Raw genomic sequence first — 62,052 nt, forward strand, 5'->3', positions numbered from 1 at the left:
ATAATTTCAAATGTTTTCCCACCTTGTAAAAATAAATTTCAAATATACCCATTTGAAATATTTAACCAATACACAATACTCTAAAAGAGCAGGACCAGTGCAGGTCCGGGTGTCAAAAGAACAGGCCTGCAGCAGCGCTAAACATGTCGTAAAACGCGACTAAATAGTGCTCATAAACCTAGCCGGGACTAAGCGCTCTGTCCACACAGCAACTGGAATGTGTGCCCCAGGCGGTGGAATGGGGTACACCTGGCATGTTACATGCTGGGGTTGTCAGGCTATAATACGGAAAACCTGAGTGTAAACCATAGTGGTGCACCGTGATGGGAAAGATGTCACGTTAAAGAACCCTGCTGTGGTATTTGATAGGAGTAGGAACCTTTGCACTCCGCCACAGGACGCTATATTGTCCGACATTACCTATCCCCCTTTTTCTAGTGGCAATCAAAATTTGTCGAACCTATCATCCTTGCGGTATCTAATTTTGAATTTTAAAGTCTGCAGAAAGAAGACGGGGTATACCATTTTTGTACATTTAAACACGACATTTTTTGTTTAAATACAATATATTTGAAACAAAAATTCTGAGTCAACACACCTAGTTTACGCTTCAAAGTAATACCAAACAGTTAAATAAGATTTTGAACTTTTTCTGTCCGAAACGTAATTTAAATACCTATTAGCTACATGTCAATTACATTTCATTATCAATTCTTACATCTGGCGTTTGTATGCTGTAATCTCGTCTTTAGTAAATACAAAAATACCAATTATATTAATATTTGAAATCCGCTTTGTTGTACACGTGTTTCTAGGAGTAATCTCGTATTAGCCCTTTTAAAATCATGTGTTGCATTACATTTACTAGGGAAGCTGATAATAAAGTCAATGTAACTAACATCACAATCAATATGTATCTTAGATATCATTTGATATCACAATTGCACCATAATGGTATCAAAAAGCGCATCAATTAATGACGGAACCAATTTTCGTCTTGACACGATCATAAAATAATCTTATTACTACCTTTTGAAATACTGGTTATGAAGATTTGACTTTCCGTAACTTTTATGAAAATTAACGTGCACAGTTTTAAAATGTAATGTCCTACTATCGTATTATCTAATTATTACTTGCACCATCATCGTCTCTCATCAAATAAGTATGAGTCACATGACCTGCTCTGTGAGTGGCTCCTATTTTGTACTAATTATTTCTTAGTATGAATTATATCTACTTTTAAACCATTTTATAGTTTTATAATAATAAATTTGTTCATGTTTACTAAATTAAAATCGATTAATATATCCGAGCGTATTATTAAAATCCTAAATTCATATCAATATGTCTGTAATAATATATAATACACATCTTTAAGAATTTAGTTTGTTCAATGTTAAATAACTGTATCCAGCGTCCTAGTGTTATGTACTTTAATGACTGCATCAACGTCTAGATTTATGTGGAAAGTACGTTCTGGTGTGCACAGGAATAAGTAACTCGTCAATAGAATGTCACATTAAAATGCAATTAAAGTGTGTGTTACAATGCATGAGATGATTTAAAAACAGTATACTTTTTTAAATCATAATATTATTCATTGAATATTGATAACAATACGGAGGCAACAACTCAAATGACAATTTACCGGCATCAAAAATCACAACTTCAACGCAAAAACAAGAATCAAAGACGACCCACACGCACAATGTAGATGGCAAAATAAAATAATAAGCAACTGAAAAAAAAAATAGAAAACAAAACCGACCTACAGCACTTTTAATACAGAATCTGGATTGATATCAGTTGTTTCTTAGATGTAAAAATGTTTTGCACCACAAGCGGCGCAACGTCGTATAACAATTGTTTTGGTTAGAGCAAAATAATGATCACAAGACAAGAATGAATACATATTTTATTATTTATTTTACTTTCTTAAGGTTAAAACTCAATTTGTTCAACATAATCATCACATTTTGTGTATGCTATGATAAGATTTGTAAATTGTAAATCAAAAGGTAAATGAAATATCTTTAAATTAATAACTTCTTCAAAAAAATTGTTGATTGCCGATAGCAATGCATTTTTTTCAATTTATTTAACACCACCATCACATTTTTCGGTCAGGTGAAAATAATGATTTAACATATTTTGTGCAATAAATATCATTAAATACCTTTTTAGTCACCAAAACATTTGGGTTGAGTAATAATTTAGGAATGCGGGTCCGCATTATCATTTTTCAGACAAAATAAAATAATAATGATTCCATTCAATCCTTCGATAACAAAAGATGCCTAGACAGCACAAACATTAACCTGTATATATGGCATAAAATACGTGTTATTGCTTCAACTTTCTGTTTAATGAGATTGCTGCTCGTCTGTTCTCTCGTATATTCATATTTTCAATGAAATTTCTTTGCCTTGTGTTAAAAAAAATCGACAACGAGGTTGTCCTATATCTTACAACAAAGTATATCAAGTACGAGGAAATAAGACATCTGCTCATCTGTGCAAATACAACATTTTAAATAATCATTTGTCTTACGGTCATGATTATAAAATAGGAAATATGCGCAGATTGTTACATAACCAATATTTTTACGAGTTAGGAAACCTTTATGAAACATGCTTGCCAAAGAACGTTGTCTCCATTCTATAAGCTAGAATTAGCGCTCACCTTAGGTAATTTATCACTAATCCGTATGCGTTCGATACGAAAAAATCCACTACTGTACAAAAAAACGACTGTCCGTACCATAGTCAGTCGTATTTTAACTGATACAGTCAATATATAACTGATAATGACTGACCAACAGACTAATTTTGACCGATAAAATTGGAACAGTCTTGTGTATCAGCTGTCTAACTTAAGATTAGAATGAGTAAGTCACTTTTCGACTGTTTTCACTCAATTTGCCGTTTAATCAGATATTTTTGTCTGATTAAACCTTTCTTGCGTTTAATCAGACGTTTTTGTACTGACTAAACTCATTTTGCATTTAATCAGACATTTTAGCTGATTAAACACAATTTGCGTTTAATCAGACATTTTGCACTGTTAAACTATGATTGAACATTTATGGACTTAGTAGGAATATTACGATCGCGTCGTGTTTCTGTTCTTGTTTTATTTGGATGTGCAAATTACCATTTACACTAATTTACAAAGAAAAATGTTTTTAATTTCTGTCCAGGTTATATTTTTATGGAAAATAACCTATCTAGCCCAGATAGGAATTACTAATCAAATTAAAGTATCTATGTAAAACTATTAAATAAAAAGAAATTATTAGTGCCACTATAATGATTAAACGTTTTTGACTCCGGAAGTTGTATATATTAATTACCAACTTCAAATTCTTTATTTGCACAAACTTAATCCTTTAGGAATCTGAGAGAGAGAAATCATCATTAAAAACTTTATCAGTACACCAATCTGTTCTTTAAAAGTTCTACTTCCTTTCATCAGAATAGGGTATACGATTGATCAACCTAATTCAGGGAAATAAATACTAATCTACTCTTTTCCCTGTAGGGAAAACGGTAGTAATTATTTTCCTATAGCCGACAATACTAACCTTTTCAAGTTTTTCAGTAATTTCTAATTAAAACTAAGACTCAAAAACCTTTTTTTTATTGTAATACTTTCATCAAGAGATTAAAAAATTACCATGGGAATAGAGGTTGACGATCTTTTTTTTTTCAATCACCATTAAAAATTTGAAAGTACCGGAAATTTTGCATTTTTTTTTTATTCCGCACTCATTTGTAATATGTCTTTTTACAATTTCATAAACTATGCATTTTGAAGGATAAAAAAAATAACTTAATTTTTTTTTAAACTTTAATCCTTTGAGAATCTGAGAGAGAGAAATCACCATTACAACTTTGTCAGTACACCAATCTGTTCTTTCAAAGTTGTTCCTCCTTTCATCTGAATAGGGTACACGATTGGTCAACCAAATGCAGGGAAATAAAAACTGCTATTTTCCCTATACCACAAACACAAAATTATCATATACATTGTGTTCGATCAACAAACGAAAAACTAGACTACATAGGATTGTTCAATACGAAGATACGACATTTTTTTTGTAATATGCAAATATGAGGGTAACTGATATGAGAAACAAACAGACATAACGGCTTGTTTTTTTTTCTCTAAAATATATTGTCTTTTTATACATGCCTACAGACCTTGAATGGTTTAATTCCAGCATTTTTATGTCTTTTCCAAAACCATATGTACATTCGAATGTTGAAATTTTCTTCGTTTAACTTCTCTGAATATTTGTGTGGATTTTTTTTAGACAACATTCATAGTCAACTATGGTAAACATTTCCTAAATTGCCCTTATTATCATGTTTGTTTACCGTGCAATTTTTAAAGTTTATGTTTTAATATTTACCTGGTGTTATGACTACATAATTGCTCATATTATAATTGTCTTTTGTTATATCTTTATGATAGAAACTCACCATAAACGGGTCTGCCGATGCATAAAGTAAGAATAAACACCAAATACACTACATCCAATTAATTTTTTGCTAACTGTTTATCTAATTATCAGACAAAGAAGTGATAAAACATTAAAAATGTCTACCAACTGAAAAAAAAATATGCATTGTCAAAAAGAAAGAACATATATTAAAAAAAGTATCACGGTATAAACTAATATTTTAAAATTACCGCCACTGTGTCACTTTTAAGATATACCTTGAATGTCCCAATTCTATAATACTTGCAGTTTTAGGTTTAAGTGACCAAATGCAACCGAATCGTTCATTTGGATTCTGATTGCAATAATAATCATCATTCATGAGATGTGTTTTTATTGTTGTTGAATCAGCAATAAAAATGTGATAATAAAATGTGAATTATGCTTTGGAAAAATTGTATATTCCTGGTCAAAGCTACAAAACTAAAATGTGAGACTTTAACTCCAAAAAAAGCTTTAATATCACGTGTTTGGTATTTTTAGGAAACATATTCGATGCAATGGAAGAACCACTACAGGCAAATATTTCATTCACTAATGAATTAATGAATAATGTGTTTATAAACAGTAGCATAAATATTAAAGTATTGGTAATGGCATGTGTGTCTTCTGGTTAAAGATGTATTATGTGGTCGTCCCTAAGTTGAATACTTGTAAATTGTGATTAACAATTATTTTTCCTGATACATTTTTCAGTATCTGTATTCTTTTGAGCTATTACAGTCTCTGATATTTCAGTCAAAAATCTTCAAAATTACATATTTTTTCCAGAGTGTATGTTTGCGAACACTTTTGATATACCTATTAATCAAAATTTATTTTACAAAAATGTTAAAATTGTCTACATCAGTATTATGTTGGTGGTTGTAATACATATATTGCAAATCAAATTCTTGAAAATGAGATATTTTTGCAAATTACATGAATGCCAACACTTAAAATTACTTTTATGGTCTGATATTGTTATTTAAAATGCTTAAATGATCAAAAGAACCATCATATATGTGGCTTTGACACATTATTTTCAGTCCAATTTCTCAAAAATGACATATTTCTGCAGATTGTATGGGTGTGAACAAATATATTTCAATAATGGTCCAAAATTATTGTTTAAATTATACAAATGGCAATATTGGTATCCGGTTGGTGGTTGCACCACTGATATTTCAGTCAAAAATCTTCAAAATTACATATTTTTCCAAAGTGTATGTGTGCGAACACTTTTAATATACCTATTAGTCTAACTTATTGTAAAAAATGTGAAATTGTCTATATCAGTATTATGTTGGTGGCTGTAATACATATATTTCAAACCAAAGTCTTGAAAATGAGATATTTTTTACAAATAAAATGAGTGTAAACACTTGAAATTACCTTAATGGTCTTATATCATTGTGTAAATGGTCAGAATAAGCATCATATGTGTAGCTGTGACACATTATTTTCAGTCCAATTTCTCAAAATGACATATTTCTGCAGATTTTAAAGGTGCAAACAATTTTAATTTCAATAATGGTCCAAAACTATTTTTTAAAATATTAAAAATGGCAGTATAAGTATCCGGTTGGTGATTGAGTCACTCATATTTCAGTCAAAAATGACATATTTTTTTTTCCAAAGTGTATGTTTGCGAACACTTTTAATATACCTACTAGTCTAAAATTATTGTAAAAATTGTTAAAATTTTCTATATCAGTATTATGTTGATGGTATTAATAATATATACTTTAAACCAATTTGTTTGAAAATGAGATTTTTTTTAAAAATTAAATGAGTGTGATCACTTGAAATTACCTTAATGATCTTATATTATTGTTTAAAATTTCAAAATTGTCAAAATAAGCATCAAATGTGTGGCTATGACCCAGTCCAATTTCTCAAAAATGACATATTTCTGCAGATTGTAAAGGTGCGAACAATTTTAAATTCAATAATGATTCAAAATAACTTTTTAAATATAAAAATGACAGTTTATTAACCTTTTCGAGGTTGCGACAAATGACATATTTCTGCCAATTGAAAGGGTATCAACATTTCATTTTTTTTTAATGGTCTTATTATTGCATAATATGCTGAATTTGTCAATATTAAAATCATGCAAGTGTCTCCGACGCAAAATTGTTTTAATTTAAATTTAAAAAATAACATATGTTTAGAAATCATATGATATTTTTAATGTATAATGACCGGTACGTTGCTTGCGGAAATAGACAAAACGATTATTTTTGATTGACCAATTAGAATTATTCCCTCGCCCCATTCTTCGTTGCCCTATTCAAATACTCTATTCCTCATGCCCCATTCCCTATGCCCCATTGCCCCATACCCAATTCTCCTTTGCCCCATAACCTATAAAATGGAAAGTTTGTCCCATACAGGTACTTTATAAAAAAAAATGTTACTGCACATATGTTGCCTCGTGTATTTCAATAAAACCAGCATATATCTTTTTTTGTGCGTCAGTCTTTTTAAGGACCTTTTCCGATCTAAGCATTGACTCTCTTTGACAATAAAAGACGATAAAAGGGCTTCGAACGGTCCTTTATTCCATTCATGTTTGACATAAAATATTCAAAACTACAATTATGAAAGAATGATGTTATCACTATCCCCTAATTGGAAAAATCTTTCCAGGGAAATAAAGTAAATTGTTTATTTCTTAACAGGAAAATCCTGCCTTACACTATGCTGATCTTGCACTGGATCTGTCCCCTAATACACGACATTTCTTTCTTCGAAATGAAGAGAAGACTATATATTTAGAGGTCGACCATGTACTGTCTGCTAAACCAGAACTTATTACTTCAGATGTTTCTTAGCAAGAGGATGAGGACAATGATGATGATGATGATGATGATTTCATGTCATTAGAATGACTCATCGACTACAGAAAAGGGATACAATTAGTTGATAGAATATAGCAGTGTGCGGGGACAATATTGAAAACAAGAAAACTAATGAAACATGTTCTTCTATTCCCGAGAAAGTATCATTTGATTTTATTTTGTATAGTCATTCACACGTACACAACGTGCAGTGAGCAGATTGAAAACCTTGGAATGTTGAGAACGACCGGGCCAGTACTTTTTTAGTATTAAGAAACTATTCCTCCGCTAAAAAAATAAACTTTGAAGGAAACAATGAATCATTTTTTGTAAGAAAGGTAAAACACCTGTTCTATAGCAGTCGTTTTAATGTATTAATCTTAGGATTCTTCTCCTGTCGCAGCTTTGGGTCACATGAAATCACATGATTACATCGTTAAAGTGTTGCAAAATATCAAATTTATATCAAATGTCACTGTACTTCGACAGAATTAAATGGGTGCCAATGCATAAAGCTGCTGAGATTTTGAGCTTGGCACGATTTCTCATAAAGTTAACAAAGGGTACATGGTTTATCAATTCATTTATAAGTTATTGAAATGATTTTTTCGAAAGACTATTTCGAGTTATTCTCATTTTACTTTAATATGACAGCACTTTATACATTCTACGTCCTTGATATAACAATGTACCAATTCCACTTATATGATGGGGTAATTGTATAAGTTATGTTGATTGTGTAATAATAGATGAAGACATTTGTTTTTCTTGGTTGACTACTTTCAATAAAAACTCAATTTCGTTTCTGTTTTTGTAATTCTATGCCCAGATTGGATATTTTGGTGAGGGATAGAAGAACGACTTTTGACTGTATTGGGAAGGTGGAAATCCAAAAAGACATTCAAAAACTAAAGGTTGAAAAATGACCGGTCTCCTTATCAGTCATATAGTAATCGACGTGTCTTTTTGATGTAAGTATTACACAGGTAGTCCAAATAAAGTTTCCACTACCACAAATGAGTCTTAACACTCCCTTACCCTGGTGGTAGACCCGGTAAATGCGTACAGAGTTTATCGGGCTCCGGTTCGTTCATTTACTTGTGTTTCTTTTTACCTGAATTTTAGTCATTTCATGTCTTTTTTTTTTTCATTTTGTGTGTTTTTTGTTTTTCCTATTACCTCTTTATCCTTGAAATACATTCTTTGAAATCTGCTCGAATCTTGTTCCTTTGGAAGTTGTTCACAACACAGTTTGACTGAGTTTTGACAATCTACAAAAAGTCTCTACCGAGCTCATTAAATTGTATGTACCCTTTATTATCCTGATTTTCCAAGGAAAACTGATAACAAATGATAATAGGCAATCTACTGAATAACACTGCAGCTAACCCCTAGCTAGAAAGTAAAGCAGAGGGTCACAATCTAAGAAGGAGAACACTGTAGTGTATTTTATCTAAATCAATGTCTACAAATACTTCATGTTCAACATGTGTATTTACTTATATCTGTACCGCACTATCCAGATATGGCATTAGCCGTACAATGGATCAACATCAAATGAAACTGTCGCTTTCACTTATAGTTGTATATAAATATTAGACGTGCTTGTTTGTGGGTACTTTTTATCATTATTAATTGTTGGTGTATGCTTGTTTGTTTGTTTTTGTACTTTCGTTCGTTTTTTTTTTTGTTTGTTTGTGTGTTTGTTTAATTTTTTTTTCTTTTATTTCTCTTTGGTGGGTTTTCCTTTGTTTTTGTAGTGCAGTTCGGCCCAAAAATCTAATGCATTGATGATTAAAACAATTTTATTACAAAAAAAATGTATAAATCTAGGTTTAAAGTTTTAACTTTGCCCAGACTGACAAAAGAGAGAAACATTGTGGCATGAAATGTATTCTACTTAAACAGTAGTAACTTCGTAAAATATACCTGATTGTACCTATTCAAATCAACAATACAATAACAAACGTGTTTGTTTTTCATGAAGATGGTTACTATGACAATGAAGTTCAAATTGATAGGATGTTTTGAATATAATATGGGTTGAAATGATATAAGGAATATCTAATGAAACTGATTAACATTTGAATCTAGAATGGGAAAATATCAAAATATTTAACGACTTCAACGATAAGTATATGTAAAACAAGTGTCAACATGACATACAAAAAGAATGGATATGTTCCTGTTTGTTTCAGTTGATAAATATTCATGAAGCTATATTAACGAGCTAGAAACCTACTTTGCTTTACAAGACGTTGCCATCCCATATTTATCCGTAATGTTCACAGTAAGTTCAATATTGTGATATATCGTAAGCTACTTACCGTCCAAACAATCATTATTGACCTGGACGCTCAATAATTTGTTCGTCCTTAACAGTGTTACGACATTACTTACTGTTAGATAGCTACATAATAAAAATAATAAAATAGTTAAGTGTACAATAAGATGATATTGTACTTTTCCATTAAATCATAAAACCAATATGCATTCCTTGACTTGGGCAATACGCTTTTCATGTACAATAAGAACTCGTACAATATTTACTTGTACATAAAACTGAATTATAAATTGTGTTACCTACAATTGTTGTTTCATGAAAAATAATAAATCAATTTTTAAATGCAATGTATTTTAAAACGTCCTTCACCATTAAATATCACATTAACCTTAAAGGTTGCCAACAATATAAATATATCTTAACGAAACCTTTGAACTTTTAAATAATGATGAAAATAATTTGTCACAGTTATCATGCTTCATTCAACACCAGAACATTAAAGTTTTTCTCATCAATATTTAGTTGCGTAAAATAAATCTGAAAGCAAACACAGATATATTACTGGAAATTAGACTTTTTTTAACATAAACTGTAAAGAGACTTCACGTTCAATTCATATCTAATAAGGTATTTTTCAATCATTTAAGGAAGGACATATGCTTTATATTTAATAACAAACACCATCTATAATATAAAGAAAATATATATATTTCAAATATAGTGAAGGAGTAATCAATGGAACCAAGGTTATAGCGAAGACAAATAATAATTATAACATGTAATTTAACAAACACTAGACATATATATATATCAAAGTTTTGATACAACTACACCTTGTGTACAAGCAGAGAAAAAAATATATCAAAAGATAAATAATAGTATAATGGATAACTTACACATGGAAACAAAGGAACGCATAATGGCAAAGATGGGTATTATGACTGTAGACTTTAAGATACAAAAATAAAATAAAACAATATAATATAAAGAACTGCCAAATACAAAAAAATTGTAAGATATAACCACCACATTTAAAACCTATATCATAGCATCTCACAAGTGCAATCGAGTGCAAACACACAATACCAACAATTTGCAAGTTAGATGAAACACTACTGACACAAATATTGTGAATTTCTCATATTTCAGTATTTGTTATATCCTTAATTATTGTAAAGAATTTCTTCTTTAAATATTTTTACAATAATTCATTCAAACACAACAATCAAATCACAGCCCTGAATACTATTATAACAGTGCACACAAAAATGTGATCCACAGCTAGCACACCATGCCATATTTTTACTAGATCTATCTATCCATGGCATAATATCCGGCAGGTTTCCAGAAGTATCACCAAATAATCCAAATTATGCACATACTGTTTATTGTGTGAGTGTAATATTTTACGGGCGCTCATACAGTTAACGTCATTATCGTTCTAATAAATTCACTGTATTCTCCGTTGTCTTCTCTTTATGTTGTCGTTGATCTCGATTTTTCCTTTTGGATTTACAACATCTGTACAATACCTTCACTACAACAAACAAGTAAATGAATTAAACAAATACAATGATCTGATGATTGACTTCTGTACGTTGGCCGATTAACACATTAAAGAATAATATGTCTTTATTCTATGCAAGAATGATTTCATTTTGTTAACAAAAGATTTTTTCAAATATTTAATATTTGAACTCGTTTTGTAGACGCTATAAGATTATCTGAATCAAAAATTGTTAATTTTGTACTCACACTTTAACAGAGCGATAACAAAAGCCAAACCCATTAACACAAAGGCTATTACCGCTATTACCGCATTACGGACTTCAAGAAATTCAGAGCCTATAAACAAAAAAAAAGGAAAAAAACGTTACTAATTGACATTGATATGCCATTTAATGTTTGTTTCCCTTTAATGTTGTGTGCTCAATTCAAAAGGTGTTTTTCTTTACTCTTTTATACAAATAATGGCTGTACAAAGTTTTCCTAAAAAAAGGTTTATTACATTTTGATAAAAAAAAAACTATGGATAAAGTGCATAACTTACTGTTTGATTTGTGTAGTTTAGAGCAGTTGACTATAAGATATTTTTCAAACACTCTGCTACCAATGTTACAGGTAATGTTGAGCTGACCATTGCAATCATCGGATTTGAGTTTGTAGCTAATGTTTATAAATGAATGGTAGAATATACCACTTGAATATGACAACAAGAAGAGTTCATCTGATATATCCCTTAACTGAAAATAAAAAAGAGAAGAACTTTTTTCAACCAAAAAATATTTTAAGATCTTTTTCATTTTTTCTACGTAATCTGCTCACCCAAAACAATAATGCATACTAAAGCACAAAGTAATCACTATCAGATCTAAGAATATAGCCCATAAAATAAAAACTATTGAAATAATTATTTATAAATACAAGATAAAAAAAACAAAGTTATACATATTGTGCCCTGAGGTACCAGTTTTTAATAACCACTGTTATGCTATAATTCCTATCTATATGTTAACCAATGCGGATATATACATGCTTGTCAACGATACCAATGACTTCAAATGAAATGAAATCAAAACGACAGATAATATGTTCGAAGCACATTGCAAATTATCCTTTCGTTTTATTTTGTTTTATGGTCTGATACCATAATTGAAAATTTACAACACTTGTACGAATAATTTGCATTTATTTCAAAGCTAATATGAAATAAACTTTGATTAGTTGCATATATTCAGTTACTTCTAAGGCTAGTCGAAAAACAACTCATTGACTCACTATTAATCAGACAGCTTATTAATTTATGAACTGATAGCATGTATGAATTACATACATTTATTGCTGCTGTACAATTTGGTGAGGGATAAACATCCTTCATTGAGATACTCCCTGCAACAATATTTTGGTTGGTCGTTATATTCGCCTTAACCATCTCAGGTTTGAAGGCTATTAGAGTAAAAAACATAACCATCAACTTTGAAGCTATATAATGAGAGATGTGTATGTTCATGTATTATTTTGCTTTTCATTCTATGATTGATTGTAAATTGACTAGACCAAGAAGATGTTTGATATCAATACGTTCATACGAAAAGCTGCTTTGCCTACGTATCCAATTTCAAACTATACATAAAATTATCATGTACATTGTAAACAAACGAAAAACTAATGTTACATAGGATTGTTCAATACGAACTTTCAATGCAAATCGATGGTATACGTATGACCATTTTTGTAATATACAAATAAAAGGGCAACTGATACGAGAAATATATAAATGTGACTGTACTTTTTTCTCTAAACAGTAATGCCTTTATGCGTACCTTCAAACACTTGTTGGTTTAATTTTAGCATTTTTACGTCTTTTCCAAAACCGTACGTACATTCATACGGAATGTTGACGTCTGAAGGTTCAAAAAGATATATCGTTAAAACAGATGTAAAATTCTCTTCGTTTAACTTCTCTGAATATTTATGTGGATTTGTTGAGACTCCATTCATAGTCAACAATGGTAAGCCATGCCCACCAAGCCATCTTCTTGTATAGCGATGGCAACAAATGTCTTTGGGTAGGTGACACAATAAATTAACACTTTTGCCAAAAATAGCTGGTTTTGAATGAAGATTCCAGGACACTGAATCTGCAAGAATTAAACTGTACGATTTCGGTATATGATTATGAGCTATCTTGATCTTAGCAACACTTCGGTGCACAACAAAAGAACACTTACTGATGGCAGATATCAATGACCATATCATATATCGAACGGAAATTGGAATCGATTAATACACATATAACTAAACCAGTATTTAATTAGCATATTCATGACAATATTAGCTACTTCTCATAGGAAATGGACAAATGCTGAATTTACATGTAGGCATCAAATACATGATATGCTTAATGATTTATTTTATTACACTTACTGTTATGTTTTTTACCGTGATATTATAAAAGTTGAGGCATTTTGTCCTTTTATTTCTACCTACATAACTATTCACTATAAATAATTATTTTTAGAGTCATGATAAACACTCACCTAAAACGGATCTCCTAAAGAATGAAGCAAGAATAACCACCAAATATAGGAACATACTACAACCCATGATAGTCGTGCTCTTCGTCTAAAAATCTAAGAAAAAAAATATAACTAATGTCTACAAACCAACGACAGTTTTGTCTGTGTTATGTCTGCTTCTACTTTTCATTCAAAATTGTCAACTTATCTTCAGCACATGCGTATGGAGTGTTCATATCACAACTCGTACGTTATGACAGAGATTGCCGAGACTACGCAGACTTTTTTTATCGAGCTAGAATTCTAACAAATAGGCTTCTGGAGCAGGGTTATGTTGCTACAAGATTGAAGACATCACTACAAAAGTTTTATGGCCGTCATCATGAACTCGTGGATCGTTACGGAATATCCATCTGCGCCATGAAAACTGATTTGTTCAACATGTCATAGTTTTCCTTTCGTCTTTCGTCTACCCCGGACTTGACTTTTTATGAGCAACTCGATGGATGTTTCTACAAAAGGAGAGGACGCTCACCTACCGGTGCGTTTAGTTCATGCTCCCAGTTTTCAGTGATGTCCGAGTTGCCCATTTACTTTCATTCCTTTGTATTTGTTATTTTGGTTATTTTGTGTTGTATGTTGTATGTGTCTGTTTTCCATGTCTGTGCTTTGTCCCTGTATTACATTTTGTTGATTTCCGCTAGAATCTTGGTTCCCCTGATGACTTGTTTACTGTTGTTTGATTTTTTATATTTATTTATAATTCTTAATTTATATAGACCAATTAGACCCAGGATTGAAGAAAAATTGAAAAAAGAAAACAACGCAAAACCGATAAAATGTATGCAATTAAGAAAAGAAAAGTCCAACGGAAAATATGTATAAAAACTGCAACATCACTGTATAAACTGGAGAGTTTGAAACAACTGCTTCGTCCCGACTTAGTATAGACATTTCATAACGAACGGTAAATCAAACCAGGTGTTTTAGCGCGACACCTGCCACTTCCATTACAGTTCATTATTTCCGGTTCAGTGTTATGCACAAATTGTGAGTTTAATTGGGTATTGTCGACATTGTTAAAAACGAAACTGCATAATCAAGGGCTAAGATAAACTGACTTCACAAATCAATTTTTTTCTAGCTACGGGCAATGTACAACAAAAATACATTATGGTGGATCACTTCCCATCATTAACAAAATTACGAGCGAATTCAATTAATACCCATATGATGAAAACACATTTTAGGAATGTTAAACTGAATCTATCATTTGTTCGAATTTACAAAAAAATACAAAGACATGTACACATAACTTACTTTAATCAATAATTTTATTCAAATTCTAATCTTAGTTTTTGGAAAACTTAAGTACATTTGTACATGTTTACGTACAATGACATTGTTTATCTGCGCACCATACACATTTTGACCGATTGTTATAAATGGCCTTTAATTTTTTTTCTATTTATATAAGTGTCCTAAAAGTAGCACTCCTAAACAATGATTTGTACTATATATCAAGATAAAAATCATATTTACAACTTGTAAATAATAAAATGCAATAGATATTCTATTAAATCAAGATTTAAAAACCTTACAATGTGGTTTAAAGTTACTTCAATTTGATTTTTTACCAAGATTTGAAAAGGTTATTTTTATATCCTTGTAATGTTTACTTACAAGCATTACATTGCAAAATTATTGATTCTAAGTAATATCATTGTTAAGATTCATGCAAAATGTCATTCATTGTTGGAAAGCCTACATATTTTTATTTCTTCATATTTTGTTCAAAACTTTCTAGTAAACAGAAATTACTTGTGGTTTTACATATAAACCCTGTTCATAAAAGATATAAATCATATGGTATGTACTGTAGAATTCAAAATAAATGAATATAACTCAGTTAATGACACTATAATACAGTAGAAACGATTGGATTTGTTTATGTGAATTATCTTCTAAGGTAGAGAGATATGAATGAATGATTACACATTTCATCAGTTATATATATATATAAAACAACTCGATAACAAAAATAATAATGCGTAGCCTTTGAAGGGGTATATCACATAAAACAGAATTTGCATGATTATTAGTATGAGTACTATTTAAATGATATAATGTATGAATAACTAATTTTGAAGCATTGATTTATAAAATGTGGTTTAAACTTAATGCAAACTGATAGTTTACCGACACCTAAAAGGCTATTTTTATCCTTGTAATGTTTACTAACAAGTATTACGATTCCAAATCATCGCAGTTTTTGTATGGTTTACTATTGATTTTTAATTTTGTAATATATGATTAACTAATTAGAAAGCATTGATTTATTAATCAAAATGCAATTTCAAAGTATTGTTGGCATGTTTCACAAAAATATTAATTTCTAATCTTTTCAATATATTTCTTCTCTTACATTAAATGAATAATTTGATATAATAAGCCACGATTCGTATAAGCATTACTAGTTAAGTATATTGATCCTGTATATAATGCAGACTTGCATCATCAACAATAAAAGATAAATAAAACAAAAATGAACAAACCGAAAAAAAGATAGTCTTGTGCATCTGATAAAATGCTCCTTCTATTAAAGTGCTCTTCCAGCAATTATTCCAAACTGCACTGGAGCAACAAAATAAAATACACAAGATAAAATAATATTATAAACTTTAAAATAACACGTGATTTGCTTATCCACTTTCTTGGTGGTCTTAATGGGTTTAACTATATTTACATGCAGAATGTTTACTTCATAGTTTGCCAAATTGTGTAAACGACTTATGATGTATTTCAGCAACGGTAGGAAATCAAACTGACAATTTTGTTATTTTGCTCTGTTATCCCTCATACCGTTATTGGTTTAGATGTTTTGTTTTCTTTAGTTTTGTTTTGATTTGCTTTATTTTTGTTTTTGTTTTGTTTGTTTTGTTTGTTTTTGTTTTTGTTTTTGTTTTGTTTGTTTTTGTTTTTGTTTGTTTTTGTTTTTTTTGTTTTGTCTTGTTTTTTTTATCTTATGTTGCTAAATTCTATATTAAAATTGTCATACGTTTTGTCATTCTGCCTAATTTTAATAATTAAAATAAGTATTTTGTTAAAGGTCAGGCAATACTGTACTTGCATGATTACCTTGTTTGACAATATATACCTGAAAGTGTCGTGTACTTGGTACTTGTATTGACGTGTTCAATGTCTTAACTTACATTTCTAGTGACTTGTTAATATTCTTCGACAAATAAATACAAGATTGGCCGTAGAGAGTATCAAAAGGAACCTAGCAAAAAATGCTATGTATGCCTCGTCATTGACTAGGTAGATTTGTTTCTTATCTTGTTTTCAATGTTACTGCAGCTGTTGATACATTGAAACGCAGGTACAGTTTAGCAACCTAGAATATATATAGACAATATATAGAATGTCGATTCTGTGTTTTTCATAAAAAAACCACTTGGTCAATGCAATTGCTTGTGGACCGTTGCAAACCCAGTATAACAACCTGCCTGACTCCGAATCATATCAGACTTAAATCATACTTATCAAACTTCGCAGTATTACAACCTTCAAGTGAAATAAAACACTTAGGCCTCACAATTGTATTAATATACTGGCGAACATCTCGATGGTGGATTATGGCTTCTTATATCGGTAGTTCTTGTTCTGAGGACTCCTTGTTCACGATATTTTCTTGTGATTTAGGTTCCTATATATGTGATACTAATGCTATTGCTTGAAACACGCTTACAGCATATCGAAATTTCAAATAAAATGATTTGTGTTTTATTATTATGTTTTTGTATTTTTTTTCAATATAACTAGAACACAAGCATAATAAGGTTTTTTTTCGCAAAATTTAAGCAGACTGTCCTAAATTGGCTTAGAAAACAGCCTTGCTACTGGTCTGACGTCTTGCAGAACAATCCCTTAGACGACAGCACTATGCATTTAATATACGTTTGGTTCATTCGGTAAACTTTCAACAATTAGTTACGACGATCCTTTTAAGTGATTCGTAACGGCTTAAAATATTGCTTTTGACTGAAAATAAAAACTGAAAATTGATGAATATGAGAACATTTGTATAAAGAACCTGTTTTGATGCATGACTTGAACATTCCTCTTGTATTCTTTTGTACAAATTTGTATATGTTTTATATACCAAAAATCGTTTGATAATGAAAATGTGTTCCACTAGTTGTGTTTCTACTTTTCATTTTTTTTCCAAGAACGAATTGCAACAGAGTGTTCAATAATGCTGGATAGCACATTTTCCCGAATGCATTTACAACAGAAGTGAGAGATACACATTGTATTTTTTAGTACTGATAAAACGTGAACAACCCATATGGAACTGTCATATATGAAGCTGTCATTATGCTATTGTTTATATTTTATCTTATTGTTATTATGTCATGACTAATCTGTTGAGGATTTGCATCCAAATCTTTTGCCAAATAATGGAAACGTATTACAATGTACTATTTATACAAACGGGGCCGTTTTTAATTATTGTTAAATGAAACGTTGGCTATGTTTGCGAAAACATGCCTGTGTACCTATTTTAGGATACCAACATAACATTGTAAGGTGAAGGCTATGTTTACAAAAGCTTATTGATACAAAGAATATAGCCTTACTTCTAATTCAAAATGATACAATTAAACCTTTCCTTATTTACAACTTTTCAGCCTTGAAACTATTTGTCAAGATAAACAGAATAATGTTATATATTACATGAATTTTACGGCCGTGTACAAAACATCACCTCTTCAGATATAAACTTTTTGAAATTGTTAATAATAGTGCAATTAAAATAAAACAATTCACTACATGAATGTACAATTGACGACTATTTAATTGCAAAATACACCTGCGCAGTTTGTCCTTGTTTTGAACTTCGCATTGTTTCCATGTCTAAGACAATTATCAAATTGATAATAGCTTTAATCAAATAGATTCTTAATATTCAAATGACACAGTGTCAAAATCTATAAGCGTTATCTACAAGTCTGGTGTATTTACAAAGTAATATTGAGTAGTTCATGTAAGCAAGGGTATAGCGGTAATAAGAAGAATGTAATCCAGGGACAAAGGGTAGGCACGGAAAACAGACACAAACAACAAAGAACATAAAGTAACTAAAATCACATTTACAAAGCAACAAAAGCAAATGAGCAACTCGGACTCAACTAACAACTGGTAGCATTGACCAGGTACACCGGTAGGGTAAGCGTCCTCTGCTTTTCTAGAAAGTCAAGTCCGGGATTGACGAAATACAGAGGGAAAACTATGACACGCTGAACAAATCAGTTTTCATGGCGCAGATGGATACACCGCAACGATCCACGAGTTCATGATGACGACCATAAAACTTCTGTAGTGGTGACTAATACCTTGTAACAACATAATCATGTTCCAGAAGCTTACTTGTTAAAATTATAGCGCCAAACAAAAAGTCTGCATAGTTTCGACAAGCTCTCGCATAATGTATGAGTTGTTATATAAACACTCCACTCGCAGGTGATGAAGGGATGTTGCCACAGATGAAAGGAGAGTTGATAATTCTGAATGAAAAGTCATTACGTTTGTCGTAACGTTTGGTCCTCTATCATCGATTTCTAAGTGTAGGTCAATATATGAGGCTGACATCACAGTGTCTGTAGTATCCTTTATCTCAAGTTCTTTGGGCTGGATGTGATGTATCAAATCCCCAGAATTAGGATTGTTTAATGATAATTCATCATCTATATAGCGGAAACTGAGATTAAAGGATCTAGCTGAACGATATTATTTCTCTCGGATCAGATCAGCTTTAAAATCAGTCTCATAAGAGTGAAGGAAAAGGTCAACAAGTAGAGGAGCACAATTTGTTCCCATTGAAATGCCGACCGTTTGTTGAAAAAAGCGTCCACCACACTGGACAAATATGTTGTGGATTAAAACGTCCAGCATTGTGTAAAAAAACTGCTTCCGTATATTTGGAAGATAATTTGGAATTATTCATACAAAGTATGAGGAATCACTGCCAAGAACTATATATTTGTATCTTGATGAACCATCTTCTTTTGGAAACAATAACGATGTATAATGTTTTAAGTCGCGATTTTAATTGAGTATGGGAATAGAAGTATACGGTGTTTAAAAATCATAGGTTTTAATGCAATTATATTCAGATAATAGTCTTGAACTGATTGTCTCCAAAAGATCTTTCGAATTTTTCAGGATCCACATTGAATTAATACCACTACGGGAGTAACAAATGTTGTGGTAGGACTGCAAACCCTCTTTGACAGCTTTGAGCACAGAAGTTAAAAGCCTTGAAAGAGATTTGTGGTACATTTTGCAGATCCAGTTATATAGCGTTGTTTGTATGGAATCTTGTGTAGTTTAGGAATCCAGTACATAGACTTCAAATCGCAATTATCGTCCTTGGTAGAGAACAAAAAGATGAAAGCACAGATTTAGGTTCATCACAATGTCTTTTTTGGAGAGTGTGGTAGCTGCGTAGGTCCTACTACTGTTATTATTCTCTACGTCTATCTAATAATAAACATTGGATGTAAAACGTTTTGCAGACAAACACAATGTTGTTTGTTCTTTGTAACTACTGGTACGACAGCATATGTATAGACAATGTTTTTGCTACATCGGGGTCTTTAAAAACTGTTGTAGCATTGGTTATCATTGACTCACTTAAAATTATCATTTCTCACGCCCTTTAATTACTCTGATAGAGTGTCTTCGTGTTCTTATACCATATTCACTTAGAAATAGATGTTAAGATATTGTATGTGTTATTGTAATGTGATTTCATGGTGTGCATCACAAAATGACACCTTCGCCACTGAGGTTTAGGCCATATGTAACGGGGTAGCATAATTTGCCTCATACACTAACACTCTTTGGCTTTCGATTAGATAACTTTTGATGGACAAATGATCACATCTCGCAGGATGAATTTTAAAGTGCTATCGCATATTGCAAAAGATGGTAAAAAACCTTTCGCGATAGGATTTAATCAGAAACGGGGAAATTGAGCAGATAAAAAATGATGATAAAAAAAACAGAAGAAAAACAAACAAGTGTTCCTATAGAAATTGAAAAGGCTTCAATGACTTCGCCCGTTCCTATGGAGGTGTTTTCTACAACGGAAAATATTGGTAGATCCAACAGAACACTAAGTTTGTTCGTTTAGATCAGGTGTCGCTTGAAAAAGAGTGTGATATGTATTGGATTGAATTGCGAATTTTACTAAGAATGAAATGTCGAATTTTAAACAGGTAAAACAAATAAGGACTGGGCACCAAGTCATTGCACCCCTTGATTTTAAATGTGATAAAATGCTTGACACCAATTCCAAATTTTCCCTGCCCCAGTGCCCTATATCCCATAACATAGAAAGTTCATCTCCTGTAGATACTGTAATATTGTGCTTAAGGTTGGTCAGTTACATATATATTTAGGTCAGCTGTCATATACTATTGTACAGTATGCCAGTCCAGGGTGCTAAAAGATGACATGTAAGTTACCTTAATTTATATTTTGCATATAATATTTTATCTTTTAACTGACAATGCTTCGTAAGCTTTTGAATGCTAAATGACTTGAATTTATATATATATATATAGAAGGGTCTGAAAAATTCCCAACGATGTTAGAACTGTCAATTTTGCGATTCAAATTTTGGGTCATTCCCTCCGCGGGACTCGAACTCGTACCGCTGTGACATCTATGGCAACACCGCCTGCACTAAATCCAGCGCCCTAGTATCAATTTGATCCGATGGAGTAGTGTAGCGAATAGAGCCGTCACATTCTGATACGTTGTATAATATTGATTTGTTGTGACATGCATCATTAATTTGATCCTCTATCCTACATAATAACACCTAGATGAACTGTCCCGTACTACCATATATCGTGTACTAAGTTACAGCCCTGGATTAATTCTACGAGAAGGAATGACCCGGCCAGCGAGAGGTACATTTTTAAATAGCCTAGCTGGCCGAGTGGTCTAGGGCGCTGGATTTATAGAAGGGTCTGAAAAATTTCCAACGATGTTAGAACTGTCAAATTTGCGAAGCAAAGTTTTGTCGTTTCCTCCGCTGGACTCGAACTCATACCGCTGTGACATCTATGGCAACACCGCCTGCACTAAGTCCAGCGCCCTAGACCACTCGGCCAGCTAGGCTATATTACCTTGGTAATGGGTAAACGAATGAACCCAGAACTTTTACATGAACTATAAAGGTGACAGAATAATACCCTAACATCTAAAATAAGCTTCGACATGAACAAAAAATGGCGTGTATAGTAAGTACTAATGGCACATAATGCCGTCATAGCATTTATATAAAAACGAGTAGTAATTATTTTCCTGCATTAGGTTGTCAAACCGTATACCTTATTCTTATGAAAGAAAGTCGAACATTCAAAAGAACCGTATACTGACATAGTTTGTATTAATCATTTATCTCTCGGATCATTAAAGTATTGGCTAATATTTTTAAATCGAGTTGATTTTTTCTACCTTAAAATATACATTTTATATTTTTTTTAAAAAGATGCATATTACTGTTTATTACGGAACAACATCATAATTATCAACCTTCAAACATTTGATTGTGATTAGAAAACAAATGATCAACCCCTATCACCATGATGATTCGACAATTTCTGGATGAAAGTACTACAACAACAAAAAACAAACAGTTTTCAGGTCTTAATTTAACAAGAGATGACTGAAAAATTAATAAAAGGTTAGTATTATCGACTATTAGAAAATGAATAATACTGTTTTCCCTATACTGTAAAGGGGTGATTCATTTTTGCAACATTTTGACACTTACATATAGTATCACTATGTTAAAACTTCAAAGGAATACTCAAAAGGAGAATAAGTGTATTCCTGTGAAAATAGATAAGCGGATAATTTTCTGCGGACATCAGTTTATGACTTAATTACATAGTAACACCTGCCAGACTTGATATAAAAATTTTTAATCTAGGCTGAGACTTATTACATATATTGCAATGTAAGAACCAATCCCTAGATGTATATTTGTTACTTTCTTTTGAAATGTTTAAAAATATATATATATTATGCAGTTCATAAGGAACTTGAACAAAACAGTCGGTTCCCCTTATAGATAGTCAGTCAATATCTAATTTGTCCATGCTGACCATGTATTTGCGCAGTTTGTGTGCAAATTTGTGTTACGATAAACTGTGTAGTTCACGACAAGTTTGAAATATCAAAATAATGTAACATGTATAAGACCCTTACTTCTTGTAAACCTTAAAATGTCACTCAGTCCGAGGCCTTATGTTCATAGCATAAAACATATTTTGTTCTTGCATTGCGGTTATATGGTGGGAAAATGTTTTGTTTATGTATTAAATGCAATATTCAGCACCTCATAGGCTTAAGAATTCAAGTTTATTTGTTTTGTCGATTTTCTGATTTTGGTGTAAACGAATGATCTCACTGATATAATTCCCATTGAATGTGAACAACAGATATAGCGAATCCACGTAAAACAAACTTATATTTCGGTTTCCATGATGTAATAGTTTTAAACAGTGCAGTAACATACACAAGTAATCCGTGCAATTTATTTTAAAGATTTCAACTACAATTTGCAGAATAATAATGTTTTATTGATTATTACAAAAAAAAATAATCTCTTAGACTCTGATATAGTTTTTGCAAACGGCCTTGTTTACTTATTTTATCAAAATTTGTATAACCAGATAAGAACGTCGTTAACTGTTCGTGCCGTGCGGTATTTTATATATTTCAGCTAAAAATTATTGTTTATCTATTCAAATGTTTATGTGGTATATGAAACATCTAGTAACTGCTGTATCTCTCAAAAATATTCAATTTTCAAATAAATATTAGTTGTGGACTTAATATCAATGCTTTTTGCCTAAAATTTCTCATGCTCTTTTTTTAGTAAGATTTCGACAGATACAAAGTCTCCACATCATTTTATGCAGAATACCCTAAAAACATTCATACCAAGATTGGTTTCAATTGGTCAATTTGTGTCAGAGAAAAACTTCGAAAGAAATAACATTCAAAATAGAAATTTTATTTATCTCTTTTTTAAAGATGTCTATTATTAGAGGTAAACAAATATTCTAAAGCAAGTCAGGCTATAACAAATGTTAATGTTTTCAATTGAATTCACTTTTCTACATTTCATGTCTTTAAAATCTTTCTTGTAAATGTTTAGCCCTGCATTGTTTATTATCGAATGATATATTACTTTATGACATCGAGTTCAAGATCAGATTCCAAATTTTCAACAAATACTCATATATTAAGCATACTCTGGTGATGGTGCGTTGCCTTAGTCTAATTAATTTAATTTCAGATGTCTGTCCACTATTTCTAAATACGCTTGCAGCATAGTAAACGATTTCGTCTTTATGTTGATATTGGCCATTATTGTGTTGTTATTTGAATTGCTAGTTTATTTTGTTCTTTGAAGGAGTGTCATCGTTCTGTTACAGATTATGTTATTACTATTGTTGTTGGGATCTTACACTTATTGAAGACATTTTGTCACCTTTGTAAGTATTCACCTATATAAGGGGTTATACAACGATGCATTTATTGCGATTTACTATTTGTGTTCCTTCTTCTAGTACGTTGAATCAAAATTACATATGAACGTACAAATAAAATATTGTGAATGCACCTAAGCATAGAGAAGACAATCTCCAGAATTAATTTGTAATTTGCACTGATCACATTATGGTTAGGACGAGAGAGGGATTAATTTTTTTCAAACAATTATCGGAAGGTCACATATGAATGTTCTGATGAATATACTGGACGGACCTGGAAACTAGGTTACAACAAAAAATACCGTGATCATAATTTACTAGAACTGTAACACTCTCAAGGTAAGTGTTTGTAAAACGTTTGAATTGATTTAATTTCAAAGAATGTGTAATGGTTATCGTTTAAATTTAATGCAAAACATAGTTGAAGCGTATCGAGGTCCAAACCTTTTGTTTGTTCTTTTTGCTTTAAATAGTGAAAAATAACATGGAAGTAGTAATCTGAAAACATGACACAGTGTTTGATGTAAACCATTGGCATTTTTGCATATTATAAATGGATTGTTGCGATACATGTTTAAGAAATAATTTTATCTTAGTTTCAATAATCAAGTGGAAAAATATAAAAGTACGCAAGGTAATAAATTTAAAAGAGTAATCAAGGGAACCAACGTTATAGCGGTAATCAAAAGAATGTAATCCAGGACAAAGACCAGACATGGAAAACAGACATACACAACAAAGAACATATAGTAACTGCAATCATACATACAAAGTAACAAAAGCAAATGAGCAACTCGGACTCCACTAAAAACTCATAAGTTTCCGAGTTGCTCATAAAAAGTCAAGTCAGGGTTAGACAAACGAGGGAAGGAAAACTATGACCCGTTGAAGAAATCAATTTTCATGGTGCAGATGGATACACCAAAACGATCCAAGAGTTTATGATGACGACCATAAAACTTCTGTAGTGATGACTGCAATCTTGTAGCAAACTAACCCTGTTCCAGAAGCCTATTTGTTAGATTTCTAGCGCGATACAAAAAGTCTGCGTAGTTTCGACAAGCTCTGTCATAACGTAAGAGTTGAATATGAATACTCCATACGCAGGTGCTGAAGGGATGTTGCCAAAGATGAAAGGAAAGTTGATAATTTTGAATGAAAAGTCATCATGTTTGTCGTAAAGTTTGATCGATAGTTTTCCTTCACCATCGATGTCTAAGTGTAGGTCAATATTTGAGGCTGCAGTGTCTGTAGTATCCTTTATCTTAAGTTCATTGGGGTAGATTCGATGTATCAAATCCCTGAAATTAGGATTGTTTAAATATAATACGTCATCTATATAGCGGAAACTGAGATTAAATGATCTAGCTAAATGATATTCTTTCTTTCAGATCATATCAGCTATAAATTCAGCTCTTGTGGAGCTTAAGAATCCAGTACATAGACGGTAAATCACAATCATCGTCCCTGGTAGAGGGACCAAATGAGGATGGAACAAATTTATGATTTTCCAAAATCTTTTCTTTGTATAGTGTGGTAGAAGTATAAGTCTTATCACTGCTAATATATTCTACGTCTACCTCTGATAATAAAGTATGGATGCAAAAGGTTTTGCAGACAAAAACAATGTTGTTTTGTGCTTTGTCTGCTGGCGCAACAACATATTTGTCATGTATAGTAGACAATGTCTTTGCTACATCGGGACCTACTTAAAACTTTCATTCGCTTCAAAATTAAAGACCTCACGGCCTTTAACCACTCTGACAGATAATCAGTCTTCGCGGTCTTGTTTTATTCATTTCCTTGCATAGTCCTCGACGGCATCTATACGAACAATAAAGTTATAATTCCAATTTTATGGAGCGTGGTTCACGATAATTTAGGACCTTTAGAAAGGATAATACCTAGAGATTGACAAACGGCACTGGAAGAAATGATCGTTTTTCTTCATCCTGACTTTTCACACACACACTAGTTTGAAGAGTCTGTGGAAATCAATATCCAAAATGATGGCAACAAGTCTGTATAATGATGAGGTGGGGTCATATACAGGATTGCAGGACTTGTAAAGGGAGTGTAGTAAATTGAGAGGTACAGAATAAAGTGTGGTTCTAATGTGATGAAGTCCAAGATGTTTTTGTATGAAAGGAAGTAGACCATCTATGGAGACATCATGTAACTTAGGTGACGTATAGTGGCGATGGCCATGACTCCTTTCCCGTCTTGGATTTTTCTCAAATAAATTGATCACAAGTATGCTATTGATATATTTGTTTGAAAGGTTTCCTACACTTTTGATGATGTCATTGCATCCGTAAGGTATTGCAATACATAGTCTGCCTATCCAGTACTCCTTTCTTTCCATACGATGGTTTTTACTTAGAATGGAACTGTTCGTAGGATGATAATTTTTGTTTTAATACGAACTTTTATAGAGAGGATTGAATGATTGTGTTGATTAAAGTGTTGAGAAACTGTCGGGAATTTTGTGGTGTTAATTACCGATCGATGACCGCATATTCTTTTGTTTAATGGTTATTGCGTTTCTCCGACATATACTAAACCACATAAATTGCATTTTAATCCATATATTAAGTTTGTTGATTTGCAACTTAAGTCATCGTGACTTCTTGCATGGACAGTTTAATGTATTCCATGGATGAAATACTTTGGTTGAAAGTGAAAAGCTACTTTTCTTGAAATAGTACATTTACTTACTAGTAGTGTTGGTAGGTTCTTGGTAAATTTGTAATCTGAACAGATTTGTATACGTCTTGTATGTTTATAATTAATTTACATGAATCACTGTCAGTATCAACCACAATACAAAAACAAATCTGTGAAACATGGGCATTTCTAAAAATAAATTTAAACTATAATTATGTCACGTCTTGTTTTTCTTATCTTCCGTTCTTTATATGTATTTTTTTATTCAGTTAACTGCATTGTGTATGTTATGTTGTTTTTTTTTCCTATTTTGTATAATGAGGTTTCTACAAAACCAAATGAAGATTATTATCCTGCCAATATTCATATACGACATGATTACAAATATTTAAATGCTTCCATTTTTAATAAAGTATCGATTACACTGTATGCTGTATCTTTATTTACTTCTTATGTACGTCGGACGATAATTTTACCGGGGTATTTATTTAGACCAATAAGTGATTATAGCAACGCCAAAACAAAAATCCCCGACAAAGGACAAAAGAAAACTATAAAATACAAATGACCATTATTAGTGAAATTGAAAGCCAGCACCTTGGTCCTAAATTATAATAAATACTTTCCTCACCTTGCTTTTCCGCCATCTTCTAAATTGTATTTAACCACAGTTTAGGAATTGTATCCACGAATCTGAAACTAGTTCATAATTTATGAATAAATCAAATTGCCAGACATGGCACGATCATCCAAGTGATTTTAATGACCGATTATTTCTACTAAATTCCGATTATTCATAATTGGATAGTTTTATAGATTATCATTTTGAAGAAAAGACTGTCTTGTAAATAATGTCGAAACTTGTGAAAAGTTATCAGTCTTAAATATTAGTTTCTCAGGTTCCTCGGAAACACTACAAAGAAGCGAAATCATTAGTTAAATGGCTAAAAGGTTCTACAGAGCACCCGTCCACTCCACGATTATTGTCATGTACCTTTATACTTCTCATTTACAGATCAATTTGTCGCCATGCAATTACCCCCCCCCCCCTACCCTCTTTGAAAAAACCTATTTCTGTACCCAACTGAGTCAAAAAGATACTAAATTCAACTCATCTTTTGACATAACAAAATGAATTATTTAAATAATATAGGTATAATCATAACATCCAGTGTCTCAGCTCTTCAATGGAAATACGAAAGGTACAAATCAGAACAGTGCAATAAACGAACTCAATTTTGAAGCGTAAATATGTGTGTAAATTTTCTTAGTTGTCATAAACAATATATTTGAAAGGAAATACGAATCAAGTATAAGTGTTATTTCGAGATTTAGCAGCGAAATCCGCTAAATAGGTTTAAGTGTGAACAACAAACAAAACGTTTTCGTAAATTTTTTAATCAAAATATGTGTTTCAGTCAACAGACGTCCTCTTGAACTGCCAATGTTTATGCAAAAATACAACAGTCAAAAATAGACACTCTTTACAACGGTTACATTGTAACATGCTTTAGTATTATACGACATGTAAAATACCTTTACCTTTATTGGCATTTTGTCAATTTAGTACTGGGACTCTGGTTGATACCGAAACGCACCAGAGAGTATGTAGATCCAATGTACACATGTGGTATTTCACAATTTAAGACATGTCTTAGGACATCTTTGTTAAACAGGCCCTAGGCATCTTAATTATTTGATATATTTGTATTTTGAAACTGTGTAAAGTGATCACATGCTTAAACCAAGAAGAACTTTTAGTTAAAAAAAATAAATACTGATATAGCCTGGTTAAGACAATTTTAACTTTCATGAAGCCCCTGCTTCTAGTAATTGAAAACAGTTGATTTAAGAGAAATGGACAGTGTCTTGCAAAAAGAGTTTTGTTAAAAGAAGGGGTAATACGTTGTAAATGACGTTAAGTTGGTTGTTGTGTGTGTATTTTGTTATGGAAGCTTTATTCTAAAACATCGATAAATATCCCAAAACAAAAAATATAATAAAATAAGATATAAAAATAAAAACAATAATTAAATAAATTAATTGATTAATTGATTTCGGCGACCAGGGCCATATCACGGCAAGAACATTTAATAAAGGAGAATATTCAAATCAAGATCATAGTCTCTTCATAAAATCATAAAAATTAAAACAAAATGCTATTTACACATAGAAAGGTACATAAAAGGTAAATATAAGACATGAATTACACTGAGAAATATTACTTCGATAAAACATTTAAAATTTTAGAAAATCAAGGAAGGTATAAAATTTAGATTTTATTAAATAAACCGATGTCCCGTAAGAAATCGATAATGTTTTGACATAAAACGGTCTTGAACAAATCAAGCATTTTCTCGCAATCAAAATAATTTTGCCTGGTGTTGGTAAAATCCACACAATCTAGAAGAACATGTTTGATAGAGAAATGACAATCGCATGGGATACACTCAGGTCGAGAATCACCAATAAGCAAATGGCCATGTGTAGATCTAGAATGTCCAATTCGACATCTAGTCATGACCACTTGCTCTTTGCGATTGCCCGATCCGGATTGATGAAGGCCATTATTATTTCATTTAATGCCTTCTTGGCAACCTTGTGTACAACTGAATTCCCCTGAATACCAACATGACTGGGTACCCAGAGAAAAACAATTCCTTTATCGAATTCCCGAAGTTTATGAATAAAATATAAAATTTGTAAAATAAGAGTGTTTTTCAGTTAATGACCCTTAATTGCCAACAGACAGCTCAAATAGTCAGAACAAATAGTAAACTGTGAAAGATTAGATTGAGTAGTGAATTTCAGTTGCAGTTCTGTCACCATGAACAGAAGCACATGCAACGCTATCGCCATCTCTTTTGAGCCATCTGTATACACCGTCGAAAAATCTGGATAATTTGGTTTAATTTCAGAAAATTTGTGTTGTAAAAATAATGGATTGGTATCAGACTTTATATATTCACGCAGATCAAAAATGAAAGAAAGGTGTGGAAGCTCCCATGGAGGGCATTTCGAAGTAACAACATGTGTCACTGCATTGGTCTCCAGATGAATTGCGTCCAATTGAGGTTTTATTCGGATTCCAAAAGGAGGGGTTTTGCTTTCATATTTTCGATAAATACCGACATAAACAGGCTTAATGACACAGTCGTAGGCAGGGGTATCAGGGTAGGCCATAAGTTTACTTATATATTGAAGAACTAATTTTAAACTTCTGTCTCCAAGGGATGGTTCGTTTGCTTCGGAATTAAGGCTCTCAATAGGAGAGGTTCTGAATACACCAAGGCAAAATCGCAACCCCTGGTGGTGAACAGCGTCTAAAATGTTAAGGTAAGATTTTTGGCGGACCCATAAACAATAGATCCATAGTCAAGTTTAGACTTCACTAAAGATCTATATAAATTTAATAAAATTGAGGTATCAGTACCCCAATCGGTACTGGATACCATTTTTAAAATATCTAGTGCCTTAAGACACCTAGATTTAAGTAATTTGATATGGGGAAGAAAAGAAAGTTTACTATCAAAAAGTAAACCGAGGAATTTTGTTTCTTCTACTATTTTGATTTTATTACCATAAAGAAAATGATCTGGGTCCGGATGCAGCCTTCGCTTTCGACAAAAGTGCATACCAACAGTTTTAGATGTAGAAGATTTAAACCCAATCTCTAAAGCCCATTTTTAAATTCGTTTGAGGCAAAGTTGTAACTGCCTTTCAATATTACTCATAATTTGTCCCCTGTAGCATATCAAAAAGTCGTCTACATACAAGGAACCGTCAATAATGTCCTTCAAAACTTGGGCTAAACTATTAATTTTAATACTGAAGAGAGTGACAGAAAGAATACTTCCATGAGGAACTCCCATTTCCTGTTCCTTCTCCTCAGAAAAAAAGTGGAATTTACCCTTACATTAAAATGACGATCTAAAAAAGAAATTGGACAAGAACAGGGGAAGTCTTCCTTTCAACCCCATATCAAATATATCTTTTAAAATACCATATTTCCGTATCGTGCCATTGGCTTTTTCTAAATCGTGTTCGTTGTTTTCGCGTTACTGTCCCAATCATAATTCCCCATTGCATATTTCTTATCAAATATTAACAATACAATTGTAAAAATATAGTTGATATGGTTGAAAAGGATATGCGTTGATTATAGGAAGCTAAATGAAAAGACGATAAAAAAAATGCGTATCCGTTGATCAGCATTGATGGAAACCTTGACGCCCTAGATGATGCAGATTGGTTTACGTCACTGGACTTGGATATGGTATACCACCAAGTTCCAATTTTCTAAGTTCAGAAGATTGTCCGAAAATATGTAAAGGAATGTAAAATCTGTGGTGAGCGCAAGGATCCCACAAGGACGAAAAGACACAAACTACAGACTTATGTTGTTGGTACACCTTTCGAAAGAATAGCCACAGACATAGCAGACACCTTTTGCATTACTGAAGGCAGAAATAAATATATTTCAGTTATAGGAGATTATTTTTCAAAACTGACTGAGGTATATGCTATTCCGGATATACAATCTACAACAATAGCTAATGTACTGGTCAGATCATGGGTAAATATATTTGAATGCCCACTTCACATATATTCAGACCAAGGGCGGCAGTACGAAAGCATAATCTTGGCAGAAATATGTGATTTACTTGACATAAATACGACAAGAACCACACCGTTTAACCCACGTTCAGGTGGTATGATTGAGCGAATCGTAGTATAAATGAAATGCTTTCCAAATACATAAAATCACATCAAAGAGATTGGGACCAGTATCTAGATTTTTTCGTAATGGGTAATGACATATAATTCAATACCACATGAAAGCACGGCAGTCAGTCCACATAAAATTGTATATGGCAGGAATATGAGCTTTCCACTGGAGATTATAACACAACCACTTGAAGACCCAAATAAAGAAAAGATGTATACATCGGAATATGTGAAATAACTAGAAGAAAAATTAAGAAATATACACGAATTTGCTCGTTAGAATTAAAAAGTTTCAGCTGAAAGACAAAGAAATATGTACAATGCCAATGTGAAATCCATGCAACATGAATTGGAGATACTTAAATTAAAAATTGCCCGTCATTGGACTGGACCGTGGGTGATAATTGAAAAACTGAGTGATGTGTTATAAAAAAACAACATTCAAAGAACTCAACTCTGGTTGTAATCCATGGTGAAAATTTAAAGAAATTCTAAAGGAACAAAGACGGCAAAGTGGTTTAAACAACAACAAAAAAACAAAACAAATCCCTGTTCAATTAAAAGATATTACGCAGTTTTCAAGAAATGAAGAACAAGTTCCCTTAGATTTAGATAATAGTAGAAAAGAAGAAAAGAAGATGAAGGAAACAAACATGACACAGAAACTGAGGATCTAGAATTAAATAACTTCAATCATTCTCCAAAAATTAGAATTGATAATGAACAAACAGATGCCGATCTGGGTCATCCGGGTTAGTGGTCATTCCTCCTCGTAGGATTAATCTAGGGCTGTAACTTAGTACACGATGTATGGTAGTACGGGACAGTTCATCTATCTAGGTGTTATTATGTAGGATAGAGGATCAAATTAATGATGCATGTCACAACGAATCAATATTATATTGATGAAAATGACGAATAATGTATTGAACAATGGCATATCACAATCTGGTTATCAAATTTTCAAATCATTATAAAATCTCAAGATCTTAAGTCATAAGTGTTTGTGGATTTTCTTCTTTCCTTCATTTTTTTAACAAATTGTATAATTTACAATCAGAAAGACGACGTGGTGACACCGATAATGTTAAGGTTGGCAACAGGCCAATGACCAGATGCATTTTCGAGGATTATATGCACTACATTCATGTTTAATTTAATATCTTAATTAATGACGAAACCACACGTTGTTTGCTGGAATGGTTTTAATGCGTAATAAATATATAACCGTGAATGATTCAAGATCGTCAATTGCATCCCCTAACGCAAATAAGCCACTCAGCAAGGCTCTCGAATATGCTTTTAATAGTCACGTGTTGAAACAAGAGCTAATCTGGAATATGCAATGTAATAATCTATTGATATCAATAAATAACAATGATTTTCACATCGAAAGACGCACATTCTTTTGTTGATAAGCACATGTAAGTGTGAACGTGCGGAAAATCAAGTTCATGTAGGTGTTTATCAATTGTTTGCCAAAAAGGGTTATCAGTTTGGCAAGGGTCAATTTAGATATTGACAAAGAGCCTAAAAGAGATAAACACAATCAAATCTTTAAATCTTATAGATCGATACACCTTTTTGATGTATTGTATTACAATAGGTACTTAAATACAACCATTTACATTTCACAGAGAGAAACTTAAAATAAGAAGATAACAGCAGTATATATACAATTGCAAAATACAACAGTTGAAACCTGAAACGCTCCCTGAGAAACGAAACTTTATATCTCCTTTATAGCTGCTTTGTCTCACTTTGTTTATGTAACCACCAATTATGCCTCCATAGTAGAATTTTCAAGGAACATATTAAATCAAATATAATTTGGAAAAATGTATTACAAAAGTAATCGAAAATGTAGATTATAAATAAGCTGGAACTGTAGCTGGTACAAGACATATCCAGAAACAAGTAAGATTGATAATGAAAAAAATATGGGTGTAAGTATGTTTAATTCGCATTTCAAATATTTCAAAATAGAAATGGTTTGAAATTTGAAAAAAAAATAGTAAGATGATACAGGGCTGTCAATTGTTTCACGGTTGGCTTAATTATGCATTTCGCTCCATTACGACTGCTCACGGGACGACGGAAGGAGACTTATTCATATCACAGAGTAAAGCGAAATGTTTTCCTTTAATTATGGTACTGAATAAAAAACAGTTTTGTTATTTTCATTTTTATCTTTATCGGTCTTACACAAAGTATGGACACCATATTCCGGGATTTTTATAATGATAAAGCATTGCAAAACATAACGAACGCAGTGTTTGGTGCTGGTGCCGTTAATGATTACTTTATCTAAAATAAAAGAAAACAAGCTGTCAAATAAAACCACATGATATTCTGATCCTCCAAACATTCCAGAAGTAATAACTTTTTCATAACATTAAATCATGAAGGTAACTATTTATTTTAGTTAGGACATTGTGTACAATAAAACGATGAATCTATAATTGCTAATTAGTGTAGATAAACCTGGTGCCAAATTAAACCAAAAAAACGACATATGTCGACGTTCTCTATTAAGCGGGATATACAATTTATGGACTGGCTATATGCTAAGCTACCTATCTGGTATAAAAATAAACAGAATGAAAAATTATCATCTTTTTGTAGGTATTTTCATGTAATTTAACTATATGGTAAATTACTTTAAACTGTAGGTCTTGTACATAACAATTTTGCATTTTGCTTTTGGAAAACAAATGTACCTCAACACAGAGGTCTTGTCGATCAAGACAAAATGAATTTCGAAATATAAGTAATAACATGTAGTAATTCCAATTGTGTGTATAGTTTCCGAAGTTATTCTGCTTAAATCTACGTGTCTTCACATATGCACCTCTTTATGTTTCGGAATAGGAAAACATATATACACTCATTCTCTATGTCGTTCAATTCATAATATAAGTATGTTTTCTCGTAAGTGTACACATTCAAGTCATTTGAATTTACTACATAATTTTATATAGCGTAGGAAATTGTTCTTCTGTCCACAATTTCTTAAAATGATAGCCAATAAGTATCACACTTATGCCAATTGGAACTGACATAAATCAGAGTGTGATTGTGAGTTGATATCGTACATTTCCTTATGGTAATGTCTTAGTTTAGTAAATACATTTTCTGCCTAAAACCTCACATATCAAAACAGTACACATGAAGCAAAATTGAATAACGTTAACAATCAAAATATTACCTGCAGTTGTTGTATCGCATTATCTAGACTAGTAATAATCAGTTAGTGATGTTAGGTAATATGTGTACAGATATGTATAACAAAGCACATTATATTGATATCGAATCGAATTTGTAAACCCAACTTCGTTTTATCTAATACTTGTGTTGATCAAAAATAGGACTTTTTACACTGACATAAATCATTCATACAATAATGTCTGTATTAGTGATAAAGAAGTTCTATTCATTAACCTTATTTTACAACAATAATTGTTATCATATAATTGAAGAAACCAGGGTTGTTCATGACTTGTTCTTATTAAAAAAATATGTAGAAAATGTAGTGAGAAATATAACTAACATGGTAAATACTTTCTTTAAGTAGATAATCATAACAACATGAAATGCTAACTTTTAAATAAATGATTGATTTGTATCTGCTTTCGTCAAAAACGTAATGCGATGTTTTATAGTAAATACACTTTTTAAAGAGTGCATTGAACTTAATAACACGTGCAAACGGAAGCTGTTGCTATACATATATTTCATAAGGACTTTCGTTATACCACGTTTTGTTTCAATTGTTTATATCAATGTAGGAAAACATCTTTTACTGTATCGATATTATGTCTTTGTAATATAGAAGTTGACAGATACAATTTGGTTTAGATTTTATTCAATGCCCAATTGTGGGAAAAAAATCAAGAAGAAAAATCGACAAATGAAAAACACACACATATATGGTAATTATAGTATTATACATAGCGTTTATTTAAACCAATCATACTACAAAATGTTGCAATATATATATATAAATACAACTGATTTTTCAGCTGTTTCCATATATATAAAAAATGCAATATGCAACGGTATATTAGTTTCTTGATCTCGCACTTTTTAAGGAAAATACTACAGGAATACTAAAATAAATTATTACAAAACAAAACGGTTTTTGCATATATTAAGGTGAATATCAAAGCTCGTGTAATATGATATTCTTCTTGATCCTTTTTTACCAATAATTATACAATAACCCTATATTCTAAATTTTGAACATAAATCATTCTAGTACAAATATAATTACCAATATGTGTAAGAATCAGGCAATGTGTTGCATATTATTACTCTCAATTTGGAATTTATGACTCAAATATATTCAATATATCTAGAAAACAACTGAACATCTATATGAATTATTCCTGAAGCATCTTCGACGTAGATATTTTATGGCTCATATATGGAAATGTGTCGGAAAATGTTCCCGCATTTTTTCCATGTTGCATTTCTACCGAATTTGACTTATCAATATCTGAAAAAGGCAAATTTTGCAAACACTTTGACAAGTATTTCCGGAAGTTTTCAAGTACACCTACATGGCTAATGCCATAACATATCTGACTTTTTTCCTTCATGTTCCAGATTTCATACACATTTTGACCTATCGTAGACTGGATTGAATTTTTGTTCGGTCTGAAATGAAGTAAAAATTTTTATCTTTATACAGACAAAAACTGACAAAATAAACACAATTGACCATTCGAACAGAAATAAACAAAAAAATAAAACAAAAAACAAATAACAAAAAAAGCATAAAAACAAGTGAGTCGTATCTAAAAAGAGACCGCATCTGAACAGCCGGACTCGAAGTACCAGTTAATAACATGCTAGCAAATCTTCTAAGAAGGAACATGATACATCAATGTTTGGCATTTTAGAATATGCTTGTTGTTATCTTATATTTAATGAGGTTTCCTTTCTATTTAAAATCAAATGCATATCAATCATGATAAAATTTTAACTACTTAATTTTTTTGCAAAGTCTATAATCCTAATGACAGATAATACCGCTGTATTTGTTTAGCAAAATCTTCATCTGTTTGTGTTCATCTGCAAACAATTCAAAATGAATTAAAATCAAAGTTTAAAGTTTTTGATGATATAATGATATATCGGCAAAATATTCCAAAGCCTCATTAATTGGGCCATTAATGCACATTATACACAATAAAGCAAAACGAATTTGAATTAAATATATTTCATTAAAAAAAAATAATTAAAAAAAATAAAATAAAATGGAGTGTCGTCAGGGGTGTGAATAATAAAAAAAAAACTTCGCAAGCGGGACTCGTTTCTTTTTCAAAATTGAAATAATCTGGTCTGGGTAAAGTTTCAACAATATAGCTGGCGGACACACTGCCAGTTAAAGTCACAAAGACGTTCAATGTAAAATAACGACTCGACCCACAATTGGGCGTCAAAGTTAGAAAGTACCACGATGCAAATAATGTGAATAATATATAAATGGTGGGCAATTATCCAAAATAGTCTAATCATATACCGGTATATGTTAATGTCGTCATCATAACACATTTCACAATACTAGTTAAGAACAAGGAAAACATAATCTAGAACTATATATAAAATAGCGATAAATCTAATATATATATAGATTTCCAGGGGAATTCCTAAAATGGAATTTAATGGAATAAATCAATGGTGTTGTACATCATATTTATAAAGGATATTGCAGTTGGAGAATTTTGTCAGTCAGTTATCACGGTTTTGTAGTAGCTCTTACATTAATCTCATCTAAAAATTGAAATTAAAAGTGACGTGCACAATTCTTTTCTTTCTCTCTTTTATATAATAAGCCCTTTTCTACCTAATACTAGACAAACATGTCTTTAGTTTCCTGTCTTGTATATACACATTAATACAGGTCTGGTAGAACTAAATTTATCCTTCCATATTTTGTATATACAGTGTACACGAGAGATAGTCAAATGTTTGAGCTGCTGGAATATCACTACATCAGCTTTATGTTCGTCATTATGAACTCCTTTGTTGCCATTATGTACCTATCAGCACCATGCTAATTGATTTGTTCCCCGTCATAGTTTTCCCTTTCTCACTATATTAAACCGGTAGTAAACAGTACTTAACAACACATCGGTAGTTTTTTTTAGAAAAGCAGGGAAAGGTAACCCTACTAGCACACCTAGTCCATGATCATTTCTTTAGTGGAATACAGGTCGCCCATTTGCTTTGTTTCGTTGTTTGGGTTGTTTCGATCAATAAAATATTAGTCGTTTTGTGTGTACATTTATTCTATTTTCTGTTCTTTAACTATAATTTTACGGTAACAAGATGAATCGTAGTTCCCGTGGTTTTTTGTATATAAAGAAGGTAAGTGTAATCAAGGGGACTAAGATTCTAGCGTACATCAATAGAATGATCCTCTTCTTAATTTATGTTACTAGGATGGTAATATCCTCGGTAAGTTGTGGTTATCTTTTCATCATCCTATCATCTCGGTTATTAGATTGTTAAGAGAAGCTTTTAGAGTGTCCTATTTTTTTGTTCTCATACTCAACAGTTGCGATGTAATGGTTCGCTGTTGTTCTGTACATGTCAATGTATTGTTATGAATCGTTGTTGTCAGTACATAATACATGTCAATTTTCAATCCAATGTAACCAGTTGGTGCATGCGTAATATGGTTATGATATTCTTACACCGAAGATGTTATTTCTCATAGTAATGGGGAACAAAAAATGAAATAGTCATTTAAAATATTTGTTTACATATATGTGTTGGTGAACACACATATGATAAATATGCTGATTCATTGAGGATTAAATATAAACGGGGATTAGAGCTGGTAAGGAATCCTATCTTTGTTGTAATAAATATAAATATGGTTGTTTTTCTTTTCCATAACATGGTAACGAACAGTGAGAAGCAGTAACAGTTTGTCCGGAGGGTCCCAATGTAACACTTAGATTTAAGTGATGTAAGTGCTGTTCGTTTTTTATTTTGATCTGTTGCCAACGATGTGTTTGTAAAATGTTTCTAATGTGTTATCCCAGGCGTGGGTACAACTGAAATTCTTAAAAAACATAATCTACACTAAATGTGTAATGGTGTTTTACTAAAACAATTTCAAAAGGAAAAACATATACAATTTAGAAGATCAATGATCGATGGCGCGCCTATAGGCCTAGTGAAACATTGTGACTTTCAAGTACAGGGTAATTTGAATTCGCGAAAAAATTCTATGTATCGTATTTACAAAATAAACTCATCTATCAACAATATAAATAAAACGTTTTTATCGATGAATAGGATATGTACAATGTAAGCTTTTGGTTCCTCACAATTTGGTTAGCTTTTTAATCCTCAATCTGACCATGCAATTCAAAATGTCATATTATGACTTTAAATTTAAGTTTTAATATAAGCTTTTATATTAATAAACTGATCAAAACTATTTTGCGGATACCCGTGCATTTTGATAATATACTACAGATCAAATTCATTGCAAACATTAACATCCGTCATTATTAACAAGTCTCATAATATCAGAACTAATTTTTTTCGAGTATTCTCAGAGATTTGCGCCATGCATAAAAACTTTCACAAAACATGAAAGTGTGTGAATGGTAACAAATATTTGTTGTTGATATGTTATAGAATTAGAGTTGTGTATGTTATTGACATGCAAAGCAGGGAATCTTGAGTAATTACCTATTTATTATTACAATTTATTACATAGCAAGGGAACAAAAATACGACACATACATTTCAGCCCCAATTTTACAAAATTTTGTAATTAAATGGGCGCGAACACGTTTAGTTTCTAAAATGTTCAAACATTATTGTATAAAATATTAAAAGTGGCAATATTAGTATCTTGTTGCTGGTTGCGACATTTATATTTTTTCACCTTTTTTCCGCAACTTCCGTTAACAAAATGTTTAGTCATTCATGGTTCTGCTCGTATATTCTACATATATAGGACGTCACTAGGGCTCCGTATATATGGATCCTTAGGTAGTTGTATAAGCATGCTTTCATATATATATATATATACATATATATGTATGTCTCAGAATGTGACGACTCTATTCGCTACACTCCTCCATTGGATCAAATTGATCCAGGGAAGATAACGTAAACGTATAGAAATGTCTGAAAAATTCCCAACGATGTTAGAACTGTCAAATTTGCGATCCAATTTTTTAGTCGTTCCCTCCGCGGGACTCGAACTCGTACCGCTGTAGCATCTATGGCAACACCGCCTGCACAAAGTCCAGCACCCTAGACCACTCGGTCAGCTAGGCTATATAAAAATATAGTTTTCGCTGGCCGGGTCATTCCACCCCGTAGGATTAATCTAGGTCTGTAACTTAGTGCACGATGTATGGTAGTACGGGACAGTTCATTTAGGTGTTATTATGTAGGATAGAGGATCAAATTAATGATGCATGTCACAACATATCAATATTATACAAACGTCTCAGAATGTGACCGAGTGATGTAAAGCGTTGGTAAAGTGCAGAAGACACATTTGCAACCTGGCATCGATTCTAGAGTTGATTTGTAGTGTAGTGTATATATATAATTGATGCGAGGTTGCAAATTTGAGAGGAGTACTGTATACGCAGACTAGGTACTGCAATACCTTACGGATGCAATGACAACATCAAAGGTATAGGAAACCTTTCAAGCCAATATAACAATAGCATAAATGTGATGATTTCATTTGACAAAACTCCAAGACGGGAAAGGAGTCATGGTCATCGCCACTATACATCACTTAAGTTACATGATGTCTCCATAGATGGTCTCCTTCCTTTCATACAAAAACCTCTTGGACTTCATCACATTAGAACCAAACTTTATTCTATACATCTCACTCTACTACACTCCCTTTACAAAACAGGTCTTGACACTCTTGTTTCTGATCCCACCTCATCATTATACAGACTTGTTGCCATCATTTTGCATATTGGTTCCCACAAGCTCTTTGAACCAGTTTGTGTGAAAAGTCAAGATGAAGAAAAATTATCATTTCTTCCAATACCGTTTATCAACAAAGGTATAGACGCAATTAATTTGGCTAACATCCTCCATCACAAAAACGTTACCAACAAAATTCCCCCATATTTCAAAGACAAATCCCTACCTATTATTTCATATTCCTATACTTCACCCAATGCATCCAAAATTTTCATTTATAAAATGCTATTGCAGAACATCGAGATTGAGGACTTCAAGGCTAAACCACCTGACTGTTCTTGCAAAACCTCTTCATTCAAATATGGTCCTTCTGGTCACGTCGTTACGGGAGATTTAACCATCATCGGAAACGAATCTCTGCGTAATATCCTTTCTAAAGGTCCCAAGTACCGTGAACCACGCTCCGTAAATTATAATTTATGGATGCCGTCGAAGACTATGCAAGAAAATGGATGAAACGAAAACAAGAAAACATTGATTCTCTGACAGAGTGGTTAAAGGCCATGAGGTTTTTAATTTTGAAACGAATGAAAGTTTTAAGTAGGTCAATGAGTGCCAAGGCTACATCAGCTTTTAAGGACCCCAATGTAGCAAAAACATTGTCTACTATACATGACAAATATGTTGTCGTACCAGCAGACAAAGCCCAAAACAACATTGTTTTTGTCTGCAAAACGTTTTACATCCAATGTTTATTATCAAAGGTAGACGTAGAAAATAATAGCAGTGATAAGACCTATACTGCTACCACACTCCCCTCAGAAAAGATTGGGGAAAACTATAAATCTGTGCTATCCTCTGTTGGTCTCTCTACCAAGGACGATGATTGTGAATTGCCATCTATGTACTGGATTCCTAAACTCCACAAGAATCCGTAGAAACAACGTTTCATAGCTGGATCTGCAAAATGTACCAGCAAACCTCTTTCAAAACTTTTAACTTCTATACTCACAACCACAACACTTGTTACTCCCGTAGTGGTATTAATTCAATGTGGATCCTGAAAAATTCGAAAGACCTTTTGGAAACAATTAGTTCAAGACTATTATCTGAATATAATAGCATTAAAACCTATGATTTTTCAACACTGTATACCTCTATTCCCCATACTCAGTTAAAATCCCAACTTAAAAACATTATACATACATTATGCCGGAGCTTGCCAAAACTACGCAGACTTTTTGTATCGCACTAGAACTCTAACAAATAGGCTTCTGGAACAGGGTTATATTGCTACAAGATTGAAGTCAACACTACAGAAGTTGTATGGTCGTCATCATTAACTCGTGGATCGTTATGATGTATCCATCAGCACCTTGAAAACTGATTTATTCAACGGGTCATAGTTTCCTTTTCCTCGTTTGTCTACCCCGGACTTGACTTTTTTATGAGCAACTCGGCGGGTGTTTCTAGAAAAGCAGAGGACGCTTACCCTACCGGTGCACCTGGTCCATGCTCCCAGTTTTTAGTGGAGTCCGAGTTGCTCATTTGCTTTTGTTACTTTGTATGTATGATTTCAGTTACTGTTTGTTCTTTGTTGTGTATGTCTGTTTTCCGTGTCTGGTCTTTGTCCCTGCATTACATTCTTTTGATTACCTCTATAACCTTGGTTCCCTTGATTTCTCTCTCTGACATCTATGGTAACACCATGGGGAGTTTACTATAACTGAGTTAAGAATTAAACTATATTACATGATAATGTAATAGTACACTATAATGTAAGAGACTGAACTGTGTAATTCATAAATTGGCATGTCCATGACCTGATTTTCCGTCAGTACAATATTTAGTTAACATCAACTCTTGATAGTGAGTGTTGACCCCAAAAACGCGATATCAGGTCATCAGTAGAAAGTAAAATAATTACGGCGCCATGGAATTTCCTTGTTTTTCCCATGTAATCATGGAAGCGTCAGAATGTCATTATGATATAATATTTTCTTTAAATAAATTAGTATTGAAACTAAAACTTAATAGGATAGCCGTTCAGAGTATAGTTCTATTATAATTTATTCAGTACTGGCCAACTGTCAGTACAATAGTAAGACTGAACAACAGCAATTAAATATATTTTTCACCGGACAACACGTGAACTAAGTCTGTTGTTTTGCTCATTATTCGGTCTCAGAGGTTAATCATTCTTTTATACACTGGAGATTTACCGGCCTTAACCTTATAATATGAAGATACTACCATGATGCGATCTGCCAATCCATGTTAGAGAGATGACCACTAATAATGAGCACGGACTGCAATCGAATGTTCTTTGTTTTTTTTACTAGTTTAACATCTGTAAAAAGATTAAATATAATAAAATTTAATACATCGTTAGTTTTCGTTATAAAGTAACATAACTACGTTCACATCCTGACAAAACCAATGTGTGTATTTATGTATGTTCTTTTGACAAAGGCAACTTACTAAAGATCAGGTTAACCTATTTAATTGAACATATAGCTTTGAATGCTTTGAAATGTGATGAATTTCTTCACAACTCTTCATATTGGCGAGTGAAAAAGAGAAACAATGTAACACTTTGTTATTGAACAACTAAACGGCCAATACCCAATGCAATTGTAATTGTATTTATAACCTGAAAATAAATGATGGTGAAAACATTTAACTGAACAAAGAATTAATCGCTTTGAGTGTAAAAAAATGATTGGTTTCAATTTTAAATTGTGTGTTTACACAATCAACAAAAGTATGTTTAAATCTTTATAATGTTTAAAAACAAATCAAGAAAATGAAAAAAGCGCGTTACGAACTATTCAAATACTTTATCAACCAAAGGGATTGTGTGTAATTAAAACTCGATTTAGAAATTACCAATATGTTGTGAAAATCAAATAAATATTTTATCAGTATTAACAGCTTACTTTCTAGGTAATTAAATGTGTTGCAATGATCAATGGATTATACAGTACAAACACTCATGTTTGATGAATCTCTGAATTACATAATAGTCAACATTTTTCAAGATTTCTATGAATAAAAACATTTTTTTTTTCATAACATTGTTTGCTGACAAAGACATTCGTATACCAAAGAAGATGATTGTACATCAAATAAACATACCGGTAAATGGATGCACATATGAACAATTATACAAATTTTCACTCAAGAATATAATTCCTTTTTTATTAGTCTAAGCAAATATTAAAAAAAAAACATCTGAAAGAGTAATCAAGGGAATCAAGACTCTAGCAGAAACAAAAGAACGCGCTCAGGGACAAAGATCAGACACGAAAAAACACAAACAAATAAAGAACATAAAACAACTGAAGTAACAAAAGTAAATGAACAACTCAGATTCCACCAAAAACTGGGAGCATGGACAAGGTGCACCGATAAGGTTTTTTTTTTTCTAGAAACACCCAACGACATCAAAAGTTAAGTCCGGCCAGACTAAAGAGGAAAGGAAAATCATGACACGTTGAACAAATCAACAAATGGTTGAACCACTGCTCATTACAAAAATAGGTAAAAAGTTCACCATCCAAAAGCACGTGATTTTACGTAGTTTGCAAATATACAGAGTCTTTACTGTAAAATAGTTTAAGATTAATTTTAACTCTATCTTCTGACCTGTCTTTGTTATTGTAAGAATTTACAAGATCAATTTCAATGGTACATATTTTTTATATAGTTTTACGATACATTATCTATCACAATCACAATTCCGTATAATGCTCGGGCTACCCGGAAGTTTATAACAACAATGATACTGATATTCATATGACAGAAGAAATATTCCTATGACAGAAGAGGGATTTATAAATTATAGAATAGGAACACATGCATACACTCTATAGCGCATATCTTATATCTATATCAATTATATTAGACAAAAGATGTAACACATGACGATGTGAAAACGTCAAAGAATAATCAAGGGAACCAAGGTTATAGCGGTAATCAACAGAATGTAATCCAGGGACAAAGACCAGACATGGAAAACAGACATACACAACAAAGAACATAAAGTAACTAAAATCATACATACAAAGTAACAAAAGTAAATGAGCAACTCGGACTCCACTAAAAACTGGGAGCATGGACCAGAGGCACTATTGTTATACATGTAATCGACAACTCATCAATAACAAGTAATATAATAGATCATCTACACATTGGAAAGTTGTATCCAAACCATGGAACATCTTATATCCTACTCAGTAGCCCTTGATATGATAGCTTTCATGCCTTTTATAGTAAATCTATTTAACACATTAAGTAATCATATAATAAAAGCATATTTGTTGGCATAGTAACCAAATGTTGTACCTAATGATAAATATGTCCTGTTGAGGATTTGAGCCCCAGTCTTTTGCCACATAAAGCAAACTTATACTAACAGGACCAGATAAAGCATTACATTGTTTAATGGAACGTTCACTATGTGTGCATAGCATGCATATGTACGTGGCTATATGAGATATATACATATATGAGTTGAAGGCGACTTTTGCATATTGACTGTTCCAGAAGCCTATTTGTTAGAATTCTAGCGCCAAACAAAAAGTATGCGTGGTTTCTGCAAGCTCTGGCATAAAGTTTTGATGGAGATTCTAAATGTTTGTATGTTGGTACGTGTATCATTTTATACTAGACAAGTGTATTGATCGTGTGTATGAACGTTTATTTGGAATGCAATTTGTTTGTGCTAAAATTCCTTGTTTCAACAGTACACATATTATTCCTTATTTCCAATACATCATTGCTGTAGCGAACATTATTCATTGTCAGTGATAATCGAATTTTAATCTGAATTTCGGTTTATCAACTTCGTTGATTATTTCATCTATTGATCTACTATATTATATTAACATATTTATGATATCTAATGTTAACCTACAAGGTATTTTTTTTTATTTAAAGTTATATTAACCTCAGCCCATGTGGGATGTTTGTTTTCTCATTTTCTCATACACTGCGCCCATATCCATATTGTCCTATTATACAATTCAGAGTAGCCGTATGCCATTTTGAATTTACAAAATCTCTAAATACGTATACTCAAAAATGTATAAAACGGTGAACACCAATGCTAAGGTTGATATCACCAGTAACAGTATTAACAATGTTTCGTTTATTCTTTCGACTAGAACGATAAAGCATATATAAAACGTTTGGTGATGATTGTGGATATGATATGCTTATCTTTGAAGTAGCGAGAATTTCACACACAAAAATTATACATATCTATCGGCTATAAGATTGAGGTTTCAAAAAACGGTAAACATTTCAGAGCTGTCAAAAACCAAACATAGCCCAAACTTGAAATCATGTTACAGAAGTGATATAATGTCGCAATCATATTAAAATATAGTAATGTGTGAAAACTCAACTTTACTACCTACTATCTGCAGTAAAAATTAGAGCAATTTGCAGTGCGGGATTCAGTCAACGAATTGCTACCGACATAACATGAAATGTCGAACAGACCTCTGCAATCATCCGATTTGAGTTGATAGCTAATGTTTATAGTTGAACGATGTAATATACCATGAGGATACGACATCATATGAATTTCATCTGATATGCATTTTTCCATTTCAGAGATGAATAAAAATATATATCAAAAGCAAAAAAACAAATTACAATAACCTATAGAAAGTATCAATATAATAATAAGGTTTCGAGCATAAACATAACATTTTTTTTATATCTTTGTCGAATCCGTAGTTGCATTTATTTGGAATATTTACATCTGAAGGTACAAAATCATATAAGGTTAAGAGAGACAAAAACTGAGATTCATTTAACTTTTCTGAATACTTGTTTGGATTGGTAGAGACACCATTCATAGTCAATAATTGTACGTAACGATGACAACATGTACTTGTCGGAAGATGACATAAAAAGACCACACTTTTACCAAAACGTGCAGGTGTTCTGCACAGTCTCCAGTAAAGTGATAAATCCCCATGAGGTTCATCTAATTTAACGAAACAACATTGCAAATATGGGATTTCTATTCGACTGTCTTATATGATATTGTATAGGTTTTTTTTTCTAAAATAATACATGTACATCGTTTATTTCGTGTTTAAACTTAAATTATTTTTGTATTTTTGTAAATACTTCTTATCAACATGTTAGTTAGCCATTAATATCCAACATATCTCAGCCAATTATTTAGCCCGTAGTCACATTTTTATGTGCAATCATAATAATTACGAACTCTTCGATCTTAAAACGTTCAGTATAATGCAAAAGTGTTCAGTGATCAAAACATAATAAAATCGGGTTTTTTTTTTAATATTTATCCTGTTTTCATATAAGATGTCCTGATATATTTGTAATATGATTTTCTGTTTTTACTTGATGTTTAAGTGCAAAGTTTCCAAGCTATCCTTCATTAGTAGTATGCATAAGACAAATGATGACTTGTATATTGCAATCTACCTAATTTGAACACATTTATCTTTTAAAAATGAGTGTTTGACATCACACACATTATGATGATTGGATCGTCCAAGATATACAACAAAAATAACCACCAAAAAAACTGAACTCATTACAATCCATGCTACCTTTAGTTTTATCTTTCTATTCATCTACAAACAAGGACGATGTGAAAAAATTAACACACAACCTTAAAAGATTTTTCATATATTAATATGAATAAGCCACGGTATAACAGTCAACAAGTGGTTACTTTTCATTTGACCAAATACATCTTACCATAGTTAATGTTTAAAGCTGGCGCTTTCGATTCGATTTTAATGTTTCCAGAGACTATCAACTTAATACGAAGCCAATCGCAACAACAAAGGAAGTGTTTATTAATTAAGCATATGCCAAATTTTGTTTCCATCAAATATGTTTTCATTAGACATTACAAACACGTGCTTTCTGAGACCTCAATGTTAGTTTGTAATTTACTGAAATGGAAAGCATGAAATACATCAGGTGGATAGCAAAAGCAATCTTGAATATAAAGAAAAATAACTCTTCGATCTACAGTTCATAATTTAGGTAATTTTAAGGGCACTGCGTCAATAAAGAAAAACAACCTTGCATCATTATGAGTTTAACATTAAATTGTATGCTTAATTATTATGAACTGCGTCTGCACACATTATTTCATTATAATCGAGGAAAAAAAAGAATTATTTTATGAAATGGAAGCTTATTCAAGATTGTATTTCATAAGTACATCTAATATATATGATATGAATATATGTCAGATGTGTTTTATTTTTTTAATAATGAATCAACGTCTGCACACATTATTTCTTTAGAATCTAAAGGATGTATTTAATATGTAACCTACATGATTTGAATAGGTGTCAGATGAAATTTTGAAACTCTGTAAAAATAGTTAGAATACTAAAAACGACGATTCAGATCCTAAGATTATACCTTGACATTTTTAGACACATATTGAAGCAACATTTCAACTTGATACCGATTTTAATTTGATGTTTGGTTTTGATAGGATATGGACCAGAAGTGAATAATAAACGAAAAGACAATATCCCAATCACTCAATAACAATCTTTCCTTCTTGGTTTTAAACCTTTTAACTTAAAGATTCACAAACTAATATTTAATTCATTGCAAAAAAATAAGTGCACATTTACAAAATATCTCTTCTTCAGAAATAAACCTTTTGATATAAAACTTTATATTAAGCGTGAAAAAGCATGAATAGCTGAATGTTGACGACTGTTTAATTGTAAAATTCAGCAGTGCTGTTCTCCCTTTATTTGACAAAGTTTAAAAGTTTACGGAGTAGTTCATTTTCCAAGTACCGGTCCGCGTTGTGGTAACAAAAGGTTTAATTGTACTAGCACACCGTCGTGGTCAATCACTCCCTTCAATATATTGCTACTTGTATAATATGAATCATGTGTTATGTCTGTCCTATCAAATTCATGTGTGTTCTATGCGTTGTATATTTTAGGCTACATACATGTTTGTTCCTTTCAAGATGTTACAAATCCTGAGAAAATTTATTACATTCAGCTAATCGGTTTGTTATAATCAACGCATTTAAATAAATATACTGTGCATGTACATGTACTTCTTCTTTATCAATTTGAAGCACGTGTATACGACAATTTCCACATCCTTTGTCTTTATTCAGAACCAACGATGTGTGACATAGTGCAGTTAAACGATTGCGTCAAGTATTGGTTTTGGAGTTCATTGATTTAATAATTGTCGAGGTGCATTAATTGTGATATTGTTCAAAGTAAGATATATAATATTTTATTTCTAAGTGTTCAATTTGAATAATGAGAGTTTATTTTGTATGTCTTCACACAATGCTTGGTGTGAAGGGTGCCAGAAATCAGGAAACTCATATATAGCTACACTGGTCTTAAAGTGGAGTTCGTTGCATTGCATTATTTGTAAATTAACTGTATTTGAATCTTGAAATTGTTGAATTGATTATTATTAAGGTGTTCCAAAGTTTGAGCTCTTTTTCTAATTGTACATGAATGAGTGTTGAGAGTTATATTAAATGTGTCAATTCAATACAGCTCAAAAACCATTGTTAAGTCTATGTTACATTTCATATTGAAGTTTGTAACATAATATTTTAATTGAAGCTTTACTATTTACCAACATGTTTGTCTGTATTTTACACGACCAGCAAATGCTATTATCTACAAAGTAATCAAGAAAACCTAGATTCTAGCACATTTTAAATGAATGTAATCCATAGACAAAGACCATTCTTGGAGAACAGACGCACACAATAAAGAACATACAAAAAATAGTACATACTAAGCCACTAAAGTAAATGAGGAACTCGGTTTAAAAAAACTAAGTATGTGTACCAAGTACACCGGTAGGGTAAGCGTCATCTGCTTACCATTTCTCATTGTGCAGATAAAACGACTATCAGACGACCATAAAATATATATTCTTGTTTATGTTGTAATATGAACAATAAGAACAAATTTAATATAACATATTTGTTGATAGAACAGAAGTGTCAGGACAATAATATTCGTGCTTTAAAAAAATATTATATGTTTTAATGTGAGATTTGTAACGGATCGTAGTAAATACTAAGTCTTTCGTCTCCCTCGTGTTGTAATGGAGTGTATGTGCTGTCGAAAAGATTGGATCTGTCTTGAACACTGAGAACGTCTAAATCACTAGCGATGCTACCATAATAATTATCTTGGTACTTGTAGTTGCCAAAAACGGTATTCACATATCCCTCAGACCTATTGCTAATGTTCTCAAAAGTATGACATTCAATTTTCACATTTTCGTACTGATATTGCTGCGTTGAGTAATTCCTGTGTTCGTCAGATCTAATAGAGTAAATTTCATTGTGATGTACAGGATTTTTACGTCCGATTTCATCCTTTGGGTTATTTAAAATGACGCTCTCCCTCCGCCTTCGGGCATATACGAGTAGTGATGTCGCGCATAAAAATACGACTATCATTGATCCTGTAGCGAGTGGTAAGATAATCTTCAATTTCATAGGAATGGATTTTGTATCTTGAAAACAAAACAAGTGACTTACAAAAGTACCAGTCCTATGTAATACCACATTTTATCCGCAGTTGATTTCATATACTTTCATAAAACTTTTACCGAAACAAGTGTATTTAAGGAGGAAGACCTAGGTTCAGGGACACAACTCTTAGAAATTATTCGAACGTTTGTATTCAGCATTTCACATCAATTTTATATAAGCATCTTATTAACGTGGATTCATTTTAATCTGCTTCAAACGAAAGCTTGAGAGGCTTTGGTGAAATTGAATATAAAACAAACATATCACTGATTTCATGAGTTATATCCTTAATCCTAAGTCTACCTCCTTAAATCATATTAAGTTACCGATAAAGCTAAGCATTATTTTTTTTCTAAAATAATATACATATATATGTAGATACTTTCGTGAGAAAAGATTTCGCTTTCATGACCCTTAACTTTTTACGTCAAATTTCTATGTTTATATAAATACCAACTTAATTTTATTAACACTAAATCGATAAATACATGTAATTAATTTTCAAACTGTAAAATATAAGATCATTAACATCATATCTACACAAGATAATATAACAGAGTAAACAGTACCAATGAAAGCGCATTATAAAATAAATTTTCAAACTTTTCGAATAGATTATTGTCGATATTACAAACATTCTATCTCCAACGTAACTGTCAAATTGCTTGCCCCTAAATCATTCTCTACAAAAAAGGTGTACGTTGTTCCCATTTGTGACCACTGTTTTCCTAAATTCAATATCACCCTGTAGCCGTTCGTTGTAATAACAGAACCATGAACTGATTCTCTGATCAAGACTCGCGATTCTGATATACTTATCGAGCCGAGTCCATCTTTCAACAGTTCCCCTCCTTTATTTTTGATCGTCAACGTGGAATACTTTGGTGAACTAAAAATGTCTACTTTGATATCAACTTCCATATCAAAGCTAACATATTTCTTTCTTTTGTTCGTTGATGTAAATACTGGCTTTCCTACAGAAGAAACAACATATAGAAGTAAAACACGCACACCAGTTAATAGAGACATATGCATCTGTTATCGTTCGGTAGAATCTTTATAGAATAATAATATATAACCATAGCACATATGATCTTCGAAAACGTAGGCAGCAATCGTTCTACCATGAAAACAGGGTTGTTGCTGGTATTATAGGTCTCAATCCTACCATATTACAATAAATAAATTGACATTTATTGTTTAACTTAAAATTAATTACCTGATACAGTTATATAAACCGGTAAGCTCTTTTTAAAATCCTCAAGTCGATGAGTGTTCTCGTCGCCTACATAGCAGATGTAGAACCCGCTATCATAATAGTTTGGTGACCCGTTTGGTAAAGTAAGCAAACCGTCAGGTGAACCAACAACACTCCTTATCAATTTACCAAAGTCTGATCGATGTTCCCAGTAGAACATTGTGTGACTATCGGAATCACCAACAGGTATGCATTTCATTGTTTTATTTTCAGATTTGTCAGTGAAGTTCTTATACTCAATGGTTACATAATGACGATCTGAAATTAATGCAATAAAATTAAAAAGTATGTGTTTGTACTGATATAGTAAAATAATAGTTGCGGCATGTGAAGGACTTATTAGTTTTACCAGCTCCGTCAGAATGATCAGTGACAATACCAGCATATGACAAGTCAATAATATAAGCATACTTCTACAAAAAAGATATTACGACGATTTCAGGCTTGATGCATGCAACATTTATATCAAATACAAATTGTGTAATGTAATCATTAGTATTTCGCTCAGGTAACCTGATTTTGACGTTGATAGAAGTATGTACTACATGTATGTTTTGTTTTAATACTAGCAATCATTCGTCTACAGCAACAATGTTCAACTTGATGTAAACATTATAATTAAGGATATGAAACGAAAATTGTACCCTATTCAACTATTCAAAGTTCTGGACAGTGAGATACATTTTCTTTCTTTTTGAAGTTGAATGTATCATAAACGATTAATATTCAATAATTAAGAGGACATAAATGTACATTTGTTTCAACACATATGCTGAATCAAATTGTACTGCAGGGTCACATAAGGGAGAATTATTAGGACAAACAATGCCGGGGAAAATGAAAAAGTCAACAGATGACACAAAACAATTTTATTAAACTCATTTGACGTTAGTTCTAATAGTAATTTAAATTTAATATACTGTATTTAATGTGTTGCTGCTCTATACGACAGAATGGTGAATTTATGAATTGTTAGACTAACCTGAAATTGCAAGATGATAACCAGTTTTTCGTTGATGAAATGTTCCATTTTTCTGGCATATTTCATGACATATGTAAACGCCTTCATCTTCACCAGAAACATTGTGTATTTGCAACTTGTATTCTCTAGCACTTGTGTTTCCAATCAAGGAATAATTTTCTTTTGAGAAACTTTGTTACATCGTCATTAAAAATAGTAGCGTAAAATGTTTTGTATTTTTTGTACCAGTTAGTTAAACAATCGGAATTTTTAAAACAGTTCAGAATGATGTTGTCACCTTTAGTGCAATATATAGGAATAAACTTTGTTTCTGTATCTGTAAATGAGATTTGTTATTGCGTTATGCATGTATGTACATTGTTAGTTAAAAATGTAATAATTAGATCCGAACTTTGTATTTAACATAACGTTTCCCGATCAGTATAGGAAAGGCTGTGTACAATATACTAATTTTTAAGCTGTCCTGTCCATAAACATTCACGGCAATGATTTAATAAGCATCTGTTATTATTTTAGATAATTCACATGTGTGATAAATTTAGATAATTCACATGTGTAATAGATTTTGATATTTGATAAATGAAATAAATTCAGTAATTTCACTCCCGCCAAAAATCACTAAAAATCATTAAACGAATACAATGAATCCGCCGATCACAAAATTGAATAATTACAATGAAAATAGAATACAATATGGAGATAAGCATGATCTGTCGTGCTGAGAACTCTTGCAGGTTCTGCTCGTTGTTTTCATCTGCTTTTGTGTTCATATTTTGGTTATTTACACTTTCCAATTACATATGTTCATTCATTTAATAATTTCAAATCGATAACCAATCGATAACCTTATTCATTAACTTGAAGTTATGAAACAGTATATGGTAAAAGTTTTGAGATGATAAAATTATTATTATTAATGTAGCGGATCTTATCTTAAACGTTAATTCATTTTGCTATCTCAGGACAAAATTTATAAGTGTGTCTATCTAAGTTACTTAATGCATTTAATGAAAACGTTTTCTTTTTCATTGAAAATTCGCTTGAAATAAATGGCACCCACATAAAAACATCAAAGTCCATCTAACGCTTGCTGAACTTTGTAATGGTGGTTACTCGATATAGTAACTTTCAATTTGCACCATGAAAACTGATTTATTCAACCGGTCATAGTTTTCCGTTCCTCGTTTGTCTACCCCGGACTTGATTTTATGAGCAACACGGCGGGTGTTTCTAGAAAAGCAGAGGACGTTTACTCTACCGGTACACACGGTCCATGCTCCCAGTTTTAGTGGAGTCCGTGGATTACATTTTTTGTATTGCCGCTATAACCCTGGTTCCTTTCATTACACTTTCGATAGTTCCTCTCCTATTTTGAAAAGATAACCAAATTCTTTTTTTTTTCATCTTCTTTTGAATTTTCCGAATTTATTATACTCTAATTAAGGTACTTTTTCCCGCGTATCAACATCAAGCAATGTTTGGCGAATTTGATTTCTTTATTATCATATGATATTTTTTTCTCAACTTCTCTTTCCTTTTTATGTGGAACTTGTTCTCTCGAATGAGCTACCTCGAGAAAATCTATCATATTCAGATATGTCATTAAGATTATACCAAAGTGGTTTGAGTTAATATAAAACACAGATCCCCTACCTTCCAAATCGCTAATGCAACAACATGTCTCACTTATTGTAGGTTACATATTATTTGCGCTCATAGCGTTAACTGCCCTCAAAACATGTTATTTCCCCATAGATAATTATGGATGAATATACAATCATTTGAGTATTGCTCTTCTGTTCATCCATTTCCTGATATATGTTTCGAATTCTTTTCGAATTTTTTTTTTTTATTTTTATCGGGGTACGATACTATTCGGTGGATGATGCATTAGGAAGATATCAAGGAAATAAAAAATATGTATTTTATTTTTTTCAATAAAGATTATTGTTGATGTTTTTATTAATAACAATTTATCGTCCTCATTGTTAAGTTGTGTATCAGCGAAAATAGTAACCAAAATATCCAAAATTATACCAAACAAATCCATAAGCACTTTTTAAAGAAAATAGACCATTACCTCTAGCAAAAACGAAACAGAGTGTTTTACAACAAACGATTTTTAAATGTACCACTTAATAAATGATATATCATACTACCTACACTTTATATCTGAAATCTGAATACATTTCATTTTGCATCAAGAACTGTTCAAGCTCTAATTTTCACGTGTATATTTCAAAAGGCCTTCGTTAAGTTAGGTCATGAAATATTGACATTGCAATGCACGTCTACCTTTTTTGATCAGTTGTCAGAAATAAAGTATAATATTTCTTCAGTATGATAATGTGTGGATTGTATCTAATGATAAGACACACAATAACAATGGGTTTAACAAGTGATAATATCCTGCCGAGTGTTGTTTAACGACTATACAAATAAAAGCAGAATGTACTTAAACTGAGTAAACAATTCAGTTGTTTTGACATATAAATGTGCATGCATTGTTGCAACTACAGTACCTGAAACGATCCGTGCAACAAAAATCACCGATCCGTTTCCGATCAGTCATTGATCCGTCAAATCGATCCATTAAACCGTTGATCGCATCACGTAACCACAGAGCGGTCACTGTATTTTACGGGTTTTGTTGTTGTCTTTGTTAAAATACATATATTTACATAATGCAATAGATTTTAATATCAAATTATACTTTTATCAGAAGTATATATGTTTTCTCATTGGACACGTGTTCTTGTATTGATCTATACATGTCAACAGCTTCATCTGTAATGAATTTTAAATAGATATTTCATAATTATGTATTAAATAGATGGAATTAGTTTTAATCAGAAACATTAATTGATATTTTCCAATATAATTCTTCTTGTAGAAGTAAAACCAAGAAGACTATGCTTAGAACGAAGAAGAGTTTATGTGACATAGTATAGACAAATACAAACAAAACCCAATTAAAAAAGTAAAGCGACTGTCAATTCAGAAACCACTTCCTATACAATGGATGTCACATAGGAAATTTTATCCCACTGATTTTATTTATTTATTTATTTTATTTTATTATTTTTTTGCCTAACAAAACAACCAAATCTTGTTTTCCCTTTTTGGCAAATAATTACACTGCTCTCTATATGGATTATTTTTCTTTAATCACTGCAATTTATCGAAAACCAACATTCAACCTTGAGAAAGGATGTGTTAATGATATGATATGATGAAAATTTATTGAAAAGGAAATATATCATGTGCCACCCTCTTAAGATAATACACACAGAAAGTCAAAAGTAAATTAGCAACATGGTAAAAAAAAGAAATGGGGTATAAATCAGGTTCACTTGAATGGTGAGTATTCTCGTATTTTTTTAGTGACAGTGCATGCATTTTAATTACAAACAAAATAGAAAAAGTAATGTACTTTCCATTTAAAAGAGAAAATTGATTCACTGATATGTTCATAAAATATTACTGCGCCAACATTTTGAGACATTGTTAAACAATGGGAACAAATTATGCTCCTTTACTTGATGACCTATTCCTTCACTCTTATGAGGTTGACTTTATAGCTGATTTGATCCGAAAGACAGAATATCGTTTGGCTAGATCCTTTAATCTCAGTTTCCGCTATATAGATGACGCAATATCTTTAAACAATCCTAATTTCGGTTATTTGATACATCGCATCTGCCCCCAAAGAACTGGAAATAAAGGATACTACAGACACTGTAAGTTAACCCTCATATCTTTACCTACACTTAGAAATCGATGGTAAAGGAAAACTATTGACCAAACTTTACGACAAACGTGATGACTTTTCATTCAGAATTGTCAACTTTCCTTTCATCTGTGGCAACATCCTTTCAGCACTTGCGTATGGAGTGTTCATATCACAAATCATACGTTATGCCAGAGCTTGCCCAAACTACACAGACGTTTTGTATCGCGTTTTGTATTTGAAGTTCACGTGAAATTAACTTGAAATTAACGTGATACTAGTTCACGCGTAATTCATGTTTAAGTTTCACATCAACTTCACGTGAACTACTTTAACATGAATTTCATGTGAATTTCACCTGAAATTCAAGTTAAGTCTGCATATGAAAATCACGTTAACACAAATTTCACATGATATTTATGTGATAATCATGTTAAGTACTGTTCCATATCTAAAATCAAATATATTTAAGTATGAGTGTAATATCCATGAGGACTTGTCAAAGAAGTCGAGGATGTACACAACACCATCATCATAATGGTGGTGGCACATAATGGTTTCTAATTTTCATTTAGTTGTCTGTTCAAATATTGATATAAAATGGTTGCTATAAATGCAAACAGCAATGTAATATCTTGGCAGTTAAAATTTTATTACCAATAAAATTAGTAATGTCTTCATTGTGCACCATTAATCAATTATCTACCTATGTAACATTACTTGCTAGTGCTGTCTTAGTTAAATATATCTTAAAAAGCGAAAAGGTATAAGTAGTCGAATTTTGCAAAAAATCCAAATTAATTAATGTGTGTTGAACAAAATAAAATCTAACTAGTTTTAGTGAAGTTGATATGGAAATCATGCTGCGCATACGATTTTTTCCTCAATATTTTATGAAAAATATTAAGTATCAGGTAAATAGTGTAGTGTAAGATGACTTCAGTACCATGCTGCTGTCCCGTATCTTGATTTAATTAAATATAAACAGCTAACATAAAGACTCCCTGTTCTGCTCTCTCTGTTATCAATCTCTCTTTTAAGTAGCATTTGCCTCCTGTACAGTCATGCAATACATGTAGAAGTTGAACGATGTTGAGGATATGGCAACTGTTCTGCTTTCCTTGACAGTAAATGTTTGACACCAATTGCCATCTCCTGTGTCTTAAAACTGTTACGTAATGCAGGTTAATTTTCCAAATATCTCTTATGTACTTTGTAATTGTAATTGTCCTATTTGGTTCTGCAAAGGAAAATGCTAGAAAATAAAACTTGATTAAAAGCATGTTATGAAAACAGCCATTCCAATTTCTTAGGCACACTAATTTCACTCAAAAAAAAATTAATTGAAAAGTGATAAAAAAAAAATAAATATATTTTTTATACTACTTTTGATGTGCCAACTGAGAATGAGATAACCACATAATTAAGATCAGATGCAACATATATAATTTATATTTAAATTGGGGTGTCTTATATTTTCAAAAACTAAAAATACTGTATAATGCTCACAAGCTCCTTCAAGCACATGCTCATATGTGACCTAAGCTTACCATCGACACATCAAAATATGTTCGTGAGTTTAGAATAAGTGCTTACTAGGTTTTACTATTTACAAAATGGAAGTTGAATCAAAAATATAATGCCGTGTAAGTTAGAAATTGCATATCGAATATATACATGTATGCAGAGGCTTGTAGAGTTGAATGCACAGATCATGGGTGATCCCCTCACAATTCGTGGTGGATTTCATTCCTTCAATTATGAAATTTTTTTTTTAAAATAGATAATTCAGAGAAATACTTGTGCATGTACAACACACCTACGAAATTATTATTACCAATTGTACTTCAGCTTGGGTTTTCATCACCCCTGATTCTTTTCTCTTATCATCAGGCATCCCCGGAAAGTTCAGGACTTTGTTATCATTTTTCAGTGTTAGAACATTTGATGATGCACATCTCCTGTTAAGCAAGTATGTTTTTAAGTTCTTCATTTTAAATTTTGGCAAATTAGATTACCTAATTTGTAAGCTATGAAGTAACAAAACTTAAGGTATGCATGCATGATTTTCATTCGAAGTGATTAATTTATCAATGAACTCAAAAGCACATTCAAATATACTATACACTATTATTTGTCTAACCTAGGTCAGGTTATATACAATTTTATTTCGCAAAGCGTTTCAATTCAAATTTTGAAATTTATATGAACCTAGCAAACACCATTTTACATAACCATACTATCACCGGTCATTAATCTTTCAAATAGTTGTGTGGATCAGTAAAGGAACTGTATATATTATTAATTTATTGCCATTAAAGCTTAGAAGTGTGACAGAGATATCAAATTTGGTAAACATAGCGTTGCTTAAAAAACTGTGAGCAAAACTCATATATTGATACCCTCTGCTTCTGTATCAAGTAACCATATAATATACATCATAAGTGACTAACGTATTCAGAGTAAAAAAAAAACAATAGAGATGCGCAATGGCATTATGCATTAAAGAATCTTTGAATGTTTCATCAAATTCCATTCAAAGAAGTTGCAGATTATCGTATAATAAGGATCGCATAGATAGATACTATGATCCCTATTTACCTCCAGCTTTTCAAGCAAGGGCTATAATAACTGGTAAAGAAAACTTAATTAGGAATGGAATGCCTTTCATCTTTAAGGAAAATATTTAAGCAATTTTGCCTGAAGTTTAAAATCATAAAATATTTAGGCATATTCATTACCATACACGTCCTTCAAGAACATACCTCCCTGATATCACATGCCTCATAACCTCACTATTTACGAATTGTTCAGCAGTATCTCTAGAATGGGCATGGCTATTTTTCATGTGCTATACCACTTCTGATAGCTTGTTTTTTTTTTCAAAGGCATCCTCCATGTACTGCAGTGGATGGCCGTGTGGCTCCATATCTTCTGGCTAAAAAGAAAAGTTATTCTTGTGCATATTAACAATTAACCACGCTCCTAATGTAATATACAAGTATGATCAAAGCTTTGTTTTTCAATGGTGAAGATTTTGCTATATTTCTGCGTAAAACACCTGTTCAGGTACAATAAGGTACTTCATTAAATTTTATAAGTACCATGAAATATTTTCCATTTTAATATTTCAGAAATTCATTTTATATTTTTGAATCAATATTTTGAACCAAGTTTATAGCGGTAATCAAAAGAATGTAATCCAAAGACCAGACATGGAAAACAGACATACACAACAAAGAACATAAAGTAACTAAAATCATACATACAAAGTAACAAAAGTAAATGAGCAACTCGGACTCCACTAAAAACTGGGAGCATGGACCACGTGCACCGATAGGGTAAGCGCCTAGAAACACCCGCCGAGTTGCTAATAAAATAACAGGTCCGCGGTAGACAAACGAGGGAAGGAAAACTATGACCCGTTGAATAAATCAGTTTTCGTGGTGCATGTGGATACACCATAAGGATCCACGAGTTCATGATGACGACCATAAAACTTCTGTAGTGATGACTTCAATCCTGTAGCAATATAACCCTGTTCCAGAAGCCTATTTGTTAGAGTTCTAGTGCGATACAAAACGTCGTCGTAGTTTCGGCAAGCTCTGGTATAACGTATGAGTTGTGATATGAACACTCCATACGCAGGAGCCGAAGGGATGTTGCCACAGATGAAAGGAAAGTTGACATTTCTGAATGAAAAGTCATCACGTTTGTCGTACAGTTTGGTCAATAGTTTTCCTTTACCATCGATTTCTAAGTGTAGGTCAAGATATGAGGCTGACTTCACAGTGTCTGTAGTATCCTTTATCTCAAGTTCTTTTGGGTTGATGCGATGTATCAAATCCCCGAAATTAGGATTGTTTAAAGATAATACGTCATCTATATAGCGGAAACTGAGATTGAAGGATCTAGCCAAACGATATTCTTTCTTTTTGATCAGATCAATTATAAAATCAGCCTAAAAAGAGTGAAGAAATAGGTCAGCTAGTAAAGGAGCGAATTTGTTCCCATTGGAATGCCGACCGTTTGTTGAAAAACACGTCCACCACATTGGGCAAATATGTTGTCGATTAAAAATCATCTCTTACAAAGTATGAGGAATCTCTATCAAGAACTATATATTTGTATCTAGGTGTACCATCTTTATTGGAAAAGCAACGTTACTTTGAATGTATGATTTTAGTTACTTTATGTCCGTTGTTGTGTACGTCTGTTTTCCATGTCTGGTCCTTGTCCCTGGATTACATTCGTTTCATTACCGCTGTAACCTTGGTTCCCTTGATTACTCTTGTATGTATGATTTTAGTTACTGTATGTTCTTTGTTTTGTATGTCTGTTTTCCATGTCTGATCTTTGTCTCTCGATTGCATTCTTTTGATAACCGCTATAACCTTGGTTTCCTTGATTACTCTTTCACACCACTGAGTCGATACCTCTCCTGGTGGATTTTTTCTCCGAGGGTATCATCTACCCAGTAATACAATTTTTTAAATTTAATGGTTTTAACAAGAGGAATGAAAGAAAAACTGGCTCGGACGTCGCCCAGTATAAAAAGGTCCAAACCTGACAGCAAATCGTACACTCTGTTGTCTTGTAAGAATATGGTGTCCCCAGATTGAAATCTTAGCACACTCATATCTGGTATGGAAATGACCCGTCCAGTTCAACAAAAAGTACCCAATCACACGTTCAGTCTGCAGACCATCTATCCCAGTACACAAATTCTGACTGTTTCAAAATTATCAAACCTTGTTCCATCACTTTAAATGATATATTTGACTACAACGATGACGAACCACATTGTACCATATCAAAATATGATATTAAAAATTGTAAAACATGCAACAGTCTTATAACCGACTCTTACTTCTCCAATTCCCTCACAAACAAAAACTTCCATGCAAGAAGTCACGATGCTTAAGTTGCAAATCAACAAACTTAATATATGGATTAGAATGCATCTTATGTGGTTTAGTATATGTCGGAAAAACACAAGAACGATTAAACAAAAGAATGTGCGGTCATCGTTCGGGAATTAACACCACCAAATTCCCGACAGTGTATCAACACTTTAATCAACAAGATCATTCAATCCGTCTATGAAAGTTTGTATTTTAGAAAAAAAATTACCATCCTACCAACAGTCCCGTTCTAAGTAAAAACTATCGTAGGGAAAACGCGAAGTACTGGAAACGCAGACTAGGTCCTGCAATACGTTACTGGTGCAATGACAACATCAAAAGCATAGGAAACCTTTCAAGCCAATATAACAATAGCATAACTGTGATGAAATTATTTGACAAAAATCCAAGACGAGAAAGGAGTCATGGCCATCGCCACTATACGTCACCTAAGTTACATGATGTATCACTCTACTACACTCCCTTTACAAAACAAGTCTTAACATTCCTGTTTCTGACCCCACCTCATCATTATACAGACCTGTTGCCATCATTTTGGATATTGGTTTCCACAGACTCTTTAAACCTATTGCATCCACATTTTTTAATTATAAAAGGCTATACCATCTCATGTTCAAATATTCTTAAAGAAATATAAATGTTCTAAAGATATGCATTAAGTATTAGTTAACAATTACATTGTTCCTACAGAACAAAATAAGTGGTGTGAACTCTTAAATTTAGAATATATTTCATGGGATAATATCTATAGAATACCCTTTTAGTCACTTGAAAAACTATGTTGCAATGGTTACAATGTAGAATAAACCATCATATTTTAGCAACAAACATATTTTTGCAACAAATCAGGATTGTTGATAGCTCTTTTTTGTGTTTTTTTCCTTTGTAAAGCAGAAGAGGAAATGATAGTTCCAATATTATGGAGTTCTCATACTCAAACCTTGATACAAGAAATTGACAACTGGTTTTTTATCTGGTGGTATAAGTTTGCCTCTAAGTAAATGTACTTTAATTTTTGGAAATGTCTCTAAACTTCAAAAAGGAGATCCAGTTATTT

At 32.0% G+C, this 62,052-nt stretch overlaps 2 protein-coding genes and 1 long non-coding RNA gene across 12 annotated transcripts; 1 reads left to right on the top strand and 2 right to left on the bottom strand.

Annotated features, from left to right (window-relative positions):
• Positions 1–9,119: 9,119 nt before the first annotated feature.
• On the bottom strand, positions 9,120–34,917 carry LOC148599333 (uncharacterized). 10 transcript variants are annotated; one of them, XM_088559803.1, is made up of 10 exons: positions 34,822–34,839; positions 33,819–33,920; positions 27,517–27,584; positions 26,937–27,074; positions 13,657–13,749; positions 12,940–13,257; positions 12,450–12,562; positions 11,667–11,859; positions 11,372–11,461; positions 9,120–11,153 (listed from the first exon to the last, which is right to left on the bottom strand). In XM_088559803.1, the coding sequence occupies exons 5-10, from the start codon at positions 13,721–13,723 to the stop codon at positions 11,050–11,052; spliced, it is 885 nt and encodes a 294-aa protein (XP_088415929.1). In that variant the 5' UTR covers positions 13,724–13,749; positions 26,937–27,074; positions 27,517–27,584; positions 33,819–33,920; positions 34,822–34,839; the 3' UTR covers positions 9,120–11,049. The 10 variants fall into 10 exon arrangements, with proteins under 10 accessions (XP_088415929.1, XP_088415934.1, XP_088415928.1 ...); XM_088559808.1 differs by lacking the exon at positions 33,819–33,920 and having other exon boundaries at positions 12,940–13,020; positions 34,822–34,917; XM_088559802.1 differs by lacking the exon at positions 33,819–33,920 and having other exon boundaries at positions 34,822–34,916.
• LOC148599334 (uncharacterized) lies at positions 16,367–26,938 on the top strand. The gene is made up of 3 exons (XR_015918285.1): positions 16,367–22,399; positions 24,162–24,221; positions 25,610–26,938. It is a non-coding gene; the product is annotated as an uncharacterized LOC148599334 (long non-coding RNA).
• A 14,552-nt stretch (positions 34,918–49,469) lies between the features above and the next one.
• Positions 49,470–52,529, bottom strand: LOC148599335 (uncharacterized). Its single transcript, XM_088557955.1, has 4 exons — positions 52,341–52,529; positions 51,320–51,616; positions 50,736–51,074; positions 49,470–50,081 (listed from the first exon to the last, which is right to left on the bottom strand). The coding sequence occupies exons 2-4, from the start codon at positions 51,555–51,557 to the stop codon at positions 49,603–49,605; spliced, it is 1,056 nt and encodes a 351-aa protein (XP_088414081.1). The 5' UTR covers positions 51,558–51,616; positions 52,341–52,529; the 3' UTR covers positions 49,470–49,602.
• Between the last annotated feature and the right edge of the window lie 9,523 nt (positions 52,530–62,052).

This window comes from Perna viridis, chromosome 13 (assembly GCF_037379345.1).
Source record: "Perna viridis isolate PV_CMFRI_1.1 ecotype Kerala chromosome 13, ASM3737934v1, whole genome shotgun sequence".
Lineage (NCBI taxonomy): Eukaryota > Metazoa > Mollusca > Bivalvia > Mytilida > Mytilidae > Perna > Perna viridis.

Excerpts from the sequence above, each read along its gene's own strand:
- LOC148599333 (XM_088559802.1), bottom strand. The coding sequence starts at position 13,723 with ATGGGTTGTAGTATGTTCCTATATTTGGTGGTTATTCTTGCTTCATTC. Across the intron at positions 13,258-13,656 it reads CTTTAGGAGATCCGTTTTAG|ATTCAGTGTCCTGGAATCTT; the intron begins GTGAGTGTTTAT and ends TAATTCTTGCAG. Across the intron at positions 11,860-12,449 it reads ATTGTACAGCAGCAATAAAT|TTAAGGGATATATCAGATGA; the intron begins GTATGTAATTCA and ends TTTTATTTTCAG.
- LOC148599335 (XM_088557955.1), bottom strand. The coding sequence starts at position 51,557 with ATGAAATGCATACCTGTTGGTGATTCCGATAGTCACACAATGTTCTAC. Across the intron at positions 51,075-51,319 it reads GGTTTATATAACTGTATCAG|GAAAGCCAGTATTTACATCA; the intron begins GTAATTAATTTT and ends TTTCTTCTGTAG. Across the intron at positions 50,082-50,735 it reads AGTTACGTTGGAGATAGAAT|ATACAAAATCCATTCCTATG; the intron begins GTTTGTAATATC and ends TTTGTTTTCAAG.